Source organism: Eleutherodactylus coqui, chromosome 8 (assembly GCF_035609145.1).
Source record: "Eleutherodactylus coqui strain aEleCoq1 chromosome 8, aEleCoq1.hap1, whole genome shotgun sequence".
Lineage (NCBI taxonomy): Eukaryota > Metazoa > Chordata > Amphibia > Anura > Eleutherodactylidae > Eleutherodactylus > Eleutherodactylus coqui.
The window spans coordinates 176685152-176757240 of record NC_089844.1 but is presented as its reverse complement, the minus strand read 5'-3'; the positions used below and the strand labels follow the sequence as shown (position 1 = coordinate 176757240).

Below are 72089 nucleotides of genomic sequence, written 5' to 3'. Positions count from 1 at the left end.
AAACACAGCAGCGAACCTCCAGGCACCAAATAAGAGAATTCCTAGGAGCAGCAGGTTTCTGCAAAATCTGAATTCCTAACTTTAAAATGGCCAAGCTCCTCTATGAACTTACAAAGGAAGATTAAAATACCCTACTTGAATGCAAGATGACCACACTCAAGTCTATGAAAATATCAAGCAAGTGCTCATGAAGGCTCTTCATATCTCTGTGAAGAACTTTGCTGTAATGCAATAAACACAGCAGCCAACTTCCAGGCTAAGGTTGGGATATCGACACAAACATATCGATAGTCGATTGTCTCTCCTCAATAATACTGAGTTCAGGCCATTATTCTAGATAAACTCATGGGATGCTGCCCTGATTAAGTTTGGCATCCATCCTCTTATATGAGTCAGTGATTCATAACTCTCCTACTGCTCCTAAAGCCGCTCGGGGTAACATATTAGAGAGTGTGCATTACACCAGACGGTCTATTGTCTCCACTCTTGAGAGTACTGAGACATTATCATTTAAGTCTAGCTACTCTAAGATGGACCATTGTCTTTATTCTTGAAAGTACTGAGACTTCATCATTTAAGTCTAGCTACTTTGAGGATCTTACAGTCACAATATCTTTTTAAGTTAGCTCTAAAACATACTCCTGAAGATCCACAAACACAAGGTGGTGAAACGCGTTGAGAGCTGGTCATCTGTGAGCTAGGTAACTGATCCATTAAAGAATCAGTATTAGAGATGAGCGAGCACCAAAATGCTCGGGTGCTTGTTGCTCGAGGCGAACTTTCCACGATGCTCGAGGGTTCGTTTCGAGTAACGAACCCCATTGAAGTCAATGGGCGACTCGAGCATTTTTGTATATCGCCGATGCTCTCTAAGGTTTTCATTGGTGAAAATCTGCAAAACCCAAGAAAGTGATGGAAACGACACAGAAACGGATAGGGCAGTCGAGGGGCAACATGCGGGGCTGCATTTCAGGTTCCCAGGTCCCACTATTAAGCCACAATAGCTGCAAGAGTGCCCCCCCCCCCCTAACAATTTTTACTTTGGACAAACCCTCATTAGTAAGCCACACCTTAGCTAAGCACCACACTACCTCCAACTAAGCACAGGCACTGCCTGCGGGACACACCGCTGCCTCTTCTCCTGGGTTACATGCTGCCCAACCCCCCCGCACGACCCAGTGTCCACAGCGCACACCAAAGTGTCCCTGCGCAGCCTTCAGCTTCCCTCATGCCACACGCTGGCCTCATAGCCACACCACCCTCATGTCTATTTATAAGTGCATCTGCCATGAGGAGGAACCAGAGGCACACACTGCAGAGGGTTGGCAGGGCCAGGCAGCGACCCTCTTTAAAAGGGGCAGGGCGATAGCCCACAATGCTGTACAGAAGCAATGAGAAATCCAATCCTGTGCCACCTCCGTCTGGAGCTGCAAACGTGGGCATAGCAATGGGGAATCCATGTGCTCACACAGTATTCATTCTGTCAAGGTGTTGCATAGCTCAATTCACACTGCAAGGGGAAAACCGTCTGTGCTCTGCCCCCTACACAAGTCAGTCAGTGTCTTTGTGCCAGACAGGTCAAACACCACGATGGGAACTAAGTTTGCACCAAAAGCATAGGTGGGTCCTAGGAAACATGAACAAACATGAACATGAACAAAAAATTGATCTGAGCGGCCAAACATGGCAGACTTGCACCGCGCCCACGGTATAGGCCTCGACCCACAGCTTCAGCAATCCTAGGCAGGAAGCGGATTTTCACTGCACCCAGGACATAGGCCTCTGCACAAACCCTCAGCAATCGCGGGCCTGTATTGCACCTGTAGTTTGTCCCAATGCAGTGCCCCGGATAGTAGAGCTAACGTCAGATTAAATACAGGGGGGCTTCGGCCCACACTGCATGCCCCAGTCAGACTGTTTTTTTTTATAAGTATACACATGCAGGTACAACTCTCTAATGTGAAGTCAGTGTGGTCCCACAGCATGGGTGCGTCCCAGGAAGCCACCGGCGGTACATAAATAAATCCCATTGCATTGCCCAGCACAGCTGAGGTAACGTCAGATTAAATACAGGTGGGCTTTGGCCCACACTGTATGCCCCAGTCAGACTGCGGTTCTTTATAGGCAGACACATGTAGTTACAACTCCGTGTGGACCGACAGCATGGGTGGGTCCCAGGAAGCCACCGGCGGTACATAAATAAATCCCATTGCATTGCCCAGCACAGCTGAGGTACGTCAGATTAAATGCAGGTGGGCTTCGGCCCACACTGCATGCCCCAGTCAGACAGGGGTGCTTTATAAGTAGACACATGCAGTTACAACTCTGTGTGGACCGACAGCATGGGTGGGTCCCAGGAAGCCACCGGCGGTACATAAATAAATCCCATTGCATGGCCCAGCACAGCTGAGGTAATGTCAGATTAAATGCAGGTGGGCTTCGGCCCACACTGCATGCCCCAGCCTGACTGGGGTTTTTAATACATAGACACAGGCAGGTACAAATCCCCTATATGAAGTCCGTGTGGACCGACAGCATGGGTGGTTCCCTGGAACCCACCGGCGGTACATAAATAAATCCCATTGCATTGCCCAGCACAGCTGAGGTAATGTCAGATTAAATGCAGGTGGGTTTCAGCCCACACTGCATGCCCCAGCCTGACTGGGGTTTTTAATACATAGACACAGGCAGGTACAAATCCCCTATATGAAGTCCGTGTGGACCGACAGCATGGGTGGTTCCCTGGAACCCACCGGCGGTACATAAATAAATCCCATTGCATTGCCCAGCACAGCTGAGGTAATGTCAGATTAAATGCAGGTGGGCTTCGGCCCACACTGCATGCCCCAGTCAGACTGGGGTTCTTTATAAGTAGACACATGCAGTTACAACTCCATGTGGACCGACATCATGGGTGGGTCCCAGGAAGCCACCGGCAGTACATAAATAAATCCCATTGCATTGCCCAGCACAGCTGAGGTAGCGTCAGATTAAATGCAGGTGGGCTTCGGCCAACACTGCATGCCCCAGCCTGACCGGGGTTTTTAATACATAGACACAGGCAGGTACAAATCCCCTATGTGAAGTCCCTGTGGACCGACAGCATGGGTGGCTCCCAGGAACCCACCAGCGGTACATAAATAAATCCCATTGCATTGCCCAGCACAGCTGAGGAAACGTCAGATTAAATGCAGGTGGGCTTCGGCCCACACTGCATGCCCCAGTCAGACAGGGGTTCTTTATAAGTAGACACATGCAGTTACAACTCCGTGTGGACCGACAGCATGGGTGGGTCCCTGGAAGCCACCGGCGGTACATAAATAAATCCCATTGCATTGCCCAGCACAGCTGAGGTAACTTCAGATTAAATGTAGGTGGGCTTTGGCCCACACTGCATGCCCCAGCCTGACCGGGGTTTTTAATACATAGACACAGGCAGGTAAAAATCCCCTATATGAAGTCCGTGTGGACCGACAGCATGGGTGGTTCCCTGGAAGCCACCGGCGGTACATAAATAAATCCCATTGCATTGCCCAGCACAGCTGAGGTAATGTCAGATTAAATGCAGGTGGGCTTCGACCCACACTGCATGCCCCAGTCAGACTGGGGTTCTTTATAAGTAGACACATGCAGTTACAACTCCATGTGGACCGACATCATGGGTGGGTCCCAGGAAGCCACCGGCGGTACATAAATAAATCCCATTGCATTGCCCAGCACAGCTGAGGTGACGTCAGATTAAATGCAGATGGGCTTTGGCCCACACTGCATGCCCCAGCCTGACCGGGGTTTTTAATACATAGACACAGGCAGGTACAAATCCCCTGTATGAAGTCCGTGTGGACCGACAGCATGGGTGGTTCCCTGGAACCCACCGGCGGTACATAAATAAATCCCATTGCATTGCCGAGCACAGCTGAGGTAATGTCAGATTAAATGCAGGTGGGCTTCGGCCCACACTGCATGCCCCAGTCAGACTGGGGTTCTTTATAAGTAGACACATGCAGTTACAACTCCATGTGGACCGACATCATGGGTGGGTCCCAGGAAGCCACAGGCTGTACATAAATAAATCCCATTGCATTGCCCAGCACAGCTGAGGTAGCGTCAGATTAAATGCAGGTGGGCTTCGGCCCACACTGCATGCCCCAGTCAGACTGGGGTTCCTTATAAGTAGACACATGCAGTTACAACTCCGTGTGGACCGACAGCATGGGTGGGTCCCAGGAAGCCACCGGCGGTACATAAATAAATCCCATTGCATTGCCCAGCACAGCTGAGGAAACGTCAGATTAAATGCAGGTGGGCTTTGGCCCACACTGCATGCCCCAGCCTGACCGGGGTTTTTATTACATAGACACAGGCAGGTACAAATCCCCTATGTGAAGTCACTGTGGACCGACAGCATGGGTGGCTCCCTGGAACCCACCGGCGGTACATAAATAAATCCCATTGCATTGCCCAGCACAGCTGATGTAACATCAGATTAAATGCAGGTGGGCTTCGGCCCACACTGCATGCCCCAGTCAGACAGGGGTTCTTTATAAGTAGACACATGCAGTTACAACTCTGTGTGGACCGACAGCATGGGTGGGTCCCAGGAAGCCACCGGCGGCACATAAATAAATCCCATTGCATTGCCCAGCACAGCTGAGGTAGCGTCAGATTAAATGCAGGTGGGCTTCGGCCCACACTGCATGTCCCAGTCAGACTGGGGTTCTTTATAAGTAGACACATGCAGTTACAACTCCGTGTGGACCGACAGCATGGGTGGGTCCCAGGAAGCCACCGGCGGTACATAAATAAATCCCATTGCATTGCCCAGCACAACTGAGGTAACGTCAGATTAAATGCAGGTGGGCTTCGGCCCACACTGCATGCCCCACTCTGACCGGGGTTTTTAATACATAGACACAGGCAGGTGCAACTCAATAATGTGAAGTCTGTGTGGACCAACAGCATGGGTGGCTCCCTGGAACCCACCGGCGGTACATAAATAAATCCCATTGCAGTGCCCTGGACAGCAGAGCTAACGTCAGATTAAATACAGGTGGGCTACGGCCAAGAATGTTTTCATTGTTAGGGGCGGAGGACGGGGATGTTTTTGAGGTAGTGCGTGTCCTGTCCCCGTATCCGTGGTTATATGCACCTTACCAGTAACCGCGTTGGTGGGATAGTGGTTGCGACTGTGGACCTATTTAAGCGGTTTTATTCCGTTGGTTTTCAGAATGTGGCCTGGATTAAGATGGCCGTGGTGGGGGGCTTTCTTATTGTATCGTTTAAGGTGAAATTCTTGGACTGCCGCCAGACGGACCACTGCGAAAGCATTTGCCAAGAATGTTTTCATTGTTGGAGGAGGACGGGGATGATTTTGAGGCAGCACGTGTCTTATTCCCGTGTCCGTGGTTATATGCACCTTACCAGTAACCGCGTTGGTGGGATAGTGGTCGCGACTGTGGATCTATTAGCGCGGTTTTATTCCGTTGGTTTTCGGAATGTGGCCATGATTAAGTGGGCCGTGGTGGGGGGCTTTCTTATTGTGTCGTTTAAGGTGAAGTTCTTGGACTGCCGCCAGACGGACCACTGTGAAAGCATTTGCCAAGAATGTTTTCATTGTTGGAGGAGGACGGGGAAGTTTTTGAGGCAGTACGTGTCCTGTCCCCGTGTCCGTGTTATATGCACCTTCCCAGTGACCGCGTCGCTGAAAAGTTGTCGCGCCTGGGGAACCTAGTAGCGCGGCCTCGCCACCATCATGTCTTTGGGAAGCCTCCGTTTCCACTACCCTGTAACATTGCAGTAGCAGCAGTATAGGCAGAGCCGAGAATTAGTAACATTTGTAACAGTATGCACAAACCCCTGTAACATTTCATTGGCAGCAGTGACAACAGACCCCACTAACATTTCATTTGAAGCAGTATACACAGACCCCAGTAACATTTCAGTAGTATCTGTATAGACAGACCCCAGTAACAGTTCAGTAGTATAAGTCTAGACAGACCCCAGTAACATTTCAGTTCCAGCAGTATTGACAGACCCCAGTAACATTTCAGTAGTATCAGTTGCGACATGCCTCAGTCACATTTCAGTTCCAGCAGTGCAGACAGACCCCAGTAACAGTTACGTAGAAGCAGTATGGGCAAAGCAGCAGATAAACATTTCCCTGGCAGCAGTGTAGGGAGAGTAAAGTATTGTATTTGTAACATTTCAGTAGTAGCAGTATAGTCAGACCCCAGTAACAGTAATGTAGAAGCAGTATGGGCAAAGCAGCAGCTAAACATTTTCCTGGCAGCAGTGTAGGGAGAGCAAAGTATTTGTAACCTTTCAGTAGTAGCAGTATAGTCAGACCCCAGTAACATTAACGTAGAAGCAGTATGGGCAGAGCCCACTATTAGTTACATTTCTGTTATAGCAGTATAGACCTGCCCCAGTAACATTTCCGTTAAAGCATTATGGGCAGAGCCCAGTATCAGTAAAATTACAGTAGTAACAGTATACACCAACCAAGGTAACATTTCAGGAGCAGAAGTATCGGCAGAACGAAGTAACATTTCTGTTGCTGAAGTATAGTCAGACCCCAGTAGCATTACTGTGGCAGATGTATAGGTAGGCAGAACAGAGTTACATTTCTGTAGCAAAAGTGTAGGCCAAGCCCAGACACAGTGGTGTACCATGAGTGTAGGCGAAGCCCATAAAAATTACTTTGATTACATTTTAGGCGAGGGCCCGAAAAATTGTTGTATCGACAGTACAAATGTACCCCAGAAAAATTGCCCATGCCCAACCCAGAGGGCAGGTGAAACCCATTAATCTCTTAGCGTACTGTGGCTTAATTTTTAACTAGGCCTGGAGGCAGCCCAGTCTAAAAAACTATTGGTTCAGGTGGAAGTTTCAATGCTTTAATGAGAATTGAAACAGATAAATATTATTTAGAAAAGTTATATGAGCCTTTTGGCCCACAGAAAAATTGCCCATTCGCGGTGATTACGAGAGGTTTCAGGAGGAGGAGCCGGAGGAGGAGGACGAATATCATACACAGATTGACAAAGGTCTTTAGGTAGCGCTGCTGCACGCTGGTGGAGAACAGAAGTCTGGGGAAATCCAGGCTTTGTTCATCTTTATGAGTGTAAGCCTGTCGGCGCTGTCAGTTGACAGGCGGGTACGCTTGTCCGTGATGATTCCCCCAGCTGCACTAAACACCCTCTCTGACAAGACGCTAGCCGCAGGGCAAGCCAACACCTCCAGGGCATACAGCGCAAGTTCGGGCCACGTGTCCAGCTTTGACACCCAGTAGTTGCATGGAGCAGAGGCGTCACGGAGGACGGTGGTACGATCGGCTGCGTACTCCCTCACCATCTTCTTACAGTGCTCCCTCTGACTCAGCCTGGTCTGGGGAGGTGTGAGACAGTCTTGCTGGGGAGCCATAAAGCTGGCAAAGGCCTTGGAGAGTGTTCCCCTGCCTGCGCTGAACATGCTGCCTGATCTCCGCGCCTCCCCTTCTTCTTGGCCCTCGGAACTGCGCCTTCTGCCACTAGCGCTGTCAGATGGGAAGTTTACCATCAGTTTGTCCACCAGGAAAGTGCGTCTAACGCGAGGGTCACGAGAAAGGCATGCTAACATAAAGTCAGCCATGTGTGCCAGGGTACCTGTACGCAACATATGGCTGTCCTCACTAGGAAGATCACTTTGAGTATCCTCCTCCTGCTCCTCAGGCCATACACGCTGAATGGATGAGAGGCAAGCAGCATGGGTACCCTCTGCAGTCGGCCCAGCTGTCTCTTCCTCCTCAGGCTCCTCCCCCTCCTCCTCCTCCACGCGCTGAGATATAGACATGAGGGTGCACTGACTATCCAGCGACATACTGTCTTCCCCCGCCTCCGCTTCCGCCCGCAAAGCATCAGCTTTTATGCTTTGCAGGGAACTTCTCAAGAGGCATAGCAGGGGAATGGTGACGCTAATGATTGCAGCATCGCCACTCACCATCAGGGTGGACTCCTCAAAGTTTCCAGGGACCTGGCAGATATCTGCCATCCAGGCCCACTCCTCTGTAAAGAATTGAGGAGGCTGACTCCCACTTCACCACCCATGTTGGAGTTGGTATTCCACTTTAGCTCTACGCTGCTCATACAGCCGGGACAACATGTGAAGAGTAGAGTTCCACCGTGTGGGCACGTCGCACAGCAGTCGGTGCACTGGCAGATTAAACCGATGTTGCAGGGTGCGCAGGGTGGCAGCGTCCGTGTTGGACTTGCGGAAATGTGCGCTGACCCGGCGCTCTTTGCCGAGGAGGTCTGACAAGTGTGGGTAACCTTTCAGAAACCGTTGAAAAACCAAATTAAAGACGTGGGGCAGGCATGGCACGTGCGTGAGGCTGCCGAGCTGCAGAGCCGCCACCAGGTTACAGCCGTTGTCACACACGATCATGCCCGGTTGGAGGCTCAGTGGCGAAAGCCAGCGGTCGGTCTGCTCTGTCAGACCCTGCAACAGTTCGTGGGCCGTGTGCCGCTTCTCTCCTAAGCTGAGTAGTTTCAGCACGGCCTGCTGACGCTTGCCCACCGCTGTGCTGCCACGCCGCGCGATACCGACTGCTGGCGACATGCTGCTAGTGACAAGTCTTGATTGCGAGGTAGAGGTTGCGTAGGAGGAGGAGGAGGAAGGTGTAGTGGAGGTGGCATACACCGCCGCAGATACCACCACCGATCTGGGGCCCGCAATTCTGGGGGTGGGTAGTACATGAGCGGTCCCAGGCTCTGACTCAGTCCCAGCCTCCACTAAATTCACCCAATGTGCCGTCAGGGAGATATAGTGGCCCTGCCCGCCTGTGCTTCTCCACGTGTCCATTGTTAAGTGGACCTTGCCAGTAACCGAGTTGGTGAGGGCACGTACAATGTTGCGTGAGACGTGGTCGTGCAGGGCTGGGATGGCACACCGTGAAAAATAGTGGCGACTGGGGACAGAGTAGTGCGGGGCTGCCACCGCCATCATGTTTTTGAACACCTCAGTTTCCACCAGCCTGTAGGGGAGCATCTCCAGGCTGATCAATTTAGCTATGTGGACATTTAAAGCTTGAGCGTGCGAGTGCGTGGCGGCGTATTTGCGCTTTCGCTCCAACGATTCTCTTAGCGACAGCTGGACGCTGCGTTGAGAGACATTGCTGGATGGGACCGAGGAGAGCGGAGGTGAGGGTGTTGGTCCAGGCCAGGAGATGGTCGTGCCTGTGTCCTGAGAGGGGGGTTGGATCTCAGTGGCAGGTTGGGGCCCAGGGGGAGAGGCACTGGTGCAAGCTGGAGGTGGTGAACGGCCTTCGTCCCACCTTGTGGAGTGCTTGGCCATCATATGTCTGCGCATGCTGGTGGTGGTGAGGCTGGTGGTGGTGGCTCCCCTCTGATCTTGGTGCGAGAAAGGTTGCACACCACTGTTCGTCGGTCGTCCGCCGTCTCAGTGAAAAACTGCCACACCTTAGAGCACCTTGGTCTCTGCATGGTGGCTTGGCGCGAGGGGGTGCTTTGGGAAACAGCTGGTGGATTATTCGCTCTTGCCCTGCCTCTACCCCTGGCCACCACACTGCCTCTTCCAACCTGTCCTGCGGCTGCAATTGCCTCCCCCTCTGAAGACCTGTCCTCAGTAGGCTTATCACACCAGGTGGGGTCAGTCACCTCATTGTCCAGCGGGCCTTCCTCCGAATCCTCTGTGTGCTCCTCCCTCGGACTTACTGCCCTTACTACTACCTCACTGATAGACAACTATGTCTCATCGCCATCGTCCTCCGCACCCACTGAAAGCTCTTGAGACAGTTACCGGAAGTCCCCAGACTCATCCCCCGGACCCCGGGAACTTTCCAAAGGTTGGGCATCGGTCATGATAAACTCCTCCGGTGGGAGAGGAACCATTGCTGCCCAATCTGGGCAGGGGCCCGAGAACAGTTCCTGGGAGTCTGCCTGCTCCTCAGAATGTGTCATTGTAATGGAGTGAGGAGGCTGGGAGGAAGGAGGAGCAGCAGCCAGAGGATTCAGAGTTGCAGCAGTGGACGGCGTAGAAGACTGGGTGGTCGATAGATTGCTGGATGCACTTTCTGCCATCCACGACAGGACCTGCTCACAGTGCTCATTTTTTAATAAAGGTCTACGACGTGGACCCAAAAATTGCGATATGAAGCTGGGGAACCCCAGAAACTGTCCTCTCTCCTACTCCTGCAGCAGCCGGCTGCGTTTCACCTGGACCAGGAACTCGTCCTATGCCCACACCCTCACTTGGGACTCTGCGTCCTCGACTGCGACCGCGTCCACGTCCTCTTCCCCTACCCCTACCCCTCAGCATGCTGGATTAAGAATCGAGCAGAGAGAGAGCGGTGTAAAAATGTTTGTGAATTATTGCTGCGCAGTTGGTGGCTGCTAGCGGTAATATAACGCTAAATGAAGCCAGAGATAAATTATAAGGAAGGCTGCACGCAGGCTAGGCTGTGAACTATGCAGTTTGGATGGACGTGAAGTCCCACAGGCCACGCAGGCAAATGCACTGGGTAAGCGTTAGACGTAAAAAGGAATTTAAAAAAAAAATCTCCTTATTTTACTCTGCAATGCAGGCTGAGGCTAGGCAGTGTGTATTGCACTTTCAATCTATGGGCGTCGGGCAGACCGTGAACTTCTGAGACAGCACACGTATAACAGAGTGTTGTAGAAAATGTGTGGTTTCTTGGCGTACACTTAGAGGCAGACTGCAGTGAGGCTACGCGAAGTGCGGACAGAAATATGTTTAAATGAAGGCTGCACGCAGGCCTAGCTGTGAACTATGCAGTTTGGATGGGCGTGAAGTCCCACAGGCCACGCAGCAAATGCACTGGGTAAGCATTAGCCGTAAAAAGGAATTTTAAAAAAAATCTCCTTATTTTACTCTGCAATGCAGGCTGAGGTTAGGCAGTGTGTATTGCACTTTCAATCTATGGGCGTCGGGCAGACCGTGAACGTTTGAGACAGCACATGTATAACAGAGCATTTTAGAAAATGTGTGGTTTCTTGGCGTACACTTAGAGGTAGAGTGAACTGAGGCGACGCAAAATGTGGACAGAAAAATGTTTAAATGAAGGCTGCACGCAGGCTAGGCTGTGCAATACAGAGGTACTACAACTCCCAGCAACCATGGAGTTAAATGCACACGGTCGCAGGTTGCCCTAAGAAGAACCGTTGGGGTACTTGTAGACAGGATTCTCCATTACCACTGTCCCTGCCTGACCAATAGTGCCCCTATACTGAAGTACAGACTGCAGCCTGAGAACGCTACAGCCTGCACGCCGGATATACATAGAAAAAAAAAAAAATTGTGCAAAACTGCTCACAGCAACCACAACAGTAATGCTATAGGTGAGCTGTGGCCCTAAGAAGGGCCATTGTGGTTCTTGAAGACGCTAACACTGTCCCTATAGCAGCAGAAGCATCAGCAGCACTTCCCCTGATCTCTCTTAGCGTTTGTCTGTGGCGAGCCGCGGGCGGGGCTGATTTAAATACTAGGGGGTCACTTGATCTCGCCAGCCACTCACTGCAGGGGGTGGGATAGGGCTGGAACGTCACAGGAGGAAGTTGTAATGGCTTCCCTGTGTTTCTGCTGGCCAGAAAAGGGCGCAAATTTCTCAGGGAAGGAAATGTAATGGAATCGAGTGCCGCGTGCTGCTCGCCTCGAGTAACGAGCATCTCGAACACCCTAATGCTCGAACGAGCATCAAGCTCGGACGAGTGCGCTCGCTCATCTCTAATCAGTATCCATCTTGTCCTTATATCCAGCTTTGCTCACTACCCTCACAGGCTGGAAGTCAAAGAGCTCACGACAGTGGATTGTAATGAAGAGTGAAGGCACAACATTAACAGCCTAACTACACAAATTAATTCTCACTCTCTTTGTGGTGTGGAGGTCATTAAAGTTTTCTCTATAGCAAACCACTTATTATGGATTGGGCAACGGTTGGATCAATTATAATAGAGAACCAAGTCCACACACTGACATATAGAAATATTCGAGCTTAATAAAAGATGTTCATCACCCACTGCAGTGTCTGACTAGGACGATATGAGACCGAATCAATAATCGGTCCTGGTGACTTGTTATATGTTAGATGTTAATGTCTATCCCACTAACATGAGGGGGTGTTCACGATTTCTGTCACGACAACCCTATGTGCTGTCGTTACATCCTCCACGTTAATTCCTGTGCCCTATGTGTTATGTTTTTAGGAATAAATAATGAATAAACATTCACTTATTTATACAAAGTTGTCTCTGTGAAACGTCTAGGGTTAATAAAGCAACACAATCAACAAAAACAATAGCAAAACAAACTTTAAACTGAATTTATTATTAACTTCTAACTATTAATAATATCATGAAAATATATTAAAGTTACAAATGAAAATAAAAAATTACAGATGAAACATAATTAAAATCAGGTATATGAAAAGAAGTTTTTTATCATTGGCCCCAATAATCGTTATCTAATGAGCCAAGAAATATTAATTTGCTCGCATGCTCTCCTTCGTGCAGACATAATTTTACTAGCTTGGCTGGGAGTGCAGAAAGATGATTGGAGGTAAACACACTAAAACAAAGTCCTGCCAGCGACAAGGAAGCTAGAAGATGGCCGCTGGACCTGATGAGATGTGAGCATGATCTCTGTGTATTTGTGGGGCTGCATTCCCTGCATTTTTACAGTTGCCGCTGAGGGAGCAACGGTCTCCATGGCAACTTGTAAACAATGCAGTGCCCCGAACGCAATTGTAGTGGGCCTCCTATCTTTTCTATCAGCACTGCGTTCGCATTAGACGCTGAACGCACGACATATCGCATCTCCTTTTCTGGAAACGAACTTTGTGCATTCAGCGCAGCCCTCCATCTGCATGTGGAAATGCTTTCATTTAGAAAGCATTGTCCAGAGCCATCGCGTTAGACGTAAGCGTTCCGAGCCTGCATCTAACGCGATGAACAAATGTATGTGGAGAAGGGACCGATGATCCCACTTTTTCTGAGAGTTGTTCTGCCTGGAGCAAACCTTATTGGTAACAGAGAGTCACCTCACACTTTCCAAAAGTTTCTAGAACTTGTTTATAAGTTCATTAGTGCCTCGAGAAAAACTACATCGTGTACAACACAAAGGAAAGGGCGGAATGTAAAGAAAGACAATCTGGTCACCGGACCACAAGACACGTTTCTTCTTTACAAAAATCGATAGTATATCACCCTAAACTATCGATGTTACCAATATATCAGACATAACAATATCAATGAAAAGTATTGCCAAAGCATTAGCGATATATCGATATTTCGATATATCGTTTTTTGATGTTCCAACCTTACTCCAGGCACCAAATAAGAGAATTCCTAGGAGCAGCAGGTTTCTGCAGAATCTGGATTCCTAACTTTAAAATGAACAAGCTCCTCTACGAACTTACAAAAGGAGATGAAAATACCCTACTTGAATGACAAGATGACCACACTCGAGCCTATGAAAATATCAAGCAAGTGCTCACGAAGGCTCCTGCTCTTGAGCTGCTCAACTTCAAGAAACCATTCATACTCTATGTACATGAGAAAAAGGATTGGCCATTCGAGTCCTGACACAGATGCTGGGATCATGGCATCAACTAGTAGCCTAACTGTCCAAGCAGCTAGATAATATATCGCAAGGATGGCCACCATGTTTGAGGGCTCTGGCTGCAACTACATCATTGATGACTGAAGCTGACAAACTAACCCTGGGACAGGAACTAATTGTTTCAGTACCACACTCAGTCTTGACACTTATTAATGCAAAGGGTCACTATTGGCTTACCAATGAAAGTAGGACTAAGTATCAATGGCTGCTTTGTGAAAACCCAAGACTGAAGCTGGAAGTTTACACCACTTTAAATCCAGCTACCTACACAGCCTGGTCAACCAGACCATGATTGCTGGGTAGTAGAGGATGAAGTGTTCAGTAGCCAACCAAGATCTCAAAGATGATCCCCTAGACTACCCTAATGTGGAATATTATACTGATGGTAGTAGCTTTGTTGATGAAGGCCTGAGATATGACGGATATGTAGTAGTTACACTGCACTCCACTGTAGAAGTGGAATCACTGCCCAAAGGGATGTCAGCACAAAAAACAGAGTTAATTGCCCTCATCAAAGCCTTACAATTTGCAGTTGGAGTTCGGACCAATAACTTCACAGATTCAGAGTATGCATTTCTGAATCAGTACGTCCATGGTACCCTCTACAAGCAGAAAGGGCTGATTACTGCGGCAGGACAGAAAGTGAATTATGCAGCTCAAATCAGAGAACTACTAGAACAAGTGTGGGCTCGAGTGGAAGTACCTGTGATCTACTGTAGAGGACATCAGAAAGGCGATTCCCTCACAGCTCAAGGCAACATACACACAGATGCTGTGACAAAAAGAGCAGCAATACTACTGGAAGAAAAACCACCAGCCTCTACTCATGCCATGTTCCCATCTCCTCTCAGCCAATACAGTCCGGTCTACAGCACTCCAGAAACAAAATGGCTCCTTGCTGAAGCTTGGAACTACAACCAAGATGGCTGGTACGTCCTTGCATATGGAAGATATGTAGTACCAGAAGTACTGACCCCAGAGTTGGTCAAGAGAACCCATGTAGACACAGACTATGAGGGCACCGCCCTGGAAGACCTGTTGCAGGATCACCTGTATGTGCTTTATCTCTCAAGTATCTCCATGGCCATTGCAAAAAGTTGTGTGACCTGTGCAAAGAATACTCAAGACAGGACCCCCTGGGCCCCAAACGAATGCAGTCTCATGGAGGAGCTCCCTTCCAAGATGTACTCATCAACTTTACCCAGATGCCTGTTGCAGGTGGATGAAAATATCTGCTAGTCTTTGTCTGTACTTATACAGGATGGCAAGAGGCCTACCCTACGAGAATTGAAAAATCCACTGAAGTTGCAAAGTCCCTCCTGAGAGACATAATACCACGTCAGACTTAGATGCATTTTCCTTGTCCCGGATCACACCTAACTGTAGGGAGGGATAATGCAGGAGATAGGGACAGGATGGTGGCATGGGCATGCATCCTCGTGGAAGTAAACCTCATGACAAAGGTGACAATTAGGTTTCCCAGTAGATGTTAAGTTGAATAATCAAGTTGGGACCTATTAGCTTTTCCTATTTATGACATAATCAATGCTCGTGCCAAATTTCAAGTTTCTATGACATTGGATAGTGAGAGAATTAGATTACGTACGTAAAATTTGGACGCTAATTCTTTTGCGCTTAGAATTGAATAATCGAGTTGGGACCCTTTAACTTTTCTTAATTATGACATAATCAATGCTCGTGCCAAATTTCAAGTTTCTATGACATTGGAAAGTGAGAGAATTAGATTCCGTACATAAAACTTGGACGCTAATTCTTTTGCGCTTAAAATTGAATAATCGAGTTGGGACCCATTAACTTTTCCTATTTAGGACATAATCAAAGCTCATGCCAAATTTCATGTTTCTACGACATCGGGAAGTGAGAGAATTGGTGGCAATGATGGAAATCAAACAATCTACGTGGGGGGGGGGGGGGCGTAACTGTCGACGCTCGCACACACGCCATTTATCATAGGATAGTTGTACTATGCCTATAATCTTCCCAGGAGTGTACTCAACAACTCCCCAAAGTTTCATGGCGATCGGATGAATGGTGTAGTAGCGCAAAAAGGACAGACAGACATACATTCCTTTTTATATATATAGATGACATCAGGAAGTGAGAGAAGACATACATACATACATACATTTGTTTTTATATATCTAGTGTAGCAATGCATAAAGGACGGACAGACAGACAGACATACATTCATATATATATATATATATATATATATATATATGACATCGGGAAGTGAGGGAATTAGATTTCGTACGTACAATTTGGACGCTAATTTCTTTAGCTTTTCATATTTATGATATAATCAATGCTTGTGCCAAATTTCAAGTTTCTATGACATTGGGAAGTGAGAGAATTAGATTCCGTACATAAAATTTGAACGCTAATTCTATTGTGCTTAGAATTGAATAATCGAGTTGGGATCCATTAGCTTTTCCTATTTATGACATAATCAATGCTCGTGCCAAATTTCAAGCTTTTATGACATCAGGAAGTGAGAGAATTATATTCCATATGTAAAATTTGGACGCTATTTCCTTTGCACTTAGAATTGAATAATCGAGTTGGTACATATTTCCTTTTCCTATTTATGACATAATCAATGCTCGTGCCAAATTTCAAGTTTCTATGACATTGGGAAGTGAGAGAATTAGATTCCGTATGTAAAATTTGGACGCTAATTATTTTGCGCTTAGAATTGAATAATCGAGTTGGGACCCATTAGCTTTTCCTATTTATGACATAATCAATGCTGGTGCCAAATTTCAAGTTTCTATGACATCGGGAAGTGAGAGAATTAGATTCCGTATGTAAAATTTGGACGCTAATTCTTTTGCGCTTAGAATTGAATAATCGAGTTGGGACCCTTGAAGTTTTCCTATTTATGACATAATCAATGCTCGTGTCAAATTTCAAGTTTCTATGACATCCGGAAGTGAGAAAATTAGATTCCGTACGTAAAATTTGGATGCTAATTCCTTGGCGTTTAGAATTGAATAATTGAGTTGCGACTGATTAACTTTTCCTATTTATGACATAATCAATGCTCGTGCTAAATTTCAAGTTTGTATTACATTGGGAAGTGAGAGAATTAGATTCCGTACGTAAAATTTGGACGCTAATTCTTTGGGTCTTAGAATTGAATAATCGGGTTGGGAGTCATTACCTTTTCCTTTTTATGATATAATCAATGCTCGTGCCAAATTACATTGGGAAGTGAGAAAATTAGATTCCGTACGTAAAATTTGGACGCTAATTCTTTTGCGCTTAGAATTGAATAATCGAGTTGGGACCCTTGAACTTTTCCTATTTATGACATAATCAATGCTCGTGCCAAATTTCATGTTTCTATGACATTAGGAAGTGAGAAATTTAGATTCCGTACGTAAAATTTGGACGCTAATTCTTTTGTGCTTAGAATTGAATAATCGAGTTGGGAGCCATTAGCTTTTCCTATTTATGACATAATCAATGCTCGTGCCAAATTTCATGTTTCTACGACATCGGGAAGTGAGAGAATTAGTGACAATGATGGAAATCGAACGATCTCCATGTGGTGGCGTAACTGTCGACAACGCTCGCACGCACACCATTTATCGTAGGATAGTTGTATTATGCCTATAATCTTCCCAGGAGTGTACTCAACAACTTCCCAAAGTTTCATGGCGATCGGATGAATGGTGTAGTAACGCATAAAGGACAAACAGACAGACAGACATGCATACAGACACGCATACATTCAATTTTATATATATAGACTAGCTTACCCGTCGCGCGTTGCTGCGAAGACAGACATACATACATGCATTCATTTTTATATATCTAGATAACACAACTAATCACAGCGCAACTTTCCTGTTACCTCAGTGGTATAATATATAACAACCAATCACAGCACAGCAGCTTTCATGTTACCTTAGCAGTATAATATATAGTAACCAATCACAGCACAGGTTTCATGTTGTCTCAGCAGTATAATATATAGCAACCAATCCCAGCCCAACTTTCATGTTACCTCAGCAGTATAAGAAATAGCAACCAATCACAGCACAGCTTTCATTTTACCTCAGCATTCTCCATTTGCAGCAATTGTCTTGCGAAACGTTCGGCGGATGCATCATTTTCTGGTTGAACACTCATCCCATTGCTCGTAATGCCTTTTGCTTTTGTGCTTGAGATGCAAATCAAACGATCTTTGTCTGGGGGGCATAACTGTCGACGATGCTCGCATGCGCGCCACCTATCGTAGGATATGAGTCACAGTAGCCTATGAGTTCTTATAGAAATTTGACAATTCTTCACCGACAAGAACTTTACTGATAGTACAAATTTTACAAATCTTTATTTATATACATTAAAAACGAGCCATATGCATATTTGCATTAATAAATTCCTTAGAAATTCCTTTTAAGTCCTATATAACACTTGGACCCAATAAATATGACTACCAAGCTCTCTCATGCGTGTAGCCAAATCTTTACCCACGAATGGCAAAGCGTGTCAGGTATGATGATATCCGACACACCCCTTTCTGCCGGATATACCTTCTTAGATTAAATTTTGCTCTTCTCACCACCCTGAGACGATAGAGGCACAAACTGCATACTGAGCCAAAGATGGTCTCTTGATATCTATATGCAGTGGTGCATTTACTCAGAAAATGGTTTAATACATGTTTTATATGGACTTCCTCGATCTTAGCACGAGTAGGAAGTTTTTAGTAAATTCAATTCATCAAGATCCATCGACGCGTTTCCATGACATTATGAATATGTCATTTCATCAGGATGGAAAGAGGACTTTTGCCTTTTGGCTTCAAAAAGCCCTTTTATTTATGTTACTGATGATGTATGCTCTACGTAGTGACCTGCTTCATCGGCTTTAATAGGGCTCGTAGGTATCACCAGGTCTGCGCTGATAAAGGCAAGACTGAACATACCATGACCACTGCCCCCTATTGGCCTATGCAACTAGTCACTCAGATCCTCCTCTTAGTGTTCACCATTAGGGAAAACACAGAAAAGTTCAGCTCTTCTGACAATGTTATTCTGTGCTGATAACAGCGAGCAACAGAGCGTGCATCTGCTGGAAATTGCCAGGATATACAGTCTATATTTGATAACAATAGACAGTTGATGCATTGACCTCTGTTAGCCACTGTTCTTGCTTTCTGACAATATTGTTCTGTGCTGATAGTAATAGGCAACAAGAACAGCATCTGCTGGAGATTATCCAGACATGAGGTCTATGTTTGATAAAAATAGCCCACAGATGCATCAGTCTCCGTTCACCACCGTCCTGATATATGGGGGACACATAGGAGGCTGAACATTGATCTCATATATTACCCAACAAGGGATATATAGATCATAAGAAAAGAAAGCTCATGTTGCACAGAGTATAGATTGGAAAGCCCACATTTATGGGGCAGATAGTTCAAGAAGCCCACATTTATGGGGCAGATAGTTCAAGAAGCCCACATTTATGGGGCAGACAAGTCAGAGAGGTATAGAAGCCCACATTTACGGGGCAGAAAAATTAGAGAGGTCAGGAGGCCCACATTTATGGGGCCAGAAAGTCATAGAGCACACATTGGCAGAGTAAGGATAAAGGTTGCAGCCGCACCGGCCTCGATGTACACCTAGCAGCCGACCTGGCCGCAATGAGACAGAGCTGGTGCTTCTCCTCCTTTCATATGCGTAGCTCCACCTCTCTTGTTTAGGGGCTTGTCCCATTTGTCCAATCAGCGTGCTGCCAAAGACCGCTCCCCCAGTGAGATCTCGCGATGTTTGTGACGTCACAGCGTTACTCCGTCGCTCCGGGCATAGCGCTGCAGCATCATGTGATTCTCCTCTCCTTACGTGCGTGTTGTCCTGGTTACCTGGACGCTAGATCTCAACGCATGCGTCCTACTCCCAGGGCCGGTGATAGACGATTTACCCGGACTTCAGAGTAAGCTCTCGGAGAGATGCTATTCCATGCGCTATTTCATGCGCCCGCACTATACAGACAAGTAAACAAGTCTCTCTCATTTCTAATATTGTTGCCGGAGTGAGAGGAACCATGTACATAGTTTGTATATATGATTTATTTTTATTTTAGCGGTTGTTTAGAATGCCACATTGCATTTGATTTTATACTCTGGGTGTGGTAAAGAGGCAGCACCCCCAGGGACCTTTAGTCCCATACAAGATGATACTATATGCACAAAGTCAGTTTTATCAACCAGACCATTCACTTTCTCAGGTTAACATCCAAAAGGTAAGTACTGTTTATTCAATACCTCAATTTCTGATTTATGCACATCTTAAAGGAAGGAGATTTGTGTTGTCATTTTCTTCTAGTACTTATATCAGGTAGTTTATATTTTTACCTTTCGCAAGAATGGAAAACTGTGGCTGATAAAGCAACCATAGTCTTTTCAGGGCAAAAAGTATTTTATGCGGTCATATCAAGATGTCTAATCCATGTGCAGTTGTCTATCTGGTGCATCACATTTTTTTCTTTTCATTTATTATTTCCTTGGTTTATTAAATGGAAATATACTGATTTGTTTAAATGAATGACACAAAGGACAGACATTCATTTAGCCCATTGGGTGTACAGGACTCCAATCTAAAAATCCACCCGGATTCTTTTTGCTGAAGTTTCCTATCTATGTCTCCACGCCTGCCATTATTTCGAATCATTTCTATCCCACGAAACGTTATTGAATCAGGATTTCCACCATGTTCTTCTTTGACATGTGTGGCTAGGCTAGTCTGCTCATTCCTATTTATATTGCCCACGTGTGCAAGTATTCTTCGACGTAATTGTTGCATCGTTTTACCGATGTAGTCTTTTGGACAGGGACAGGTTGCCATATATACAACCCCGTTTGTTCTACAGTTGATGAAATCTTTTATTGTATATTCTTTCCCTGTTGATGCACTTTTAAATGTCTTACATCTCCGCATGTATCTACACGCTTTGCACCCTGAGCACGGATATGAGCCTTTCACCGGTTCTTTTTATAGCCAAGTGTTGCCTGAGATTGACTGTGGCAGATGGCTATGGACCAGACGGTCTCTCAGATTTCTTCCCCGTCTGTATGTAATCATTGGTCGTTCTGGCAGGGATTCATTGATATCTCTATCCTTCATAAGGATATCCCAATATTTATCAAGGATGTTCCGCACTTCTCGTGATTTCTCATCATATGAACCTATTACCCTGATTAACTTATCATTCTTATTTTTTGGTTTCACTTCCAAGAGATCCTCTCTTTTAGTTTGTTTCGCTTGATGTTGGGCCTCTATCACTATGTTTTCAGGATAACCTCTCTCAATGAATCTCTTATGCATTTCTTTGGATTTTGCATCAAACTCCTCTTCGCCGGAGCAGTTCCGTTTCACCCTGATGAACTGACTTTTAGGAATACCTTTTTTGAGAGAAAATGGGTGGTAACTGCTCCAATGAAGGAGGGTGTTCGACGCGGTCTTTTTTCGGAAAATTGTGGTTTCCAACCGATTATCCTCAGTTTTCGTGATATTGAGGTCAAGAAAAGTGATTTTATTTGGATTGATTTCTGAGGTCAGGAACAGATTTAAGTTGTTATTATTTAGACTTGATATGAAATCATGAAAGTCCCCTGAAGTCCCAGTCCATAGAATCAGCACATCATCTATGAACCGTAGCCAAAGTTCTATGGATGCTGTCCATTTTTCGTTTCCTTCGCAGAACACCCTTGTCTCCTCCCACCAGCCCAGGTACAGATTGGCATAACTGGGGGCACATGGGCTCCCCATTGCCGTACCCCTGAGCTGGTGGGAGAATTTACCCTCGAACAGAAAGTAATTGTGTTCAAGGACAAACGTTAACAGGTGTATCAAGAATGCATTGTGCTCTTTTAGATGGTTCCCTCTCTGAGATAAAAAAAAACTATACAGCCTCCACACCTCTGGTATGTGGAATGGAGCTGTAGAGTGATTCCACATCAAGACTTGCCAGCATGGTTCCTGGAGACAGTGAAATTCCCTCAATTTTTTTCAGTACATCCATAGTGTCTCTGACATATTCTTTTGAAAGACCTGTCTCAAAGGAGAAACTTTAAACAACAAAATCTGACTCAGGGACAGAAGAATGCGTTGTTAGCTCTTGAAAGTGCCCCAGAAATCATAGTGAAACCCTCAGATAAGGGGGGTAACATCGTGATTCTGAATCGGGAGGACTATCGACAAATGTGTCTTAAGTTACTGAATGATAGATCAACCTATAAAACCTTGGGGTATGATCCAACTGATAGCTTTCTCAAAGAACTTGGAGAGATTCTTCTACCAGCCAAAGAAAGATCACTAATCAGTGATAAGGAACTATCCTTTATGTACCCCAAGAGCCCCCAAATTGCGACATTCTATGGGTTGCCCAAGGTACATAAGGGTTTAACACCCCTCAAAGGGAGACCTATTGTCTCGGGCATTAATAGTTTAACCCAGGGGATTAGTAAATATCTTGATCAGATACTCAGACCATTTGTCGAAGCTTTGCCCACATATGTCAGAGACACTATGGATGTACTGAAAAAAATTGAGGGAATTTCACTGTCTCCAGGAACCATGCTGGCAAGTCTTGATGTGGAATCACTCTACAGCTCCATTCCACATACCAGAGGTGTGGAGGCTGTAGAGTTTTTTTTTATCTCAGAGAGGGAACCATCTAAAAGAGCACAATGCATTCTTGATACACCTGTTAACGTTTGTCCTTGAACACAATTACTTTCTGTTCGAGGGTAAATTCTCCCACCAGCTCAGGGGTACGGCAATGGGGAGCCCATGTGCCCCCAGTTATGCCAATCTGTACCTGGGCTGGTGGGAGGAGACAAGGGTGTTCTGCGAAGGAAACGAAAAATGGACAGCATCCATAGAACTTTGGCTACGGTTCATAGATGATGTGCTGATTCTATGGACTGGGACTTCAGGGGACTTTCATGATTTCATATCAAGTCTAAATAATAACAACTTAAATCTGTTCCTGACCTCAGAAATCAATCCAAATAAAATCACTTTTCTTGACCTCAATATCACGAAAACTGAGGATAATCGGTTGGAAACCACAATTTTCCGAAAAAAGACCGCGTCGAACACCCTCCTTCATTGGAGCAGTTACCACCCATTTTCTCTCAAAAAAGGTATTCCTAAAAGTCAGTTCATCAGGGTGAAACGGAACTGCTCCGGCGAAGGGGAGTTTGATGCAAAATCCAAAGAAATGCATAAGAGATTCATTGAGAGAGGTTATCCTGAAAACATAGTGATAGAGGCCCAACATCAAGCGAAACAAACTAAAAGAGAGGATCTCTTGGAAGTGAAACCAAAAAATAAGAATGATAAATTAATCAGGGTAATAGGTTCATATGATGAGAAATCACGAGAAGTGCGGAACATCCTTGATAAATATTGGGATATCCTTATGAAGGATGGAGATATCAATGAATCCCTGCCAGAACGACCAATGATTACATACAGACGGGGAAGAAATCTGAGAGACCGTCTGGTCCATAGCCATCTGCCACAGTCAATCTCAGGCAACACTTGGCTATAAAAAGAACCGGTGAAAGGCTCATATCCGTGCTCAGGGTGCAAAGCGTGTAGATACATGCGGAGATGTAAGACATTTAAAAGTGCATCAACAGGGAAAGAATATACAATAAAAGATTTCATCAACTGTAGAACAAACGGGGTTGTATATATGGCAACCTGTCCCTGTCCAAAAGACTACATCGGTAAAACGATGCAACAATTACGTCGAAGAATACTTGCACACGTGGGCAATATAAATAGGAATGAGCAGACTAGCCTAGCCACACATGTCAAAGAAGAACATGGTGGAAATCCTGATTCAATAACGTTTCGTGGGATAGAAATGATTCGAAATAATGGCAGGCGTGGAGACATAGATAGGAAACTTCAGCAAAAAGAATCCGGGTGGATTTTTAGATTGGAGTCCTGTACACCCAATGGGCTAAATGAATGTCTGTCCTTTGTGTCATTCATTTAAACAAATCAGTATATTTCCATTTAATAAACCAAGGAAATAATAAATGAAAAGAAAAAAATGTGATGCACCAGATAGACAACTGCACATGGATTAGACATCTTGATATGACCGCATAAAATACTTTTTGCCCTGAAAAGACTATGGTTGCTTTATCAGCCACAGTTTTCCATTCTTGCGAAAGGTAAAAATATAAACTACCTGATATAAGTACTAGAAGAAAATGACAACACAAATCTCCTTCCTTTAAGATGTGCATAAATCAGAAATTGAGGTATTGAATAAACAGTACTTACCTTTTGGATGTTAACCTGAGAAAGTGAATGGTCTGGTTGATAAAACTGACTTTGTGCATATAGTATCATCTTGTATGGGACTAAAGGTCCCTGGGGGTGCTGCCTCTTTACCACACGCAGAGTATAAAATCAAATGCAATGTGGCATTCTAAACAACCGCTAAAATAAAAATAAATCATATATACAAACTATGTACATGGTTCCTCTCACTCCGGCAACAATATTAGAAATGAGAGAGACTTGTTTACTTGTCTGTATAGTGCGGGCGCATGAAATAGCGCATGGAATAGCATCTCTCCGAGAGCTTACTCTGAAGTCCGGGTAAATCGTCTATCACCGGCCCTGGGAGTAGGACGCATGCGTTGAGATCTAGCGTCCAGGTAACCAGGACAACACGCACGTAAGGAGAGGAGAATCACATGATGCTGCAGCGCTATGCCCGGAGCGACGGAGTAACGCTGTGACGTCACAAACATCGCAAGATCTCACTGGGGGAGCGGTCTTTGGCAGCACGCTGATTGGACAAATGGGACAAGCCCCTAAACAAGAGAGGTGGAGCTACGCATATGAAAGGAGGAGAAGCACCAGCTCTGTCTCATTGCGGCCAGGTCGGCTGCTAGGTGTACATCGCGGCCGGTGCGGCTGCAACCTTTATCCTTACTCTGCCAATGTGTGCTCTATGACTTTCTGGCCCCATAAATGTGGGCCTCCTGACCTCTCTAATTTTTCTGCCCCGTAAATGTGGGCTTCTATACCTCTCTGACTTGTCTGCCCCATAAATGTGGGCTTCTTGAACTATCTGCCCCATAAATGTGGGCTTCTTGAACTATCTGCCCCATAAATGTGGGCTTTCCAATCTATACTCTGTGCAACATGAGCTTTCTTTTCTTATGATCTATATATCCCTTGTTGGGTAATATATGAGATCAATGTTCAGCCTCCTATGTGTCCCCCATATATCAGGACGGTGGTGAACGGAGACTGATGCATCTGTGGGCTATTTTTATCAAACATAGACCTCATGTCTGGATAATCTCCAGCAGATGCTGTTCTTGTTGCCTATTACTATCAGCACAGAACAATATTGTCAGAAAGCAAGAACAGTGGCTAACAGAGGTCAATGCATCAACTGTCTATTGTTATCAAATATAGACTGTATATCCTGGCAATTTCCAGCAGATGCACGCTCTGTTGCTCGCTGTTATCAGCACAGAATAACATTGTCAGAAGAGCTGAACTTTTCTGTGTTTTCCCTAATGGTGAACACTAAGAGGAGGATCTGAGTGACTAGTTGCATAGGCCAATAGGGGGCAGTGGTCATGGTATGTTCAGTCTTGCCTTTATCAGCGCAGACCTGGTGATACCTACGAGCCCTATTAAAGCCGATGAAGCAGGTCACTACGTAGAGCATACATCATCAGTAACATAAATAAAAGGGCTTTTTGAAGCCAAAAGGCAAAAGTCCTCTTTCCATCCTGATGAAATGACATATTCATAATGTCATGGAAACGCGTCGATGGATCTTGATGAATTGAATTTACTAAAAACTTCCTACTCGTGCTAAGATCGAGGAAGTCCATATAAAACATCTATTAAACCATTTTCTGAGTAAATGCACCACTGCATATAGGAAGTCACAGTGGTATGAGAATCTATATATACTAATTTTAGAACCCTTCACAGATATAGATAAAATTTAATAATGTTTATTAGATACTTGTTAAAAGAACATGGGTTTACACTGACACACAAACAAAACTCAAAAAAAACGAAACAGGAAAAACCAAAAAAGAGACCCTGGTTTGGAGATACGTGGGGATTCAGCACTTTTGATAGTGCATAGAGGTGAGTATGTTCAACCCTTGTTGGATATATAGGGATAGCCCAAAGGAGTTTAATACAGACACCAATTTCTGAAGAATGGGTAGTAACGAACACGTTGGTTATAAATACACGATTCGTGTTCGAATCTATTCAGACAGAGTGTATGTTTCCCCTTGGGCAGTTGGGGACAGATCACCAATGTCGACCTATAGTCGTATCCTAGAAACCCCAGTATACCACAATAATAGTAGATTTGTTTTAACGGGGTCTGGTTTATTTATCTAAATAGGTATTATCAACCAGAACCCTCAGACGCAGGCTAATTGTGCCAGCGTAAGTCTACCCGGACAATGCCAGAGTTTGGCCCTGGCATGCGGTAAATAAAGATCTATAAGTTCACCGCTTGTCAGCATGCCATATCAGGGGTAGACTTATATTAAGAGATAGACTTATGCTCAAAGATAGGCTCGATAGACTTATGCTCAAAGATAGGCTCGACGCGTTTCTCTATCCGATTTTTTGGATAGTTCCTCAGGAGCAGAAGGTACGTATACCATTAATATTTATTTATTTAGTCCTTTTACTGTGGACCAGTCAACACCAGGGTAGGTGAAAGAAAAAGATGTCTCATTAGTAAAGTGGTTTTTTGGTGGATTTACAATTTGACCACCTGTTTCATATTCGGAAAATGCCGTAAGGTACACTTCTAGATCAGGTCTCTTACTCTCAATCGGCACACTCAGTATATTCACACTGACTATCCCACCGTCCGGTATTCAGGTATGACCGTCGGTGTTGTTATAAGACCAGTCTTTTTGTGCGAAAAACCGAGGCCCAATAACCCTAGGTGTATAACGGTTGCCTGACAGGAAGGTGTCTCTGTCTGGGCAAATACTGGTATACACCTGATTTTTAAAGGGTTATTTTTAAACTACTGCTCAATAATGCCATTGAGGCTGTAGGAGGCTGCCCAGTAACCCTAGGTGTATATTGGTTGCCTGACAGGAAGGTGTCACTGTCTGGGTAAACACTGGTATACACCTGGTATTTAAAGGGTTATTTTTGAACTACTGCTCAATAATGCCATTAAGACTGTAGGAGGCTGCATAAGCAGAACTACCACAGGTTAATGGTTTGCACCTTTTCTGACGGTGATATGACTGTGTATCAGTCTTTAAACAGCCGGAGTAAATACTCCATGTATCACACGGTGCTAGCTCTATGAGGTTCAAGGAAAGGAAGGAGATATTCCCAGTTAGTTTTTTTCTTTCTTTTTTCCTCAAATAGAGCAAAAGTGCAAAAGGAGCCTAAATAAAGAGAGCCATACTACCCCTAAAGAGTGGTCCCATCCACAGTCAGATGGGGCTCCGGGTGTGTGGTCAAGATAGAGAGCAAGAGGTAGTGCCTGCGGCTCTGGTGGTGAGCGGCCGGCTATGAGCCGCAGGCACTACCTCTTGCTCTCTATCTTGACCACACACCCGGAGCCCCATCTGACTGTGGATGGGACCACTCTTTAGGGGTAGTATGGCTCTCTTTATTTAGGCTCCTTTTGCACTTTTGCTCTATTTGAGGAAAAAAGAAAGAAAAAAACTAACTGGGAATATCTCCTTCCTTTCCTTGAACCTCATAGAGCTAGCACCGTGTGATACATGGAGTATTTACTCCGGCTGTTTAAAGACTGATACACAGTCATATCACCGTCAGAAAAGGTGCAAACCATTAACCTGTGGTAGTTCTGCTTATGCAGCCTCCTACAGTCTTAATGGCATTATTGAGCAGTAGTTCAAAAATAACCCTTTAAATACCAGGTGTATACCAGTGTTTACCCAGACAGTGACACCTTCCTGTCAGGCAACCAATATACACCTAGGGTTACTGGGCAGCCTCCTACAGCCTCAATGGCATTATTGAGCAGTAGTTTAAAAATAACCCTTTAAAAATCAGGTGTATACCAGTATTTGCCCAGACAGAGACACCTTCCTGTCAGGCAACCGTTATACACCTAGGGTTATTGGGCCTCGGTTTTTCGCACAAAAAGACTGGTCTTATAACAACACCGACGGTCATACCTGAATACCGGACGGTGGGATAGTCAGTGTGAATATACTGAGTGTGCCGATTGAGAGTAAGAGACCTGATCTAGAAGTGTACCTTACGGCATTTTCCGAATATGAAACAGGTGGTCAAATTGTAAATCCACCAAAAAACCACTTTACTAATGAGACATCTTTTTCTTTCACCTACCCTGGTGTTGACTGGTCCACAGTAAAAGGACTAAATAAATAAATATTAATGGTATACGTACCTTCTGCTCCTGAGGAACTATCCAAAAAATCGGATAGAGAAACGCGTCGAGCCTATCTTTGAGCATAAGTCTATCGAGCCTATCTTTGAGCATAAGTCTATCTCTTAATATAAGTCTACCCCTGATATGGCATGCTGACAAGCGGTGAACTTATAGATCTTTATTTACCGCATGCCAGGGCCAAACTCTGGCATTGTCCGGGTAGACTTACGCTGGCACAATTAGCCTGCGTCTGAGGGTTCTGGTTGATAATACCTATTTAGATAAATAAACCAGACCCCGTTAAAACAAATCTACTATTATTGTGGTATACTGGGGTTTCTAGGATACGACTATAGGTCGACATTGGTGATCTGTCCCCAACTGCCCAAGGGGAAACATACACTCTGTCTGAATAGATTCGAACACGAATCGTGTATTTATAACCAACGTGTTCGTTACTACCCATTCTTCAGAAATTGGTGTCTGTATTAAACTCCTTTGGGCTATCCCTATATATCCAACAAGGGTTGAACATACTCACCTCTATGCACTATCAAAAGTGCTGAATCCCCACGTATCTCCAAACCAGGGTCTCTTTTTTGGTTTTTCCTGTTTCGTTTTTTTTGAGTTTTGTTTGTGTGTCAGTGTAAACCCATGTTCTTTTAACAAGTATCTAATAAACATTATTAAATTTTATCTATATCTGTGAAGGGCACCACTGCATATAGATATCAAGAGACCATCTTTGGCTCAGTATGCAGTTTGTGCCTCTATCGTCTCAGGGTGGTGAGAAGAGCAAAATTTAATCTAAGAAGGTATATCCGGCAGAAAGGGGTGTGTCGGATATCATCATACCTGACACGCTTTGCCATTCGTGGGTAAAGATTTGGCTACACGCATGAGAGAGCTTGGTAGTCATATTTATTGGGTCCAAGTGTTATATAGGACTTAAAAGGAATTTCTAAGGAATTTATTAATGCAAATATGCATATGGCTCATTTTTAATGTATATAAATAAAGATTTGTAAAATTTGTACTATCAGTAAAGTTCTTGTCGGTGAGACCTATCGTAGGATAGATGTACTATGCCAGTAATCTTCCCAGGAGTGTACTCAACAACTTCCCAAAGTTTCATGGCGATTAGATGAATGGTGTAGTAGCGCAAAAAGGACAGACAGACATACATTCCTTTTTATATATATAGATGACATCAGGAAGTGAGAGAATTAGATTCCGTACATAAAATTTGGACACTAATTCTTTTGCGCTTAGAATTGAATAATCAAGTTGGGACCCATTAACTTTTCCTATTTTTGACATAATCAATGCTCGTGCCAAATTTCAAGTTTCTATGATATTGGGAAGTGAGAAAATTAGATTCTGTACGTAAAATTTGGACGCTAATTCTTTGGCGCTTAGAATTAAATAATCGAGTTGGGACCTATTAACTTTTCCCATTTATGACATAATCAATGCTCGTGCCAAATTTCAAGTTTCTATTAAATTGGGAAGTGAGAGAATTAAATTCCGTACGTAAAATTTGGACGCTAATTCTTTAGCGCTTAGAATTGAATAATCGAGTTGGGACCCATTAACTTTTCCCATTTATGACATAATCAATGCTCGTGCCAAATTTCAAGTTTCTATTACATTGGGAAGTGAGAGAATTAGATTCCGTACGTAAAATTTAGACGCTAATTCTTTTGCGCTTAGAATTGAATAATCGAGTTGGGACCCATTAACTTTTCCTATTTATGACATAATCAATGCTCATGCCCAATTTCAAGTTTCTATTACATTGGGAAGTGAGGGAATTAGATTCCATACGTAAAATTTGGACGCTAATTCTTTTGCACTTAGAGTTAAATAATCGGGTTGGGACCCATTAGCTTTTCCTATTTATGACATAATCAATGCTCGTGCCAAATTTCATGTTTCTACGACATTGGGAAGTGAGAAAATTAGATTCCGTACGTAAAATTTGGACGCTGATTCTTTTGCGCTTAGAATCGAATCATTGAGTTGGGACCCATTAGCTTTTCCTATTTATGACATAATCAATGCTCGTGCCAAATTTCAAGTTTCTATGATATTGGGAAGTGAGAAAATTAGATTCCGTACGTAAAATTTGGATGCTAATTCTTTGGCGCTTAGAATTGAATAATCGAGTTGTGACTCATCAGCTTTTCCTATTTATGACACAATCAATGCTCGTGCCAAATTTCATGTTTCTACCACATCGGGAAGTGAGAAAATTAGTGGCAATGATGGAAATCGAACGGTCTACGTGAAGGGGGGGGGGGGGGGGCGTAACTGTCGACGACGCTCGCACGCGCGCCATTTATCATAGCATAAATGTACTATGCCTATAATCTTCCCAGAAGTGTACTTAACAACTTCCCAAAGTTTCATGGCGATCGGATGAATGGTGGTGTAGCGCATAAAGGACAAACAGACAGACAGACAGACACGCATACAGACAGACATGCATTCATTTTTATATATCTATTGGATAGACTACATCGAACCCACATGAGTTTATATAACAGACACATATACATTTTGTTTTTTTTTCCCCTTCCACCTACTACCTATGACTCTGCCTTCTAATATATACTATATAGCTTGTACATTTTTAAACAGCAGCTGAATTGATGAAGGGGTTATCCCTGAAACACATTTTCATATGCTTATTAGAGATGAGTGAACGTACTCGTCCGAGCTTGATATTCGTGCGAATATTAGGGTGTTCGGGATGCTCGTTACTCGTAACGAGTACCACGCGGTGTTCCGGTTACTTTCAGTTTCCTCTCTGAGATGTTAGCGCGCTTTTCTGGCCAATTGAAAGACAGGGAAGGCATTACAACTTCCCCCTGTGACGTTCAAGCCCTATACCACCCCCCTGCTGTGAGTGGCTGGGGCGATCAGATGTCACCCGAGTATAAAAATCGGCCCCTCCCGCGGCTCGGTTCAGATGCCTTGTGAGTTAGCTGAGGGACAGTGGTATCGTGCTGGAGCTGCTGTAGGGAGAGCGTTAGGAGTTAGTGTAGGCTTCAAGAACCCCAACGGTCCTTCTCAGGGCCACATCTAATAGTGTGCAGTACTGTTTTAGCACTGTAATTTTTTTTTTTTTTCAAAATTGGATCTGCAGAGCATTGCGCCCTGCAATAGGGACAGAAGTGGTGGTTAGGCAGGGAGAGTGTTAGCAGTGAGTGTAGGCTTCAAGAACCCCAACTGTCCTTTCTAGGGCCACATCTATCCGTGTGCAGTACTGTCCAGGCTGCTGTTAGCAGTGTTGCATTTTTTTTTTTTTCTCAAAACCGGCTGTGCAGACCATTGCACCCGGCATTAATACTACAGGGATAGAATTGTGTAGGCAGGGCCAGAAGACATACATTATTCATTGAATAGACGCAGTGTGGCTTGTCCTTTGAAAAACAAGGGAAAAAATTCTATTTTGCCTGCCTCTGACAGTCCTCAGGGCTCTGGGTACGTGTGTGCTGCGTGCAGAACGTTAAAAAAAATCAGACGCAGCCAGCTACGTTTTACTGCAGGCTTGCGCCAATTTTTTTCCTGCATGGGAAATCCCTGATCTGCTGTAGCGAATAACTTTGCATCACTGCAGTTCTCTGACACATTTGTAGGGCCACAACACAGTTATTACACTTAGTAGTATTCACTGAATACACGCAGTGTGGCTTGTCCTTTTGAAAAACAAGGGAAAAAATTCTATTTTGGCTGCAGGCTTGCGCCAATTTTTTTCCTGCATGGGAAATCCCTGATCTGCTGTAGCGAATAACTTTGCATCACTGCAGTTCTCTGACACATTTGCAGGGCCACAACACAGTTATTAAACTTAGTAGTATTCATTGAATACACGCAGTGTGGCTTGTCCTTTTGAAAAACAAGGGAAAAAATTCTATTTCGCCTGCCTCTGACACTCCTCAGGGCTCTGGGTACGTGTGTGCTGCGTGCAGAACGTTAAAAAAAATCAGACGCAGCCAGCTACGTTTTACTGCAGGCTTGCGCCAATTTTTTTCCTGCATGGGAAATCCCTGATCTGCTGTAGCGAATAACTTTGCATCACTGCAGTTCTCTGACACATTTGTAGGGCCACAACACAGTTATTACACTTAGTAGTATTCACTGAATACACGCAGTGTGGCTTGTCCTTTTGAAAAACAAGGGAAAAAATTCTATTTTGGCTGCAGGCTTGCGCCAATTTTTTTCCTGCAAGGGAAATCCCTGATCTGCTGTAGCGAATAACTTTGCATCACTGCAGTTCTCTGACACATTTGCAGGGCCACAACACAGTTATTAAACTTAGTAGTATTCATTGAATACACGCAGTGTGGCTTGTCCTTTTGAAAAACAAGGGAAAAAATTATATTTCGCCTGCCTCTGACAGTCCTCAGGGCTCTGGGTACGTGTGTGCTGCGTGCAGAACGTTAAAACAAATCAGACGCAGCCAGCTACGTTTTACTGCAGGCTTGCGCCACTTTCTTTCCTGCCTGGGAAATCAAATCACTGGTAATACACCATGCTGAGGGGTAGGGGTAGGCCTATAGGACGTGGACGCGGGCGAGGACGCGGAGGCCCAAGTCAGGCTGTGGGCACAGGCCGAGCCAGTGCGGTGTCCAGGGGTAGAGGCAGGGCCAGACCGAATAATCCACCAACTGTTTCCCAAAGCGCACCCTCGTGCCATGCCACCCTACACAGGTCAAGGTGCTCTACGGTGTGGCAGTTTTTCACAGAGACGCCTGACGACCGACGAACAGTGGTGTGCAACCTTTGTCGCGCCAAGATCAGCTGGGGAGGCACCACCAACAGCATGCGCAGGCATATGATGGCCAAGCACCCCACAAGGTGGGACGATGCCCGTTCACCGCCTCCGGTTTGCACCACTGCCTCTCCCCCTGTGCCCCAACCTGCCACTGAGATCCAACCCCCCTCTGAGGACACAGGCACTACCGTCTCCTGGCCTGCACCCACACCCTCACCTCCGCTGTCCTCGGCCCCATCCAGCAATGTCTCTCAGCGTAGCGTCCAGACGTCGCTAGTGCCACAGTTTGAGCGCAAGCGCAAGTACGACGCCACACACCCGCACGCTCAAGCGTTAAACGTGCACATTGCAAAATTGATCAGCCTAGAGATGCTGCCGTATAGGCTTGTGGAAACGGAGGCTTTCAAAAGCATGATGGCGGCAGCTGCCCCGCGCTACTCGGTTCCCAGTCGCCACTACTTTTCCCGATGTGCCGTCCCAGGCCTGCACGACCACGTCTCCCGCAACATTGTACGCGCCCTCACCAACGCGGTTACTGCCAAGGTCCACTTAACAACAGACACGTGGACAAGCACAGGCGGGCAGGGCCACTATATCTCCCTGACGGCACATTGGGTGAATTTAGTGGAGGCTGGGACAGAGTCAGAGCCTGGGACCGCTCACGTCCTACCCACCCCCAGAATTGCGGGCCACAGCTCGGTGGTGGTATCTGTGGCGGTGTATGCTTCCTCCACTAAAGCACCTTCCTCCTCCTCCTCCAACGCAACCTCTGTCTCGCAATCAAGATGTGTCAGCAGCACGTCGCCAGCAGTCGGTGTCACGCGGCGTGGCAGCACAGCGGTGGGCAAGCGTCAGCAGGCTGTGCTGAAACTACTCAGCTTAGGAGAGAAGAGGCACACGGCCCACGAACTGCTGCAGGGTCTGACAGAGCAGACCGACGGCTGGCTTGCGCCGCTGAGCCTCGAACCGGGCATGGTCGTGTGTGACAACGGCCGTAAGCTGGTGGCGGCTCTGCAGCTCGGCAGCCTCACGCACGTGCCATGCCAGGCCCATGTCTTTAATTTGGTGGTTCAGCGTTTTCTGAAAAGCTACCCCCACTTGTCATACCTGCTCGGAAAGGTGCGCCAGCTCTGCGCACATTTCCGCAAATCCCACATGCACGGTGCCACCCTGCGGACACTGCAACATAGGTTTAATCTGCCAGTGCACCGACTGCTGTGCGACGTGCCCACCCAGTGGAACTCTACGCTCCACATGTTGGCCAGACTCTATGAGCAGCGTAGAGCTATAGTGGAATACCAACTCCAACTTGCGCGGCGCAGTGGGAGTCAGCCTCCTCAATTATTTACAGAAGAGTGGCCCTGGTTGGCAGCCATCTGCCAGGTCCTTGGAAAATTTGAGGAGTCTACCCAGGTGGTGAGCGGCGATGCTGCAATCATTAGCGTCACCATTCCTCTGCTATGCATCTTGAGAAGTTCCCTGCAAAGCATAAAGGCAGACGCTTTGCGCTCGGAAACAGAGCCGGGGGAAGACAGTATGTCGCTGGATAGTCAGAGCACCCTCCTGTCTATATCTCAGCGCGGTGAGGAGGAGGAGGAAGAAGATGAGGAGGAGGGGGAAGAGACATCTTGGCCCACTGCTGACGGTACCCATGCTGCTTGCCTGTCATCCTTTCAGCGTGTATGGCCTGAGGAGGAGGAGGAGGAGGAGGATCCTGAAAGTGATCTTCCTAGTGAAGACAGCCATGTGTTGCGTACAGGTACCCTGGCACACATGGCTGACTTCATGTTAGGATGCCTTTCTCGTGACCCTCGCGTTACACGCATTCTGGCCACTACGGATTACAGGGTGTACACACTGCTCGACCCACAGTATAAGGAGAGCCTTTGCACTCTCATTCCCGAAGAGGAAAGGGGTTCGAGAATGATGCTATACCACAGGGCGCTGGCGGACAAACTGATGGTAAAATTCCCATACGACAGCGCTAGTGGCCGAAGCCGCAGTTCCGAGGGCCAGGTAGCAGGGGAGGCGCGGAGATCAGAATTTATGGCTCCCCAGCAAGACTGTGTCACCGCTCCCCAGTCAAGGCTGAGTCTGCGGGAGCACTGTAAAAGGATGGTGAGGGAGTATGTAGCTGATCGCACAACCGTCCTCCGTGACGCCTCTGCCACCTACAACTACTGGGTGTCGAAGCTGAACACGTGGCCTGAACTCGCGCTGTATGCCCTGGAGGTGCTTGCTTGTCCTGCGGCTAGCGTCTTGTCAGAGAGTGTGTTTAGTGTGGCTGGGGGAATCATCACGGATAAGCGTACCTACCTGTCAACCGACAGTGCCGACAAGCTTACACTCATCAAGATGAACAAAGCCTGGATTTCCCCAGACTTCTCTTCTGCACCAGCGGACAGCAGCGATACCTAAGCAATACGTATTCTGCACCCGCAGATGGAAGCATCGTTCTCTCTCACCATCCAAAACAGGGACATTTCTGCTTCATCAATCTGTGTATAATATTCCTCCTCCTCCTCCTCCTGCTCCTCCTCCTGAAACCTGAAGTAATCAGGCCGAACGGGCAATTTTTCTTAGGGCCACAAGGCTCACTCATATAATTTTTCTAAACAATTTTTATACGTTTCAATGCTCTTAAAAGCGTTGGAACTTTAACTTGAACCAATTTTTCGTTAAACTGGGCTGCCTCCAGGCCTCGTTACCACTTAAGCCACATTAACCAAAGCGATTAATGGGTTTCACCTGCCATCTTGGTTGGGCATGGCCAATTTTTACTGAGGTACATTAGTACTGTTGGTACATCAATTTTTTTGGGCCCTCACCTACAGTGTAATCATAGCAATTTCTATGTTCTTCGCCTGCACTCATGGTACAGAAAGGTGTGTGGGGTTGGCCTACACTTTAGCTACATAAATGTAACTTGTGCCTTGTCTATACTGCAGCTACTGAAATGGAACGAATACTGCGCTCCCACTATACTGCTGCTTCGGAATTGTTACTGGGGCCTGTCTTGAGTGCTACTATTACTGAAATGGAACGCATACTGTGCTCCCCCTATAATGCTGCTAGTGATATGTTAGTGGGGCCTGTCCTAATGCTACGGCTGAAATGTTACTAATTATGGGCTCTGCCTATACCGCTGCTAATGGTATGTCTCTGGGGTGTGGAAACAGAGGCTTCCCAAAGACATGATGGCGGCGAGGCCATTTCCCACCAACGCTGTTACTGTTAAGGTGCATATAACCACGGACACGTGGAGAGGACACGTAGTGCCTCAAAAACATCCCCCGCCACAGCCCACTTAATCCTGGCCACATTCCGAAAACCAACAAAATAAAACCGCGCTACTAGGTCCGCAGTCACAAACACATTACCACCAACGCGGTTACTGTTAAGGTACATATTACCAGTCTGACTGGGGCATGCAGTGTGGGCCGAAGCCCACCTGCATTAAGAACGACATTACTACCTCAGCTGTGTTGGGCAATGCAATGGGATATTTCTATGTACCGCCGGTGGCTTCCTGGCACCCACCCATGCTGTGGGTCCACAGGGAATTATAAATGCATCTGTTTCCACTTGTAAAGAACCACAGTCAGACTGGGGCATGCAGTGTGGGCCGAAGCCCACCTGCATTAAGCACGACATTACTACCTCAGCTGTGTTGGGCAATGCAATGGGATATTTTTGTGTATCGCCGGTGGGTTCCAGGGAGCCACCCATGCTGTAGGTGCACACGGAGTTTAACCTACATGTGTCCACTTGTAAAGAACCCCAGTCTGACTGGGGCATGCAGTGTGGGCCGAAGCCCACCTGCATTAAGCACGACATTACTACCTCAGCTGTGTTGGGCAATGCAATGGGATATTTCTATGTACCGCCGGTGGCTTCCTGGCACCCACCCATGCTGTGGGTCCACAGGGAATTATAAATGCATCTGTTTCCACTTGTAAAGAACCCCAGTCAGACTGGGGCATGCAGTGTGGGCCGAAGCCCACCTGCATTAAGCACGACATTACTACCTCAGCTGTGTTGGGCAATGCAATGGGATATTTCTGTGTATCGCCGGTGGGTTCCAGGGAGCCACCCATGCTGTCGGTCGACAGGGACTTTACAATAGGGAGTTGTACCTGTCTGTGTCTATGAATTAAAAAGCCCAGTCTGACTGGGGCATGCAGAGACACCTTGACAGAATGAATAGTGTGTGGCACATAGGTTCCCCATTGCTATGCCCACGTGTGCAGCTCCTGATGGCGGTGGCACAGGATTCTATTTCTCATTGCTTCTGTACAGCATTGTGGGCTATCGCCCCGCCCCTTTTAAAGAGGTCGCTGCCTAGCCGTGCCAACCCTCTGCAGTGTGTGCCTGCGGTTCCTCCTCATGGCAGACGCACTTCTCAATAGACATGAGGGTGGTGTGGCATGAGGGCAGCTGAAGGCTGCGCAGGGACACTTTGGTGTGCGCTGTGGGGGGGAGGGGGGGGCGGTTGGGCAGCATGTAACCCAGGAGAAGTGGCAGTGGAGTGTCATGCAGGCAGTGATTGTGCTTTGTTGGAGGTAGTGTGGTGCTTAGCAAAGGTATGCCATGCTAATGAGGGCTTTTCAGAAGTAAAAGTTTTTGGGAGGGGGGGGGGCCCACTCTTGCCGCTATTGTGGCCTAATAGTGGGACCTGTGAACTTGAGATGCAGCCCAACATGTAGCCCCTCGCCTGCCCTATCCGTTGCTGTGTCGTTCCCATCACTTTCTTGAATTGCCCCGATTTTCACACAAGGAAACTTTAGCGAGCATCGGCGAAATACAAAAATGCTCGGGTCGCCCATTGACTTCAATGGGGTTCGTTACTCGAAACGAACCCTCGAGCATCGCGAAAAGTTCGTCCCGAGTAACGAGCACCCGAGCATTTTGGTGCTCGCTCATCTCTAATGCTTATCACGTATTTTATTAACCCCTTAGTGACCAAGCCTGTTTGCGCCTTTACGACCGGAACAAATTATGCAAATCTGGCATGTCACTTTAACATAGAATAGCTCCGTAAAGGTTTTGCATATCCAAGTGATTCTGACATTGTTTTTTCGCCACATGTTGTACTTCATTTAGGTGGAAAAAATAGACCAATAGAATTTGGTCTATTGGGACAAAATTGGGAAAATTTTGAAAGAAATCCTAATTTTTTCACATTTCCAACTGCAATATCTCAAATATGTGCAAACATAATATAGAAATTTTTGAACAGATATATATTTCCATTTGTTTACTTTATTCTGGGCGCACATTGGAAAATTTTCGTTTTTTTTTTTTTAACCATTTAGAAGATGTACAAATTTAACATTAATTATTAACATTTTGAGGAACACTTTATTTTCCGGCACCAAGCCAAGATTGTAAAGATGTCAGCATGATGGATACCCCCACAAATGACCCCATTTTAAAAACTCCACCCCTTAATGTATTCACTGAGGGGGGTCAGGAGTATTTTGACCCCACAGTTTCTTTTCAGGAATTAATGCAATTTAGACGAGAAAAAAGAACATTTCATATTTTTGCAAATATGTAATTTTAAACACAGGATTTTTTTCTATAATGCACATGAAAATGGGGATTGACACCCCAAAATGGATCCCCCTGTTTGTCCTGTGTTTAGAAATATACCCATTATGGCCCTAATCTTATGTTTGTATGCACAACGGGGCCCAAACCGAAAGGAGCAGCCTGTGGTTTTCAGAACAGAGATTTTGCTTGAAGGCGTTTTAGGCCCCCTTATCAAATTCATCTAGGGGTGTTCTGCGTATTTGACCCCACAGTTTTTGAATGAATCTAAGCAAAGCAGAAGTAAAAAATAACGATTTCTATTTTTTTAGGAATTATGTCATTTTAAAAACAGTTTTTTTTTGTACAGCACACGTATAAATGAAGAATTTCACCCCCAAATGGATCCCCCTGTTTGTCCCGTGTACAGAGACATAGCCATTGTGGTCCTAATCTTCTGTCTGTATGCACAACGGGGCGCAAACCGAAAAGAGCAGCGGGTGGTTTTAAGAACAGACATTTTGGTTGAAGGTGTTTTAGGCCCCATTGCCCACTTGTAGAGTGGTTAAGAGGCCAAAACGATAAAGAACCCCCACAAGTAACCCCATTTTGAAAACTAGACCCCTTAACGAGTTCATGTAGGGGTGTACTACGTATTTTGACCCCACCAATTTTGAATGAATCAAAGCAAAGCAGAAGGAAAAAATTACGATTTTTGTTTTTTTGGCAATTGTGTCATTTTAAAAATAGGTTTTTTTGTACAGCATACATAGGAATGAAGACTTTCACCCCAAAATGGATACCCCCGTTTGTCCTGTTTTCAGAGACATACCCATTGTGGCCCTAATCTTCTGTCTGGATGCACAACAGGGCCCAAACTGAACGGCACATCAAACTTTAACTGTACTTTAATTTTTACGTGATCACCATTATCCATGGATAATAGCGATCACATGACCAAGGAACACTCACCGTGGCCCCCAGTGGCATCTCTAAGCTCTCAGCTACCTTTAGTAGCCAGGAGCAAGGGGGTTTTAAATTGCCCTTTGCTCTCCCCAGCTTCTGCGCTTGCGTCCGCCATTTTGGCGACGGGCACATGCACCAAAGCTGGGGAGTGGTCCACGGATAAGGATCCTGTCAGGGGACATCGCCGTTTGTCTTAATTCAGTAATTTCACCTCCCCTCACAGATGGGATTCCTTACTGGGAGGTGAAACTTTAGCTTTTTTTTTACTTTTACGTGATCGCCGTTATCCATTGGATAACGGCGATCACGTGACCAGGAACTGCATACTGTGACCCCCCATGAAATCTCCAGGCTCTTGGCTACATTTAGTAGCCAGGTGAGGGGAGATTTTAAATTACCCTGGCAATCAGCAGCCTTTGCAATTGTGTCTGCTATTTTGGAGACGCATCATGCGCAGAAGCTGGTGTAAGGTCTGTGGATAAATCCAGGGCCCTTAGCTACCTAATGTCATCTTCCCTCATGGATATGATCCATGAGGGGAGAGGAAACAAACTTTTTCCTCTTTTCTTTTACTCTTTTTAAATTTTTAAAAACTTTTTAAAAACTTTTACATCATCACTGTTATTCATTGGATAGCAGTGATCATCTGACCGGGAAATGCATACAGTGGCTCCTGGTGACAGCTTCCTGCTCTCGGCTACTCATGCTAGCCGGGAGCAAGGGGTTTTTAAATTTCCCGGGCCTCTCGGCCCTCTGCGCATGCGCCTGACGTAATGCGTCTGGTGCGCATGCGCAGACGTCGGTGGCGGGTCCGGGGAGAAGAAGGAAGATGCCGGACAGCGCGGAGGACCGGGGGTGAGTAATTTTAGCTCCCCTTGCAGATTCGCTCTGTAAGGGCAGCTGAAAGTTTACTTGTTTTTAACTTTACATAGACCTTAACGCGATCGACGGTATCCGGAGGATACCGGCAATCACGTGACTGGGATTGGGGTCCCGCGGCCCTAGATGACAGCTCCATGCTGTCGGCGACCTCCGGTAACCGGCAGCGTGGAGCTGTCACGTCCTGATCCTGCAGGGCTGTCATTCCCAGGGGATGCATGTTTTTACGTCCTCTCGGAATTAAGCCCAGCAGGCCAGGAAGTACAAAGGCAATGGGCTGGTCACTAAGGGGTTAAATTAAAGGAGAAGTTTTCCACATATTTAGTCACTTCCTACATGCTCTAACCTGGAGTACTGTGCCTTCTACACTGACAGTTTTAAGTCCTACTCTCTTGCTCTATCATGCCCACCCAGATGCTGTGTTATCAGGTCAGGCAGCACCTCCACCACTGATACCCTCTACTCTCTACACCACATACGTGGTTTCATCCTTCACAATAAACACGACTGTACAGATTTTTCTCTACCCCTCTCTTTCCTCCTTGTCTACTTCTATTCATGTGTCACTATTAGAGGAACAGTGACCAAGAATCGTGATCATGGAAGGACACCATGAAGGAAGTCGCTGCTGGCCAGAAATAACACTGTTGCCCATCTCATGTATACCAAGACCACCTGGATGTTCCACGGTCCTTTTGGGAAATGTTCCAAGGGTGGAGAAATAAGAAGAACTCTGTACACTAACACTAAAACCTCATCCAACTATGAGACATGGTAGAGGAGTGCACCTACATGTAAGCTATAGGGATAGAATCAAAGAGGAAAGGAGATAAAAAGAGACATAAAGAAACTAGTTGGTTCTACACACAGTAGGGAGAGGTGTTCAGGCTTATTTCAGGATGTAGCAGGACGGTGACATCATCAAAGAGACATACAGAACCTGTAAAAGGCAGAACTGGGTGAGAGCTCATATTACATGCTGTCATCATATTATATTGAATTAATATAGATATCATTTGATAAGTCATCAGAGTGAATACAGTTTACCTCACTGACAGATGACATGAGTAAAGATAACTGTCTTCAGACACAGAATAATGCAGAACAGTGTAGACAGGATTAACATTCTGATAAAGAGTTGACATTTGCTGGTGCATCCTTCATTGCTACATGATGTTATAAGAGAGTGCTACTACTAAAATGGCCAAAACCAGGTTCAGCACGCGGGAGCGGGAAGCTGGGTTGCTAACTGCTAGCTAAATTTCATCCAACTTTCTAACACTCGCTGAACTCTCTAGAACTAGGCGGATATCTTTATAGACTCTGGATCCTCCCATGACCATAAAGCTCAGGGGCTTGACAGGTGCATGAGAATGCAGAGTTATTGTCTACACTCTGTTCTGGAGGTTTGGGTCTGAGTGGTTCTACAATCACCGACTACACTTTAGTAATATTCTTAAAGTGAACATAACTATATCACAAAACAATATTTTTATAACTTTACAAAATGTATGTGGTGACAACTTCAGGCCACAATACAGGATGGGTCATTTTCTTCTCTCCTTCTCTCTTCCACTCTTCTCTCCTCTTCCTCTCTTTTCCTCGCTTCCTCTCTCCATCTCTCTTCCTCTCTTCTCTCCTCTTCCTCTCTTTTCCGCACTTCTGGTCTTTTCCACACATCAAATGTTCTCAACATTTCCTCTGTTATGTTTTTTTCCTCTCTTCTCCTCTCTTTCTGTTTTTCCCTATCTTTCCCTCTTTTTATATCTTCCTTTTTCCTCTCCTCCTCTTTCTTCTCCAGATCAGACTTGTGTATGTACTCCAGCAGGAACTTCTTCCGTTCCCTCCAGTCTCTCTGGGAGTTTCTTTTCTGTCCCAGATGGAATGTGACATCTGCTAAGGCCCTGTGAATAACCATGAGGATATCTTTGGTTCTCCCAAGAGTCTTGTTTTGGTCTTCATTGGTGTAGTTCTCTATCGCTGTAATAACTTCGGCTCCCATCAGCTTGAACTGTTTTTCAATTTTAATGAAGTCTCCACTTTTCTTTTTGGTGATGATAATGATGGGAACGACTCCTGCGAGAGACACAGATGTGAGCAGATGAGAACACAAAAATGGATCCACATATAGAGCTTATAGTAATTAAAATAGATAAACTTTATTACAAAACAAAATATTAGTTAAAAACATATATAGTGGGAGAAAATGAGTATTTGGATGGCAGGAACAGGACTTAAACAATAGAATAAAAATATATTCATGATATAATTAGGATAGCAATAAATACAATAGTGGATTTACTAAGTCATATATAATACAAGCCAGACAAACAAGGCAATACATTAAGACTGTCAGATCACACAAAATATAAATGCAAAGCTGTTACCACATCCTAGTCAAGACCTGTATCCTGAGCCCCAATGTATGTTTCGTCTCTGCTTTCTCAAGATGTGAGCAGATGTGTGATGTGATACAACCTCACTAATCAATACTTAACAGATATTCACCCAGAGCTGAACGTGATACCATGGACCCTTCAACTTAATGTTCAGCTCAGCCCATTGGTCACATTCAGACACATAATACACAGTATAATATGGCTATTATCACTGTTCATATCTATGAGTTTATTGTGATCTGCAATAAGAAATACATAAATATATAGTAGCCAATACATTGAAAGAAGGAGAGAAGAAATGGAAGATAGCCATGGCAAATACCTTAACATTTTTGGAATTTTTGGGCCATCTGTAACAAAAATGCAGTGGATCTATGTATTGGCTCATAGGGGGGAGTCTCAAATACTCCCCTCAATGAGTCTGGAGGGGAACAGAGATGTTTGACAGAGAAAAAGGAGACTATAGGAGGGCATAGTTAAACAGGGGACTGGAGGAGGAAAGATGTGTCTAAAGCAGGGAGTATGTGACTGATAGAGGGGGACACATGGATCTAGACGGAACAGAGGAATCTGGAGGAGAACAAGTGTATAGAAGGGGACAGATGGGCCTAGAATCAGACAGAAGACTGAAAAGAAGATATAGGTGTCTGGAAAAGGACAATAGAGTCTGATGGAGACAATGGGTTCTAGAATAAAACAAGTCTGGACAAGGACAGAAGGAACTGGAAGGTGACATTGGTTATTTGGGAGGTCAAGGTTCTAAAGAGGGGCAGAGTAGTCTGGAGGAGAGGGAAGAGGAGCCTGGGGAAGAACAGAGAAATCTAGGGGACAACAGAGGGAGCAGAAGAGTCTGGAGGAGGGGACAGCATTTTCTGGAGAAACGGACAGAGGGCTCTGAAGGAGAACACAGGGGTCTAGAAGTGGACAGAAGACTGGGAGATGGTACAATGTGGTTTAGAGAACAGAGAAGAGGAATCTGAAGGAGGACTACAGAGGGGTCTTTAGGCAAACTCCATGTATGGGGGTGTTGGGCGAGAAAGCTATTAGTTGAATAAGTGTTCAGCTAAAAGCTATCTACAATATGTGGGTCGCCTTAGCTTACACAGGCTAAAAAAATGTATCAGATTTATCACAGTTGCTCACCATGTATGGTAAAATGGACGCATCTTTATACACTTTTGTCTAACATTAAACTATCTTTGGCTCAGTTTTTTACGAAATTTTAGCACCAAAATTATGTCAAATTTTGGAAAACATTATTGCTTGCTAGACAATGCCTTTTTCCCATTAAGCCACACCCCCTGTTAAATGAGATGCAATAAGTGTCAACAGCATATAATAAATGTGGTGAAAGGCATGTATACCACTTTTTGGCACAAGTAGAGCTAGAACTGTGGAACATTTATCTGTGTTTTAGAGAGATTGTATAAGGCATAAAACAGCGCTGAGTTGTTTATGTTGACGGCCGTGCCCCGGTCCTAGCTGGTCAAAAGATGGCAGCCACAGAACCAGAGGGAAACAAGTCCAAGAGGCAGAGCCCACCATACACAGCACATGTATTACCTGTCATCTTCACACAGTTGTCCATAAACGTCTGCACTTCTTTCCTGTTAGATAAGCAACATGTGGCGCTGGAGAAATAAAAAATAGATGATGATGATGATGGTGACCATGATGTTGAAGGACAAATAATATGCTAAAGTTTTTCTTGTCTTCTTAGTTTCTGCTTATATTTGCTCTGCTCTCCCTATAATAACACATTCCTGGGCTCTGAAGACCGATCATCGTTCTGGTAAATGTCATCATGCTGCTTCCAGCTGTCGGTCACTTCTAGCATATATTGCGGGTAGCCGCAGAATTTACCTTCATCCTACTTTATCTGTCTGTCTCTGGCTTTCTGTTCTCTCACCATGGTCTCAGCATGGACCTAGACTGGCTGCATTGTGTCCATGTGGGGCGTGGCTGGGATGGGAATGACCCCCCAGATCTCAGCAATTCTTTTCTGCTATTGAGATAACACTGGGACTAAGGGCTTCTGCAGACAGGCAATTTTGAAGGAGTACTGTGCATGCAAAATCACTTGCTTATACTAAAGGCAGAAGAAGCCATGGATTTCAATGGATTCCCCCTCATTCAGCGATGTTGTGCTATATTTTTGTGCTCTACTTTTGTGTGCAATTGTGCACCCAAGGCACCATAGACTTGTATGGTACCTGGGGTGCGCAATTGCACACAAATTTATTGCACAAAAATATAGCTCAAAAATGCTGAATGTGAGGGAACCCATTGAAATCACTGCAAATGTGCACCCATCTGTGTGATATCGCGCACCAAACTGCGCTTTTTTTAAGGTGTTAATTGATAACACCTGGCACTAAGTAGGTTTCTCAGCCTGTTCAATCATGGTGCAGGTGTGTCCCAAGCCAATGTGAATGACCCAGCAGAGTAGGAACGTACAGTAGAATGTGCAGATACGTGTGCGATAGCCGGCGAGAGCTCTCTCCTCATAGTGCAATTACATCACACTAACACAAGCATATTTATGCATATGCTCGTCTGCATGGGCCGAATGTCACTCGTGCTTTCACGCAGGGGTGATAATGGATCAGTGAATGGAGGCGTAGCACACTAGAGATCTCTTTTGGTGGCCTGAATTTGTTCACTGTGAACAGACAGCCATTCAGAGATGAGCTGAAACAAAACAATTAGGGAATAATTAGCAGTTTCTTGCTCTGTAACCTCTGGGGTCGTGCTTTTACATGGGATAATATTGGTCAAAATTGCTTGTTTGAGCGGTTCTTTGGCTCATTGTTGGCCCTTGTAAAAGTATCCTAACTTCTAATTGGACAAACCTCATTACTAGAGATGAGCGAGCACCAAAATGCTCGAGTGCTCGTTACTCGAGTCGAACTTTCAGTGATGCTCGAGAGTTCGTTTCGAGTAACGAACCCCATTGAAGTCAATGGGCGACTCGAGCATTTTTGTATATGACTGGTACTCCGCTAAGGTTTTCATTTGTGAAAATCTTAGCAAATCACCAAAGTCATGTAAAAAACACAGAAATGGATAGGGCAGGCGAGGAGCAACATGCAGGGCTGCATTTCGAGCTCCGAGGTCTCACTATTAAGCCACAATAGTGGCAAGAGTGAGACCCCCCCCCCCCCCCCGCACTGTCATGAATTCATGAATGGGTGAGTGAGAGCTGCCTCTAATTGGTGAGGCTGTGAACAATCAGAGGCAGCTCATTCAGCAGGCGGGGATTTTAAATCCCCGGCTGCTGAATACTACTCACAGCAGTTCAGGAGAACTACCGGCCGGCCGCAGCTGAACTCCGTCTGCTGGGACAAGGTGAGTATATATATTTTTTTAAATTTTTACACAGTTTTGGATGATTTTCAGGGAAGGGCTTATATTTTTAAGCCCTTCCCGAAAATTCATCCCGCGCTCGCCGGCAGCCCATTGCTTTCAATGGAGCCGGCTGTATTGCCGGCTTCATTGAATTCAATGGTCAGTGCTCGTTTAATCGAGACGAGTACCGCATGGTGCTCGTCTCGAGTAACGAGCATCTCGAGCACCCTAATACTCGAACGAGCATCAAGCTCGGACGAGTATGCTCGCTCATCTCTACTCATTACCCATCACCTCTCACCTGTATATGAGGATGGGGACAATGAAGTCGGAGTAGTTTGGGTTCAGCTCGGCATCTTCCAGTCTGTGCATCATAGCTGTATAGTTACCCGTCCACTCCACCTTCTCACCGATGGGGATGAAGTTTCCTGGGAGAAGCCAGAAATTCACACTGTATATAAATAAGCATTAGCCCATTAAGGGGGGATGTCAAGACACATTGCGGGGTACCCACGAGTAGCCCCATGACCGTTGGTTTCACTGTTGTGGGCTCTGTAGCTAACTGCCTTATCAGTACGGTAATGAAGAACACAAGACATAACAAATGACATGAAGTATAACAAACCAAGTGAGAACCGAACAACCAGCTAATAAATAAGCACACTAAACTTATTATTTAACTGGAAGGTGAATAGTCACAGCTTCTTCTATCTTCACAGAAACCATCATAAAATAATCACTATACCATGTCTCTCAGGGTCCGCCCCTTGAAGAAGCTTAAGGAAATTAATGTAAATCAATTGTAGCATTTCATTTGTCGCTGTCTGTGTGTTAATATCAGACCATGACTCAATAGGTAGTTGTCAAGGATCCGACTCAAGCAGTGGCAGGTTATACTAAGCTAGTTTGGGTAGCTTCCTGGGTTTCATTGTTCTCTCCATACCACGCAAAAAAACGTTTTACGTCTTGTTCATAGTCTGCTCTTCCCCCATCTCCTCCACATACTGTATTGAGAGCAGGAGAGGGAGCACCGGGCTATGCATACAAAATGCTGTAATGAGACTGCAACATCTAGAATACGGCTTCATCTGTGTGACCACTGGGCCTTTTAATGTGGAATGAGTCTTGTTTCCAATTTTCCCCTTACAATTATGGGGCCAAGCCCCCCCCCCCCCCCTCCCCTTTGCCTCTCATTCCCCATTCTGTCCATTACGGGATTAATTGGTACATGTTCCCTTTAAAAAGGGTGGAGGGCTAGCAGTGCTTTCTGGGTACAACCCCTTCTTGGGACGCAGCTGCGGAGCTAAACGGCACTCAACTGTGCTGCTCTTCCTGTCCTTCAAACCCCCACTGTGTCTCTCTCTAGTGTCTATGTGAAGACTGTAGGCTTGACAAAGACCCGTTTTGTATAGGGTCGAAACGTCGCTATTTTATGGCTATGAGGTGTTTATAACTGATGCTTATGCATTAAAATCTTTAAGCACCTAACCTGCTGCCTGATCGTGCTTCTTTTTGGACTTCTCTCTAGTGTCTGGCGCTCCCCACCATTATGGTCCTCTCCCTCCGCTACCTGTTTTTTCCACTACAAGACCGCTATCACTCCAGCAAACATTTTGGTGAGTGTTTGCGTAAGGGGCGCGTTCAGCATGTAGTCCCCTGGTACTTCCTTCTCCTAGTATACCAGGTACTTCCGGTTTAGGCTGTGGTAGGCCATGTGTGGCTGCAGCAGTGGCTCCCTCTCTACAGCTCTGGCTGCCATGCAAACTGCCCCCTCTCTGCAGCAGGTTTTGGCAAGTGAACTTCCTTTGCCCTCCAAGGGATCAGCAAAGAGTGTGATGGCTTCCTTTGCATCCAGAATGCTACCCTTGGCTCCAGGGGCGTACCTAAAGGCTCAAGGGCCCGGGTGCAAAGGTTCACCCCCGGCCCCCCCATCCTGTGCCTCCACCCTACACTCCCCCGTACACATACCTAGATCGTGCTGCATACATGATTTAGCCCCTTGGCGTAATCTTTCCAAACATGATGCATTTCTTGCACTATATGAAAATTTGCTTGTAGCCCCGCAGGCCACTCACACACACCGCTTTTTACCACTATTAGCGCGGTGTCCGGAGCGCCGTACTAACCGCAGTACAACACTCCCATAGATTTTAATGAGCTTACTCAAATCTGCGCTCGAACACGGTGTTTATAACGCTGTGATGTTCGTGAGCTGTCTGTTCTATTTTTGCATTTTCGTGGTTTTTAACACATCTCCTCACCCATCACAATGATGGGGTGCATTAAAAAGGGCTGTCAGACGCTGTAACCTGTGTTCAAAACCGCTGCTCTAAATTCCGGTAAAAATGCTACAATTTCAAGCTGAGTTTTCTGAACACATTTGTGAGAGTGGCCTTAGGGTGGTTCATGGTTTTGTACTTAAAACCACAATTAAGAATAACGCATAAAAAATCTGCATGCAGTATTTAAAGACCACATACGTTATTAAGGAGCTGCAGACACAATCAAAAATTGCGTGTGATTTTTATGTTTTTAAATGTGTGTAAGGCCCCCTGTCCACGGACGTGTATTTGCTGGCAGTAAACTGCCGGCGAATCACGCCGGACGACGCCTTCCATAGCATTGCTATGGAAAGCGCCGGCCCCTTTCCACGAGCGGAGAATCATTGCGATTCTCCGCTCACAGTGGGCAATTCGCATGCTGTGAATTGCCCCGATTCTCTGCAGCCAGCCTATCTATCAGATAGAGCTTACCACCGGAGATTTGGCGGCTCCCGCGGCGGAGATCCGCCGCGGGACTTTGCAAAGCCCGTCGACAGGAGGCCTAAAGGATGAAAATAAATACAATAAATCCAGGGAGATGTATAACCTATACCAGCGATAGATAGATAGATAGATAGATAGATAGATAGATAGATAGATAGATAGATAGATAGATAGATAGACACAGATATACATATACCCTTAGACCCGGACCATTTCCCCTCCCTGTTGCAGACACTGCAGCTTCCGTTCAGCAGGAGGGAGGGGCAACACATGATCATTTTCTGCTGGCCCATGTGACTGCCTCTCTCCTACTCCTCTTGTTTCCTCTTAGGCTGGCCGTTCTGCCTGCAGTGTGATCGGAGCCATGCTGCAGGCAGTGGCCAGCCAATAATGCACTAAATGTGCATATATGGATGGCGAAGGATGGCCTCGAGGCCCCCTGAGCGCAGGGGCCGGGTCACCATGGTGACTCCGGCAACTGCTGACGCTGCGCCTATGCTTGACTCTAGCAGTAGGTTTAGGCCTACTTGCAGCACAAAGTTTGGTTCCCGGGTCATCCTTTCCTCTTTTTGATAGTGGTAATGAGGGCGAGGGATTAGTTGAGGACCCTTAAGATTCACTTCTGCATGATAAGGTAATTTTGCGCACACCCCTGGTCCTGGCCATGGTTTTGGGTGACTTAAGCCCTGCCTTTCTTTTGTCAGGTAAGTCTTAGAACTTGGCACAATCAAGTTCTAAGACTTCTCGACACTTTCGTTCATCTCATCATCACAGGTCCAAGAAACCTGCAAAGCAGGCTAGGAAGTGCCGATCCCATCAGGAACAGTTGTCCTCTTCATTCATCTCTTCCAACATTTCCTCACACAGTTGTGTGCATGATTCTTCTAACTCTAGCAGCCGTCCTTTCTGGAGATGAAAATCTCATTGCCACAGCGGTTTCTCTAGCTACACCCGGTGGACCTGGTTCTGGCTCATCCATCATTTGTCTCACCCGCACAGTGAATCAGTGAATGATGGTATCAGCAAGAACTTAGTCTCAGTCGACTATAAATCCTTTGATCGAGTGATTCAGCTGGTCAGGCGCGCGGGTATGTTGATGACAAAGTCAGATATCGAGTCAGCATTTCTACTTTTACATATTTATGCTGACTGTTTCCACCTCCCTGGTTGTCAGTTGGATTATAAAGTAGTTCTTTTATTATGAAGAGCCTGCCGATGGGTTGCTCAGTTTCATGTTTTTATTTTGAGGTTTTCAGTCAGTGGTGCTCTAACATGATGAACCATTACTTGAATGATTTTCTTTTTGTGGGTCCCAGGGATTCCTACCAGTGTGGTTTTCTATTAGACTCTTTTCATTCCGTTATGGATAAATTCAGCATTCCTTTGTTACGAGTTAAACAGAAGACCCATCAACAGTGTTATCCTTTTTGAATATTGAAATTGTGGTTAAGCGGTGGGCTGAACTCAACAACATTTTAACTGCCAAGAAAGTGTAACTCCATCAGATCCAGTCTTTACACGAACTATTGTTACTTGTGTTCAGGGTTTTGCCAATTGGCAGGTCTTTTGTAGGCATTTATCATTGGTGATGATAGGAGTTTCCATTCCCTCCCATCACATCCAGGTGTCTAATAACATTAATGCAGACTTACAAGTTTAGCAGATTTTTCTGCGGGACTACAGCGGCAGGCCAGGCTGGCCTTTTCACGGTTGTTTTCAGTTTAATTTTTGGGTCATATTGATGTGTGGATTTGTGGCCTGATTCTTGGTGTGCCATGGTTTTGTGTGCAAACCTGGCTTTTCTTGAGTTGTTCACCATTGTTGTTGTGGTGGAGTTATGGGGTCATATTATGGCCAATCAGTCAGAGCTTTTACTATCCAACATTATGGGAGCAGTGCAAACCACCAATAATTTGACTTCTTCCTCGGTGCCTGTCATTGCATTGCTGAGATGGCTACTCCTGCGCTGTTTGTAGAGCAACATCCAGTATAGGGTGTATAATGTACCTGGAGTTAACAATTCTCTTGCTGATGTGCTGTCTCATTTTCAAAGGCATGTTTGCCCCCAGGCAGACCAGGAAGAGACACCTTTTCTCAACTTCTTGTGGCTTATGATGGGAGCCAAGTCTTTCTTGGTGCCATCAACTCATGGTGAGGTGTGAAGGGAATGGTCTGAATTGGCTGGTTTGTGGTCATTGTCTAATGATTTCTTTGCAGCGTGTGTCAAAATTGTTGGTGCAGTGTCTGTTAGCAGGGGTAGCTTTTTTGAAACTGTATGGTTTTGTGGATGTTACAAAGTTTTTTCTGTTTACTCAAATTATTAAATCATGAAATAAATAAGTGATTTGTCGTTAATCTTTCTACCCTCGATATGTTAGTCAGACTTTGAAGCTGCCCTGTTTCGCATGGCTTTTTCTCTGGCCATTTTTCACACTTTGCAGGTATCAGAGTTTGACCCTATGAGCTCTAGTTGTCTGGAGGGACTGTTGTTTGAGTTGTCTGAGGATGTTGTCCGTGCGAGGTCTGGCGTTTGCTTTAGTCTGCCTTATTTCAAGACAAATATTTTTGATAATGGCTGTTGGGTTACCTTGCACCCACTGGGGGAATTGGCTTGCCCTGTGATGGCAGTCTCTTTGGCAGCGTATGTTGGGGTATCAATTTCTCTCCCATCTGAACGATAAACCTTTTAAATGCTTCCAATTTTCTGCTGTTTTTAAGCATGCCTTGTAATAATGAGGTTGCCGGCTAGCACATTTGGGACACATTACCTCTGCAATGGCAAGTGAATTGGGTTTGCAGGATTACAGCGTCCGTAGGATATGGCGTTGGAGTTCTGACTATTTTGCAGGTTACATTAGACCTCTTTTGTTACTTTGCTGATTTGTTTCTTTTCACAGGATGGCATCCAGCAGTCTGGATTTTCGGGCATTCCTATCTGTTTTTGCCAGAGAATAAAGCTTCCATTAGGCAAGATAGGCAGTAACACGGATTTGTGCAAGCGAACATGCATTGGAGATAGTTGCAGGCTCTGCCTGAGGCAGTGGATATCAGCCATCATCCTCAAGCACCAATGGTCCTGGTGCTGCATATTGGTGGCAATGAACTATGCCATGTTTGCTTGGGTGAGCTCATTGCACTGATCCAGTCTGACCTGGAATGTTTTACCTCCTTTTTCCCAGTCTGTCCTGTCTGGCCCAAGATTATTCCACAGGCTGTTTGGCATGGGGCCAGGGATGTTAATGCCATTCAGATGGGCTAGATGCTTCCTAGCACAAGCATGTAATCAGGCTGCTATGGTGGTGCGTCATAGGCAGCTTGAAGGGAATAAACAGGGCCTGCTGCTTCCTGATGGTGTGCATTTTACAGACATCGATATGGATGTCTTCTTGTTGGGAATTCGGGATGGTGTAAAGAAAGCTCTTTTTCTGCTGGCTGGGGGTTGGAGGGTCATGTAGTGGCTACATGATCTCCTTGTCGGTGGTTTTGGGTTAAAAATAATCTTTTGGCCCACATGCAATGTCTGCGTTTGCTGGCACTCAGGTCCTTATCTGTATATACCCTTTTCTATTATTGAGTTGAAGTGTGATAATATTAGAGCTGTGGCTGACCCCTCAGTCAACCCACCTAATAATAATAAATGGGTATTACGTTTGGTTAAATCTTGTGCCCTGTTGGTTATTTGGGGGAAGTACCCCATTACTCCTTATTTGGGCTTAATATCTGTATGCAGTCATTACACTATGTGGGTATGGACGGAGGGCTCTATGATTTTGTGGATGCAAGTTTGGAGGCTTTATTATTTTATGGGGGTATAGAAGGTGCTCTATTACTTATACACGGCTTGAACTGGGCATTACAACCATGTGAGTGGGGAACAAAAAGGAATTATCACTGTGTGATGTCACAAAGTAAGACACTATTACTGTGGAACACGAAGGGGACATTATTCTGTGTTGTGGGCACTATGGGGGAATTCGTACTGTTTGATGGGCACTATTACTATGGGAAGACACAAAACTGGTATTGGCATAGAAGTGGGAAAGGGGATTGAAGATACAAGTAGGAAGGACCAAAACAGTGGTGCTGGGCACAGGAAAGGGTATAGTTACTGTGCATGAAGTGGGAGCGGCATGTTGTGCGAACAGCTCAGATCCTGTGGTCTACATAATCTGCCACTGGCCTCAAGTTACAAAACAAGATCACTCAAATCTACAAAATCATAGCATAAAGACCATATGAAGCATCACTTAATGGAAAAAAATATGTCAGACCCAACTGCCCTGATGAACACATTTGTGAAGCCTAATACAAAAACAAAGTGCCAGTCGGCTGGTATTTTTCTTTCAACAAAATGGCTAAGTGTGATTTTGAAATTGTTTGCCATTTAGTTTCACAAAGGAAAACATGGAAGCAGCACATGAACCACAGAAGTGATATTCAGCAAAGTGCATATATTTATTTACCACTCACTCCCCCCCCCCCCCCCTTCTAGGTCAGAGTCCTGCATCGCCCACATCAATGGCATTTGCCTAGATACATACACTTAAGGCTGCTTTCACACAGGCGACAAAATTGTGCAATTTTCCTGTGATGCGACAGCGTGAGAAATCGCATTTTTTGAGACCTATGCTTTCCTTTGGGTTTCTACATATTAGCAATGTTTTCACTGATGCTATGCGAGAAAAAAAAAATACAACATGCTCTATTTTTCTCTGATGTGCAAATTTTTATCTCCCATGTTTCCCTATGGAGCCTCCTTATTTATTGTGGCATTAGAAACTTTTAATGACTTTTGCAATAAAAAAAAGTTGCATAATTTTATCGGGGGTGGCAGCAATGCAATATTATTCTCAAGAAAAAGCACCGCTGATGCTACAAAATTGTAGGAACAATGCTGTCGCCTATGTGAAAGAGGCCTAACTCATTGTGTGCTGCATTAATTCTTGACTTCCCTGGGAATCTCTGTAGATAATCAATTAAATATAACTTTACACAGGACAACTATCCGTCAAATAATCCCTCAAAACATGAGATGAAAACGATAGTTGTTTTCTGTCAAAATGGCCATCAACAGCTTGACAAGTGGTAACTTGCTGACTAGTCGCTTGTTATTTCATTTTAGCACAACTAAAAAATAGTCTTTTGTATTGAATAACTTGCAAATGATTTTGCTTGGAGAACCCCTCTATGAATGATGTGTTAGCAATAGAGATGAGCGAGCACCAAAATGCTCGGGTCCTCATTACTCGAGTTGAACTTTCCGCGATGCTCGAGAGCTCGTTTCGAGTAACAAACCCCATTGAAGTCAATGAGAGACTCGAGCATTTTTCAAGCTGACCGATGCTCATCTGTGTGAATCACCTGAAAACATCCGAAAGTCACGGAAACACAACAGAAACAGAGAGGGAATGGCAGGGGCAGCATGCATGGGTACATTTGAGGCTCCCAGGTCCTACTATTATGCCAAACTGTGGGCAAGAGCCTGGTGGTCACCCCCCTAACAATTCACTTGGGAAAGACCATAATCTGGCACACGTGCTGGCACATCTTAGCTAAGCACCACACTAGGTGCAACCAAGGCCAATCTCTGCCTGTGGGTGACACCATAGCCTCTTCTCTTGGGTTACATGCTAGCATTGCTGTCTAATCCCCCCCAGGTCGCAGCCACGAGCCTGCATCCACAGCGTACTCAAATTTTTCTTATGTCACACAGTCGCTTGATAGCCACACCAACCTCATATCGATTTATAAGTGTGTATTGGATGAGGAGGAACTGGAGACACACACTGCAGAGGGTTGGGAGGGCCTGGCAGCGACCCTCTTTGAAAGTGTGGGCGATAGCCCACAATGCTGATGAGAATTGATGATAAATTGACGTCCGATCATAATTCTAATCCTGTGCCATCTCCGTCACAAAATTTAATGAGCCACAAACGTGAGCATAAAGGGGACTCAGATGCCAGTACTTCTACACATCTCCACAATACAGCAACGCATTGTAAAACCAAAGATTGGTTTGAAGCAGGAGGTGTCACAAAGTAGCCACCACAGGTATACAGTGACCCTGTGAAAATCTCATTAAATCAGTTACGCTTCCTGTAAATGCTCCAATCCAGTATCTCAGATAACTGTGGTAACACGAGAGATAATACATGGCGACCAGAGCCAACCCCCAGGGATGCGTGCGTTTATCAGGCCTAAACCAATCCAGCTGTTTACCACCGGCTGAAAAATTGGTGTACCAAGAGTATAGGTGAACCCCTGAAACCTTTCTGTACCAAGAGTATAGGCAAACCCCTGAAATATTTCTGTAGCAAGAGTATAGGCGAACCCCTGATAAATTAGTGTACCAAGAGTATTGTAGAACACCTGAAAAATGTATTTACTAAGAGTATAGGCAAATCCCTGAAACATTTCTGTAGCAAGAGTATAGGTAAACCCCTGATAAATTAGTGTACCAAGAGTATTGTAGAACACCTGAAAAATGTATTTACTAAGAGTATAGGCATATCCCTGAAACATTTCTGTAGCAAGAGTATAGGCGAGCCTCTGAAACATTTCTGTACCAAGAGTATAGGCGAAAACCCGAAACATTTCTGTACCAAGAGTATAGGCGAACCCCTGAAACATTTCTGTCGCAAGAGTATAGGCAAACCCCTCAAACATTTCTGTACCAAGAGTACAGGCGAATCCCTGAAAAATTGGCATACTGAGAGCATAGGCGAAGGCCCTGAAAAATTGGCTTGCTATGAGTATAGGCAAAGCCCAGAAAAAATAGTTTGCTATGAGTTTGGACGAAGCCCGGAAAAATTTGTTTGCTATGAGTTTGGACGAAGCCAGGAAAAATTGGTTTGCTCTGAGTATAGGCGAAGGCCCTGAAAAATTGGTGTACCGAGAGTATAGGCGAAGGCCCTGAAAAATTTGTTTACCCACCGTGCAGGTGAAACCCAGAAACATTTTTTTAAAATAGAGCTCGCAGTTGCTGTTAATTTTCTAACAGCCTGGAGGCATGCCTCCGAAAAAAATTGTTTTTAGCAGAGCCTTTAGGCCCTCTGAAAAATTGGCTGTTCACCGTGCTGACATGCTGATTAAGGAGGAAGAGGTGGAAGATAACAGAGGGATAGACCAAGCAACTTCTCCTCTTTTTGGGGGTGATAGAGGATGCATGGTTCTCCTGTTCCAGCTGAAAGAATGTTCAGCTGCTTTCCACCGGTGGAGAAGAGAAGTTTGGGGAAACCCAGCCTTTGTTCATCTTAATGAGTGTAAGCCTGTCTGTGCTGTTAGTTGACAGGTGGGTACGCTTATCCGTGATGATCCCCCAGTAGCACTAAACACCGTCTCTGATAAGATGCTACCGACTGGGCAGGCCAGCACCTCCAAGTTCTTGCCACCTGTCCAGATTTGAAACCCAATAGTTGTATGGAGCAGAGGGATCACGGAGGATGTTGGTACCATTGGCTATGTACTCCCTCTTTTTACAGTGTTCCCTCCGACAGGGGAGTGGTGGCACAGTCTGCTGGGGAGCCATAAAACTGTCAAGACTGGCAAAGACATGCTGCCTGAGGCCCACACCTCCCCTGCTAGTTGACCCTCTGAACTATGTCTTCTACTGCTAGCATTGTCAGATAGAAACTTTAGCATCAGTTTTTCCAAAAGGGCCTTGTGCTATTGCATTACTCTCATACTCCTTCTTCCTCGGGAATGAGAGTGGAGAGGTTTTCCTTATATTGTGGGTCAAGAAGCGTGAACACCCAGTAATCAGTGTTGGCCAGAATGTATCTAACGCGAGGGTCACGGGAATGGCAGCTTAACATGAAGTCAGCCATGTGTGCCAAATTCCCAGTATGCAAGATATCGCTATCCTAACTAGGAGGATGACGTTCATGATTCTCCTCCTCCTCTTCTTCAGCTCATACACGCTGAACAAATGTGAGGGAAGTAGCATGGGTACCCTCTGTAGGGTGGGCAGCAGTCTCTCCCCCCTCCTTCTCCTCCCCCCCGTCCTTCTCCAATACATGCTAAGAAACAGACATGAGGGTCGTCTGGCTATCAAGCGACATACTGTCATCCCCCATCTCCTGTTCTAACCACAAAGCATCGGCCTTTATACTTAGCAGCAAACTTCTCAGCAGGCAAAACAGCGGGATGGTTACACTGATAATGGCCACATCACCGCTCACCATTTGTGTAGACTCCTCAAAGTTTCCTAGGACCTGACAGATGTCTGCCATCCATGCCCACTCCTCTGTGAAGAACTGCGGAGGCTGACTACCACTCTGACGGTCATGTTGCAGCTGGTATTTTACAATGGCTCTACACTGCTCGTAAAGCCTGGCCAACATGTGCAGCATAGAATTCCAGTGCATGGGCACGTTGCACAGCAGTTGGTGCACTGGCAGCTGGAAGCGATTTTTCAGTATCCTGAGGGTGACAGCATCTGTGGTGGACTTGCGGAAATGTGCATACATGCGACGCACCTTGCTGAGCAGGTCAGACAAATGGGGGTTGTTTTTCATAAAGCACTGAACCACAAAATTAAACACGGGGGCCAGGCATGGCACATGTGTGAGGCTGCCAAGTTGCAGAGGCGCCACCAGGTTACACCCATTGTCACACACAACCATGCATGGTTGGAGGTTCAGCGACGAAAGTCACTGATCGGTCTGCTCTGTCAAACTCTGTAATATCTCTTGGGCAGTGTGCCTCTTGTCACCTAAGCTCAGGAGTTTCAGCACAGCCTGCTGACGCTTCCCCACCGTAGTGCTACTGCACCTCGAGCTACCGACTGTTGGCGACGTGCTCACACTTGGTAATTGAGAGGTGGAGGTGGCGGAGGAGGGGGTGGGGTGTTTGGAGGAGGTTGCATAATATACCGGAGAAACCATCACCGGGGTAGGATCCACAAACCTCGGTGTGTGTAGCACGTGAGGCGTCTCAGGGTCGGACTCTGTCCCAGCCTCCACCAATTTCACCCAATGTGCCGTCAGGGAGATGTAGTGTCCCTGTCTGCCAGCACTTGTCCATGTGTCCGTCGTTAAGTGGACCTTCCCAGTAAATGCGTTGGTGAGGGCACAGTTTATTTTCCATGAGATGTGCTGGTGTAGGGCGGGGACGGCACACCAGGAAAAATAGTGGTGACTGGGGACTGAGTACCAATGGACTGCCGCCACCATCATGTTGTGGAAAGCCTCGACAAGCCTGTATGGCAGCATCTCCAGGCTGAGTAATTTTGCCATATGCATGTTTAAAGATTGTGCATGCGGGTGGGTGGTGGCGTATTTCTGCTTTCGTTCCAACGCTTGGGTTAGCGACAGCTGAACGCTGCACTGCGAGACATTGATGGTATTGGTGGAGACATTGGGAGGCAGTGGAGGAATGTGGAAATGAGGGTGTGGGTGCAGGCTGGGAGGCGCTCATGTTTGCATCCTGGGAGGGGGATTGCATCTGTGTGGCAGGTTGTGACACAGGGTAAGAGGCAGTGGTGGGACCCGTAGGTGGTGAATGGCCTTCGTTCCACCTCGTAGGATGCGTGGCCATCATATGCCTGCGCATGCTGGTCGTGGTAACGCTGGAAGTGGTGGCTACACTGCTGATCTTGGTGTGGCAAAGGTTGCACACCAATGTTCATCTGTCGTCCGCGCTCTCAATACAAAACCTCCAGACCTTCGAACACCTAGCCCTCTGCACGGAGGTTTTCAGTGAGGGAGTGCTGTGGGGAACAGTTGGGGTAGTTTTTGCTCTAGCCCTGCTTCTCCCCCTGACCACCCAACTCCCTTTTCGAACCTGTTCTGCTGCTGCACTTGCCTCCCCCTCTGAAGCCGTCTTCAGTAGGCTTAGGAAGCCAGGTGGGGTCAGTCACCTCATCGTCCACCAGCTCTTCCTCTGAATCCTTTGTCCGCTTCTCCCTTGGACTTACTGCCCTAACAACAACCTCACTGACAGACAACTGTGTCTTATAGAGATGAGCGAGCACCAAAATGCTCGGGTGCTCGTTACTCGGGATGAAATTTGCGCGATGCTCGAGGGTTCGTTTCGAGTAACGAACCCCATTGAAGTCAATGGGCGACCCGAGCATTTTTGTATATCGCCGATGCTCGCTAAGGTTTCCATTTGTGAAAATCTGGGCAATTCAAGAAAGTGATGGGAACGACACAGCAACAGATAGGGCAGGCGAGGGGCTACATGTTGGGCTGCATCTCAAGTTCCCAGGTCCCACTATTAAGCCACAATAGCGGCAAGAGTGGGCCCCCCCTCCAACAATTTTTACTTCTGAAAAGCCCTCATTAGCAATGCATACCTTAGCTAAGCACCACACTACCTCCAACAAAGCACAATCACTGCCTGCATGACACTCCGCTGCCACTTCACCTGGGTTACATGCTGCCCAACCCCCCCCCCCTTCCTGCACGACCCAGTGTCCACAGCGCACACCAAATTGTCCCTGCGCAGCCTTCAGCTGCCCTCATGCCACGCCACACTCATGTCTATTTATAAGTGTGTCTGCCATGAGGAGGAACCGCAGGCACACACTGCAGAGGGTTGGCACGGCTAGGCAGCGACCCTCTACAATGCTGTACAGAAGCAATGAGAAATATAATCCTGTGCCACCGCCATCAGGAGCTGCACACGTGGGCATAGCAATGGGGAACCTATGTGCCACACACTATTCATTCTGTCAAGGTGTCTGCATGCCCCAGTCAGACCGCGGTTTTTTATAAATAGTCACAGGCAGGTACAACTGGGAATCCCCAACTCCGCAATGGGAATTCCGTGTGCACCCACAGCATGGGTGGCTCCCTGGAACCCACTGGCTGTACATAAATGTTTCCCATTGCAGTGCCCTGGACAGCAGAGCTAACGTCAGATTAAATGCAGGTGGGCTTCGGCCCACACTGCATGCCCCAACCTGACCGGGCTTTTTAATTCATAGACACAGGCAGGTACAACTCCCTAATGTGAAGTCCCTGTGAACCGACAGCATGGGTGGGTGCCAGGAAGCCACCGGCGGCACATAAATCTATCCCATAGCATTGACCATCACAGCTGAGGTAATGTCATGTTTAATGCAGGTGGGCTTCGGCCCACACTGCATGCCCCAGTCAGACTGGGGTTCTTTAGAAGTGGACACATGTAGTTACAACTCCGTTTGGACCGACAGCATGGGTGGGTGCCAGGAAGCCACCGGCGGTACATAAATATATCCCATTGCATTGCCCATCACAGCTGAGGTAGTAATGTCATGTTTAATGCAGGTGGGCTTCGGCCCACACTGCATGCCCCAGTCAGACTGGGGTTCTTTAGAAGTGGACACATGCAGTTACAACTCCGTGTGGACCCACAGCATGGGTGGCTCCCTGGAACCCACCGGCGGTACATAAATATATCCCATTGCAGTGCCCAGCACAGCTGAGGTAACGTCAGCTGTAATGCAGGTGGGCAAAAAATTTATTGTATTACACTGTACGCGAGGGCCCCCAAAAATTGGTGTACCAACAGTACTAATGTACCTCAGAGAAATTGCCCATGCCCAACCAAGAGGACAGATGAAATCCATTAATCGCTTTGGTTAATGTGGCTTAATTGGTAACTAGGCCTGGAGGCTGCCCAGTTAAAATAAAAATTGCTTCAGGTGCAAGTTTCAACGCTTTAATGAGCATTGCAACGGATAAAAATTGTTTATAAAAATTATATGACTGAGCCTTGTGGGCCTAAGAAAAATTGCCCGTTCGGTGTAATTACGTGAGGTTTCAGGAGGAGGAGCAGGAGGAGGAGGAGGAATATTATACACAGATTGATGAAGCAAAAAGGTCCCCGTTTTTGATGGTGATAGAGAACGATGCTTCCATCCGCGGGTGCAGCCTACGTATTGCTTAGGTATCGCTGCTGTCCGCTGGTGAAGAAGAGAAGTCGGGGGAAATCCAGGCTTTGTTCATCTTGATGAGTGTAAGCCTGTCGGCACTGCCGGTTGACAGACGGGTACGCTTATACGTGATGATTCCCCTAGCCGCACTAAACACCCTCTCTGACAAGACGCTAGCCGCAGGACAAGTAAGCACCTCCAGGGCATACAGCGCGAGTTCAGGCCACGTGTCCAGCTTCGACACCCAGTAGTTGTAGGGGGCAGAGGCGTCACCGAGGACGGTCGTGCGATCGGCTACGTGCTCCCTTACCATCCTTTTACAGTGCTCCCGCCAACTCAGCCTTGACTGGGGAGCGGTGACACAGTCTTGCTGGGGAGCCATAAAGCTGGCAAAGGCCTTGGAGAATGTTCCCCTGCCTGCGCTGTACATGCTGCCTGATCTCTGCGCCTCCCCTGCTACCTGGCCCTCGGTACTGCGCCTTCTGCCACTAGCACTGTTGGATGGGAAGTTTACCATCAGTTTGTCCACCAGCGCCCTGTGGTATAGCATCATTCTCGAACTGCTTTCCTCTTCGGGAATGAGAGTGGAAAGGTTCTCCTTATACCGTGGATCGAGCAGTGTGTACACTCAGTAATCCGTAGTGGCCAGAATGCGTGTAACGCGAGGGTCACGAGAAAGGCATCCTAACATGAAGTCAGCCATGTGTGCCAGGGTACCTGTACGCAACACATGGCTGTCCTCACTAGGAAGATCACTATCAGGATCCTCCTCCTCCGGCCATACACGCTGAAAGGATGACAGGCAAGCAGCATGGGTACCCTCAGCAGTGGGCCAAGCAGTCTCTTCCCCCTCCTCCTCATGCTCCTCCCCCTCCTCCTCCTCCTCAACGCGCTGAGATATAGACAGGAGGGTGCTCTGACTATCCAGCGACATACTGTCTTCCCCCGCCTCCGTTTCCGAGTGCAAAGCGTCTGCCTTTATGCTTTGCAGGGAACTTCTCAAGAGGCATAGCAGAGGAATGGTGACGCTAATGAATGCAGCATCCCCGCTCACCATCTGGGTAGACTCCTCAAAGTTTCCAAGGACCTGGCAGATGTCTGCCAACCAGGCCCACTCTTCTGTAAAGAATTGAGGAGCCTGACTCCCACTACGCCACCCATGTTGGAGTTGGTATTCCACTATAGCTCTACGCTGCTCATAGAGCCTGGCCAACATGTGGAGTGTAGAGTTCCACCGTGTGGGCACGTCGCACAGCATTCGGTGCACTGATTAAACCGATGTTGCAGGGTCCGCAGGGTGGCAGCGTCCGTCTTAGAGTTGTGGAAATGTGTGCTGACCCGGCGCACCTTTCCAAGCAGGTATGACAAGCGTGGGTAGCTTTTCAGAAAGCGCTGAACCACCAAATTTAATACATGGGCCAGGCATGGCACGTGCGTGAGGCTGCCGAGCTGCAGAGCCGCCACCAGGTTACGGCCGTTGTCACACATGACCATGCCCGGTTGGAGGCTCAGCGGCGCAAGCCAGCGGTCGGTCTGCTCTGTCAGACCCTGCAGCAGTTTGTGGGCAGTGTGCCTCTTCTCTCCTAAGTTGAGTAGTTTCAGCACGGCCTGCTGACGCTTGCCCACCGCTGTGCTGCCACGCCGCGCGACACCGACTGCTGGCAACGTGCTGCTGCTGCTGACACATCTTGATTGCGAGACAGAGGTTGCGTTGGAGGAGGAGGAGGTTGGTTTAGTGGAGGAAGCATACACCGTCGCAGATACCAGCACCGAGCTGGGGCCCGCAATTCTGGGGGTGGGTAGGACGTGAGCGGTCCCAGGCTCTGACTCTGTCCCAGCCTCCACTAAATTCACCCAATGTGCCGTCATTGAGATATAGTGGCCCTGCCCGCCTGTGCTTGTCCACGTGTCTGTTGTTAAGTGGACCTTGGCAGTAACCGCGTTAGTGAGGGCGCGTACAATGTTGCGGGAGACGTGGTCGTGCAGGGCTGGGACGGCACATCGGGAAAAGTAGTGGCGACTGGGAACTGAGTAGCGCGGGGCCGCCGCCGCCATCATGCTTTTGAAAGCCTCCGTTTCCACAAGCCTATACGGCAGCATCTCTAGGCTGAACAATTTGGCAATGTGCACGTTTAACGCTTGAGCGTGCGGGTGCGTGGCGGCGTACTTGCGCTTGCGCTCAAACAGTGGCGCTAGCGACGTCTGGACACTGCGCTGAGAGACATTGCTGGATGGGGCCGAGGACAGCGGAGGTGAGGGTGTGGGTGCAGGCCAGGAGACGGTAGTGCCTGTGTCCTCAGAGGGGGGTTGGATCTCAGTGGCAGGTTGGGGCACAGGGGGAGAGGCAGTGGTGCAAAGCGGAGGCGGTGAACGGGCATCGTCCCACCTCGTGGGGTGCTTGGCCATCATATGCCTGCGCATGCTGGTGGTGGTGGCTCCCCAGCTGATCTTGGCGTGACAAAGGTTGCACACCACTGTTCGTCGGTCGTCAGGCGTCTCTGTGAAAAACTGCCACACCGTAGAGCACCTTGACCTCTGCAGGGTGGCATGGCGCGAGGGGGCGCTTTGGGAAACAGTTGGTGGATTATTCGGTCTGGCCCTGCCTCTACCCCTGGCCACCGCACTGGCTCGGCCTGTGCCCACACCCTGACTTGGGCCTCCGCGTCCTCGCCCGCGTCCACGTCCTGTAGGCCTACCCCTACCCCTCAGCATGCTGTATTACCAGTAGTGCAGAAACAGAACGCTGTAATTAAATGTGCCACTTATTGGCCTGTGGTTGGAGGCTGACTTCGCTTACGGAACGCACAGCAGAGCCAGGAAATAATTTTGCGCAAGCCTGCTGTAACACTTAGCTGGCTGCGTATGAATTAGGAGGACAACTACCCCCAGCACATACCCAGTACACTGAGGACAGTCACAGGCAGCCCAAATAGATTTTTTTCCCCAAATGTTTTTGGAAAGGCCCACTGCCTATATTCAATAAATATATGTCTTCTGTCCCTGCCTCACTACTACTGGCCCTGGAGTATGTAAAATAACTGCAGACTGTTGCACTGTGGACTGGAATACAGCGGTGATGTAACAGACAGCACAGAGCCAGGAAATAATTTTGTGCAAGCCTGCTGTAACACTTAGCTGGCTGCATATGAATTAGGAGGACAACTGCCCCCAGCACAGACCCAGTACACTGAGGACAGTCACAGGCAGCCCAAATAGATTTTTTTTCCCAAATGTTTTTGGAATGCCCACTGCCTATATTCAATAACTATGTCTTCTGTCCCTGCCTCACCACTACTGGCCCTGGACTATGTATAATTACTGCAGGGCGCAATGCTCTGCTCGGCCGATATAAAAAAAAAAATGTGCAACACTGCAAAAAGCAGCCTCCACAGTACTGCACACGGTTAGATGTGGCCCTAAGAAGGACCGTTGGGGTTCTTGAAGCCTAAAATACTCCTAACGCTCTCCCTATAGCAGCTCCGGCACCAGTAGCACTGTCCCTGATCTCTGTCAGAACGCATCTGTGGCGAGCCGCGGGAGGGGCCGATTTTTATACTCGGGTGACACCTGATCTCCCCAGCCACTCACTGCAGGGGGGTGGTATAGGGCTTGAATGTCGCAGGGGGAAGTTGTAATGCCTTCCCTGTCTTTCTATTGGCCAGAAAAGCGTGCTAACGTCTTAGAGATGAAAGTGAAAGTAACTCGAACATCGCGTGGTACTCGTCACGAGTAACGAGCATCTCGAACATGCTAATACTCGAACGAGTATCAAGCTCGGACGAGTACGTTCGCTCATCTCTAGTGTCTTATCATCGTCATCCACAAAAAGCTGTTGAGACAGTTCCTGGAAGTCCCCAGCCTCATCACCCTGACTCTGGGAAAGTTCAAAATTTTGGGCATCGGTCACAACAAACTCCTCAGGTGGTGGATTAGCATTTTTTTTCGACTCAGGGAAGGGACCCGAAAACAGTTCCTGGGAGTATGCCTGTTCATAATCTCTCCTTTTCCTGGAGTGACCAGGCTGGGAGGAAGGAGGAGCAGCCTAAGGATTCAGAGGTGCAGTCCCTTGGCCAACATGACTGGGCTGCATGGAAGACTGGGTGTTGGATAACTTGCTGGATGTGTTATCCGCTTTCCATGTCAGCACCTGATCGCACTATTGTGCTTGTAATAAAGGTCTACCACGCGGACCTGCAAAATGTGAGATGAAGCTGGGGAGTGGACGGTATAGCACTGATATCTAGTGGTAATCTACCGCCCACAGAGACTTGTAGATTTGAGAGCCTTTGTGCATGGCCTGAAAATATTAACCCACTGTATAGTGCTGAGAACTAGGGCTAATTCACCACCCACAGAGACTGGTAGATACAGTACGCTCCAATACAACACCAACACACGGGTATATAGCGTACACTTTGGCCCCTAAAAAAATAAAAATAAAAGAAGTGATAGGAGTTTTGTAAATTTCTATTTACTCTGTGTATACTCCTGGCAGTACACTGCGTCAAACCTCTAACAGTGGGCAGAATACAGCTGGGATGCTTGAAAAAAAAAACAAATTGGTGCACTACTGGTCCCAGCCAGCCAAAATTCTAATGCACACAATAATAGGAGTAGTCCTAAGAAGGACTATTGGGTTCTTGTAGTCAGGATCCCTGTCTAACCGCAACCTAATCCCTACACTAACACTTTCCCTATCTCAGTAGCTCTATCCCTAAACTCTGCCAGCATGTGTCTGAGGAGAGCCATGGGCAGCAACAGTTTAGGTACTTGGCGATCACCTGATCCCGGCAGCCACTCACTGCTGTAGATGTGCAGAGGGTTGGCACGTCTCAGCATGAAGTGGTAATGCCTTCCCTGCATGTTTAGTGGCTAAAAAATAGCGCTAAAAATGTGGGGAGGGAACCTTAAAGTTTCTCGAGCACCGCATGATACTCGAGCCAGTCACAAGCACCAGCGAGTATGTTAATAGCGGACGAGCATGCTCCTTGATCTCTAGTTAGCAAACAACAAACATTGTGTGTAAAAGCAAATGAACAACTACTAATCGTACACTTCAGCAACTTTTCTGAGCAGCTATCTGAACAATTGTAGTTCCATGTAAACCCTCCCTATTGTGCAGATTGGTCATACAAGACAACATACAACGGGATGGGACATGGGCATAAATGAACTATTAAAAGGTTCTACCCTACTAATCTAATGTTTGATGCTCTCACTTACCCAATTGGGCATAAATTTCCGCTCTCTCAAAGCTGTCCATGAACTTATACCCTCTGTTGTCCACCATAGTTATGTTCTCAGTGAGGTCGTAGGCGGCCCTTATTGTAGTCATGGCTCCATCATCCTCTGTTTCTCCAGCTTCAGCATATGGTGTAAGTGTTTCACTGTCTTCCAGCACGTATTTACAGGAGTTGATGAAGGAAGATTTCCCATGACCCATATAACCGAAGAGCTGTAGGAGAACCCGGGAGTATCCCTGATTCCCACGAGGCCCATCATCCAGGCTGAAGCTGAGGATCTTCTCTCTGAGCTGGTTAAGCTCCATCTCTCATAGACTGTTCCTTCTTCTCGGTGTCTTGTTTTTGTGTAATGTATAGCTTTTGTTCTTGGTTTTATATCTCTGAATACTTTCACTTTCATTTACAGCAGCAGATGAATTCCTGGAAGCAGAAATTTGGTTTCTAAGAAATTAACCTGTGTGTCAATGTTAAATCTAATGCTAATGTTTTTCCTAGAGGTTGTAAGGCTTCATTCACACGGGAAATAGTGATATTGCAGCTGTGTTCTGTGCAATATCGCAGAATTTTCTCCAGCAATATTGCGATTTTGTGGTGCTACAAAGTCGTACAACTTTATAGCTCTCTTTTACCAGAATTTTCGATGAAATGAACAGCGCTTGTTAGGTAATGTATTGTTTTTTTGTTTTTTTTTAATGTAGCTAGAGCTTATTTTAGAGACAAACAGTGGACCTCCTACTGTAAAAGTTGCATCACGGGGTGTGTGGCCTGGCCGGCAGCGGGAAGGGATGCGGCCTTGGGTGCTCCAGAGCAGAGAGAGTTTTGGATGACTTCCCCCTATTCAGAGGACTCTCTGGGACTTGAAAACCTCACTTTAGGCTTCACCAGATAAAGAGGAACAGAAAGAGATCATCCGCGGACGGGGCGATTTGCTGACAGCATCCGGTTGCGGCCCTGAAAGTCAGGGAGAAGGTCCTGTCGCAAGCAGCTCCTGAGGACATTGATGAGGAGCTCCTGGGAAGGAAAGGGGAGAGGCCGCCACTGACAGAAGAGGAGCTGTAGACAACGAGAAGAGAGGTAAGAGGGGATTAATGGAACCAGTGGTTCAGAGGCCGCAGTACGTGGCGGGCCCAGCCACAGCGCCAACAGTGCCTGAAGACAGAGACACCGCTTCTCCCCACCTGAAGGGGCAGCAGTAGTAAAGCTGGAGGAGCCCCTGGAGTGAGGAAAGGAGCAAGGAAGAAGAGAGACTTGGGCAGGCCCAGAAGCCCCTGGCAAGGAGAGACTTAGAGACTTATAGAGCCCCAGGGGAGAAGAGGGGGTGATAGAGTCTGCTGCTGGCCATCAGCCAGCGGTGATTTTTTTTCCACCAAAGTGCCCAGCCTGCAGAGTGGAGAAGGATGCTGCAGGTGAAACTCCATTGCTGCTAAATTTTCTCAGGCATGGCAGACATCAAAGATTAGCTGGACATTAGTTGACCCTCCACATTATTAAAAAAAACTCAGCTGCTTTCTCAGTGTTTTCTCTGGGACTCTGCTGCCACCTACTGTCTAGACAGGAAAATGGCACCTGTTTGGCGCTACTGGCATATCATATCTCCTAAACCAAACCCCTCTATATGCTGCATAATAACATGCTCCCTGACTTACTGACTGCAATCCCTGCTATCCACCATCAACTGTCCCTGCAGTCATACCGATTCTGCCACCACGCGGCTAAATATCTGACCATTGTTTATGTGTATAGCATCCCTCACTCTCCACCTCACCATTCTGTGCAAATCTCCAGCCCCTTTACTCTCTGTATCACCCCATTATTTGTAGTATGTAAGCTCGTTGGTGCTGGACCCTCACCCCTATTGTTCCCATCAACTGATTACTACAGGTAACCGTGGTTCTGTTATTTTTGTACTTTTATCTTTCTGTATTCCCCCTGTATTTGCAAGTGCTGCAGAATATGTTGGCGCTATACAAATAAAGATTATATTATTATTACTGCTAACATGCGAAGCAATTCAATGGTGCTTGAGCAAACCAGGATGCATTGAATAACCGGACTAGCACTTTCAGCAAATTTGCTTTCACAATTAAACTTTCTCAACTATTTTTGAGGCTGGGTACTATAGACATGTCTACAGAACTCATGTCACCTCCAAAACCTTTATAATTCAACCTCAGAATGGTAAGATGTTAACCAATAGTATTATGGACCCCTCATCCCTCAAAACCTCCTCCCCTCCATTAGCTCAGGTATCTCTGACCAATCGTGGAAATAGCCATAACTTAGCATTCTTTAAGATGGGCTGAACTGTCCTGCTCTAGAGTCTTGTGTCAAGGATCTGATTGGATTCCCCAGAGAATGTAGCATGTTCCAATTGTGTCTAAGTTGAGATCGAGCATGCCTCACAGCCTGGTGCTTCTCCACCTGGATTTGGGTCCTCTACTGAGCTCTGTATGCCTCATCTAGTGATCTAACCAAATACGATTTTTCAAGGTGCTAGGAGTGTAAGGCAAAGGGAAAGACCCATTTGTACCTATCATCGGATGAACCCAGAGAATGTTTAACCATCAGGAAGGCTCTCCGTTTAGCCTGGGTAGTTGGGGCTATATCTCAATACAGCTTGACTGAGGGAGGCAGTCCCAGCAGCATCAATAGATTCCTAGTAGCCAATAATAACTGTTCTCAGACCTCATTATAATGCAATTTTAAGACTACATCTCTTGGAAGGTCTGGATTCGACGGACAGACTAGTACCCTATGGTCAGAGCTGAGAAGAGATTAATTGCTGTCTCCTTAAGAGCCATAATGGACTCTGATAGACCTCCTATATGAATATTGGAGTATCGAGACCTGTTCTTCAAGTCCTCGTATTTGGATTCTAGCAGCTCAATTTTAGCTTCCAACTCCACCACATGGCTGCGGTCATCGTCCAGAGCATCCACAATATCATCAGCCTTTTTTTTCAACTCAGTCGTTCTCTGACCCAAGTCCTGAATCAGCTACGAAAATTCTTTCACTGCGGCTGATAATTCGAATTAAAAGATTATGTGTCACAGAAAAAAAATCTATAAAACTAACCTTTACTAATTATTTTTAAAATAATAGGATGAACTATACACAAATACATACACCGGCTGCTAAAGTAGGAGACCGTTTGATATTTACCAGCCGTATTCCCATTTTGGAGTCCACTACAACTCCTTAGATGACTTGGAGATGTATTAAGTGTAAAGCACTTAGTAACTGCTACATTGCAGATTGCAGAATCAGTGGTGTGGGTGACCAATATTGCCTTCCCCAGCACCCCTGCCCCACAGATCCTCACGTCCCTGATACCCAGACTGAAGGATATGCCACACGTAGTCCTATGCCAGTGCTGTAATTTAACTTCTAGAGATGGGTAATCCAACCTTCCCTATGTGTCCTGAAATAATACACCCCAGGGGAACGACATGGCTGGGGCTGGTGGGATGCCCACTCTTCAAAACACTACTGATAACAGGGAAGGATTGACCTTAGTCCTCCAACACTCAGTTTCGTTGCCCATTGAATAGATACTAATACACCACGCTGCCGAGGGCCATTGTCTGGGATTTAAAGTGTTCCCCCAACAATAGTATCAGTCCTTAACCCCTCTGCACATGTGGGCTAAAGTGCTTGCGAGTCACGATATTACGCTTGGCTAAAGCCTCCCACATGGTGACGCCAAGAGTAAATCATCTAATAGCTAGCATGCTGAGATATGAGCATGTGTCATACAATTTACACTCATTCTCCTACTATATCCCCACATAACACAGACAGCCACTAGGCTAGGATTTACTGCTGATGTGTAAATTCTACATGACAAGCCCTAGGTAACCCATCTATTATGAAGATTATGCTTAATCTAGTTACCATGTTGCAGCCGCCCAGTGGATGATACCAGGCAGCCAGCTAACCTGTCTAAGCTGCTCGGTAGTAGGATAACTGTCTGTCTATACTATTCAACTACGCATCAACGCGTTTCTACTGTTGGACCTGACTGCTTGACTGTTTCATCAGTATGCTGTAACTCTCTTAGTACAGAGGAGCAGCCTTAAAGGGGTTGTCTCACAGAAGCAAGTGCAGTTATGCACTTCTGTATGGCCATATTAATGCACTTTGTAATATACATGTGCATTAAATATTGGCCATATAGAAATTATACACTTACCCCCTCCCGGTGCTGGCGTCCCCGTCTTCATGGCGACGACCAAACTTCCCCTCTGGTTGCCGCAACAGTCGCGCTTGCGCAGAGAGGAATCCTCTTCTGGAGGGTCCCGGCTCACGAGCTGCGTCCTGGCTCCTCCCCCTTCTCAGCGTCATCACGCAGCTCCGCCCCGTCACATGGTGTCGATCAACCAATGAGGTGACTGGAATCGGCAGTGGAGCGCAGACAGCAGAAGATCATCCACGGTGCACCATGGGAGAAGACCCGCAGTGCACCGTGGGAGAAGACCAGCGGCAGCCATCTTGGAAAGAAGATTTTTTTAAAGCTGCTGAACGGGGATTCAGGTAAGGGAATTTTTTTTTAAATAACACCTGGCAGCAGTATTCCTTACAGGTACTGGGGGACTGGGCAAAAAAAACATTTTCTCTTTAGGCGCGGGACAACCCCTTTAATATCTGGCCGCTCTGTTCATGCCGTAAACCACGTGTGTAGACAGTGCCAGTAATTAAGAGAATTATATTGCCCCTGTAAATTTAGATTTAAAGATTGCCTTCATCTGATCGAGCAGAGTGGACTAGTTATTTATAATGTTCCGAAGGGGTTTGAGAAGTTGTCAGGGAGGGAGGGTCCATCTGAGTGGAGTTGTGAAACCCAGAGGGTGTCTGAGAAAAATTTGCCTTTGTTCTTAGCCATAGTAACTCAGTAGATTCTGAAAATACATCATGGGGTGCTAGTATGTGTTAAATTGAATATTATATCATATCAGAGTGCTTCCAATCTTGACCACCTTAACCCTTTCCAATCCAATGTCGGGCCTGCCCCGACATCATAATTTCCCTCCACAGCTCCGATGTCGGGGCAGGCCCGACAATGCAGTGCAGGAGTGCATCTGCACCCGACCATCAGACACATCGGGTGCAGATACACTCCTGCACTGGTCCTCATCGAGTACCCCTGAGGAGAAGGCAGAAAGGGTTTTTAACCCTTTCTGCCTTCTCCTTTACACATTACATAGTGCTTAATTAGCGCTATGTAATGCACAGAGATTCCGGCCGGTGATCATGTGACCGCCAGTGTCACCTGATCCCCAGAGGTCACATGAACACTGAGCCGGGAGCCTGCACCGTGGGGGGTAAGCAGGCCCCCCCAAGGTGCAGTGAGCACCTGCACCCTTCTGAACTCTGTCAGTTCAGGAGGGTGCAGGGAAATGTATTCTTTCTCATCCATTCTCACCAGCTCCAACTTATTTGGAGCTGGGGAGAATAGATGAGAAAAAATAATTGGATTGGAAAGGGTTAATATCATTTTTTGTTCTGTGTGTGATGTCTCTCCATCGTAGGCAGTGGGGAGTTGCACCAAATGTTCTGTTTGATTGTTATTACATCTTTTCTATGGCTACAAGTCATCAAGATTACAGCAGGTCTGTTGGAAAGATTACTACAGAGAAGGCTGGAGATATCAAGTAAAGGGGCAATAGCTGGAGAGAGAATCATGGAAACGAGAGGAGATACATCTTTTTCTCACCAGTAAGCCAGACTTATTTGAGACTCGATGACATAGTGATGTCTACATCCCTTTTACCCCACCTAAGGACTGCAAGATTTTATCTATGTGTGTGGTTAAAACAATGACCTTGTCCTTTCTGAGATTCACTGTGATGAGGCTCCCAGATATGTATTTAAAATGCGGCTGAACAAAGTCCTTAGTCGTGACCTGGCCATTTCAAGGCAGATGTACAGTCAGATCAATAATTTCTTTGGTTTAAATGCTAATTCAGAGACACAGCCCCAATGGGTATGGCTATCATATAAGGCATACATTCGGGGCCAGCGTATTCGCTTGTCTTCTCAAAAGAAAAAGGAAAAGTCTTAAGCCTTTCTAGCTCTAGACAGGAAGCTATTCCTGCTAGAAAATTATATCCAGCGCCTTCCCTCCAGGGCGACGACCAAGAAGATAAGAGATTTTAAGCTGCAGCTCAATGCGCTTCTGTCAGAAAGGGACTTCAGTGGACTAGATATAAGTATTACAAATATGCAAAT

The 72089-nt window shown here is 46.3% G+C and overlaps 1 protein-coding gene across 1 annotated transcript; it reads right to left on the bottom strand.

Annotated features, from left to right (window-relative positions):
* Window positions 1–40023: 40023 nt before the first annotated feature.
* On the bottom strand, window positions 40024–66187 carry LOC136577703 (uncharacterized). The gene is made up of 4 exons (XM_066577622.1): window positions 65842–66187; window positions 46295–46421; window positions 44209–44276; window positions 40024–42322 (listed from the first exon to the last, which is right to left on the bottom strand). Exons 1-4 carry the CDS (start codon window positions 66164–66166, stop codon window positions 41772–41774), a joined length of 1071 nt encoding a protein of 356 aa, XP_066433719.1. The 5' UTR covers window positions 66167–66187; the 3' UTR covers window positions 40024–41771.
* Between the last annotated feature and the right edge of the window lie 5902 nt (window positions 66188–72089).

Coding starts and splice junctions, on each gene's coding strand:
- LOC136577703 (XM_066577622.1), bottom strand. CDS start 66,166: ATGGAGCTTAACCAGCTCAGAGAGAAGATCCTCAGCTTCAGCCTGGAT. Junction 46,422..65,841: donor GGAAATTTATGCCCAATTGG/GTAAGTGAGAGC, acceptor GGCTTCTCCCAG/GAAACTTCATCCCCATCGGT. Junction 44,277..46,294: donor GTCCCCATCCTCATATACAG/GTGAGAGGTGAT, acceptor TTATTTCTCCAG/CGCCACATGTTGCTTATCTA.